Source organism: Prunus dulcis, chromosome 7 (genome assembly GCF_902201215.1).
Source record: "Prunus dulcis chromosome 7, ALMONDv2, whole genome shotgun sequence".
Classification (NCBI taxonomy): Eukaryota; Viridiplantae; Streptophyta; class Magnoliopsida; order Rosales; family Rosaceae; genus Prunus; species Prunus dulcis.
In genome coordinates, this window is record NC_047656.1 from 18,113,967 (window position 1) to 18,174,914 (window position 60,948).

Consider the following 60,948-nt stretch of genomic DNA (forward strand, 5'->3'; position numbering starts at 1 on the left):
TCTTGAAATATATTAAAATTTATTAATATACATATGCAGTCCCCCTTCCATTGAGATCCCTCAAATAATTTGCTCCCTTAGTGTCTATGTCCCTGCCTATAGAAGGTTTTGAGACTGGGGGTGATGTTATGAATTAAGTTAAAGTGGCAAGTAAAAATGCTCCCATATATTAGTGTTTAAAATGTGGTAAAAATATAATTTAAGATATTTAGAGCACGAGCATGCAACAGCAAGGAAATATAAGAAGGAAAAGTTGCTAATTTGTGTCTCGTTTCTTATATATGCTTATTTGTGTGTCTTGTTTAGTATTGAAGATCGGAATGTAGAGGGGGAATCTGGTAATGAAGGTGGAGCAGCCAAAAAGGGAAGATCAAAATGGGCAACAATAGAGTCAAAGTGGGAGACAGTATTTGCGGTATTATGTACACTTGCTGTCTTCCTTGATCCTGTGTACCCTTACATTCCTGTCATGAAGGGGGGAGATAACATGTGCTACTATTGGGACGAAAGCTTGATGTGGGAATTTTTTGGTTTAAGATCAGCCCTAGACCTCTTTTATGCAATGGACATTGTCATCTTCTGGCGTCAGCGGAATGGTAATAATGCTAAGGCAACCATCCTTAAGCTGTTACCTCGTGCGTATGTTGCTCTTCCCTTTCCGCAGGTAAGAGAAGATGCCTTTCATGTGTGTGTGTGTATATACATATATAAATCATTGTATAATTAATGTGTGCAGGTAATAATTATTGCTGGACAATATTCAAGCTTTAATGGTTTTTTTCTTCTAATGTTCTTCATTCCGACCCAATATATACTACGGGTTTATCGCACGTACGGACTTCTCAAGCTGTGTCCTGACATGGAAACTGGAATAGGAAGATGGCTTAAAGCAATGTTGGATTTTCTTCCCTTCGTGCTTGCTGCTCATGTGAGTGCCAATCTTCTCTCACATATATATATATATATATATATAAGACCAAAAAAAAAAAAAATGTTCCTCACAAATATTTTGTTAAAGTAGACGTCCATTATCAATGTTTGGATAGATATATCACTTTTAATTTTTTTTTTTTTAAAGTTGGGTACTTGAACTTTTTGGCTAGTCTCTAAATCTAGTACCAAAATTGAAGGGTGCACGCGGTCCAGTTTGGTGAAATTTTCGCCTAGAATTAAAACTGAACTATTCGTTCAATGCAGTTCAATAAAGTTCTTAGTAAAAACTGCAACAAAATAAAACCAAACCAGACCTGTCTAAGACCGGTTTGATTTTCAGGTTCCACAGTTTGGGTTGGGCCCGATTTTATTAGATATAAATTTAGGTACTTATAATTGGGATGAATTATAGTAGTGTCCGTTTAAAGTATCAGCGTTGGTATATGAAGTTTGCGAATGTGTCCGAATTGAGTACTCTATACTTTAAATTGTTGCTCGTTAATTCTCCTTCCTTCAGCTATTCGGAGCCTTGTGGTACAATCTTTCTCTTCAACGAGAGCTGGATTGTTGGACGCTTGCCTGTCGAGATAAAGAGGTGGGATGTGATATTTCTAAAACAAACTATTATTTCTACTGTGGTACCGCCGATGAGATCGCCACGAATCTCAATACCACGCATATAATCGCATCATGCCCTTTAAATCCACCAGATCCAACCATCTTCGATTTTGGTATATTTCTCTACGGTATTCAGTCCAACATGACAAGGTCAACGGATCTTCCACCAAAGTTGTTTCAATGTTTTTGGTGGGGGTTACGAAATCTGAGGTTGGTATAAACCTAGATATCATGAAACTGCTTGGTGTTATTTATCTATGTAAGAATCGATGGGGATTTAAGTAACGCTTTCATTTTTGCAGTTCTATTGGTTCAAACCTCCCGACCAGTATCTATATGGTGGAAATCTGTTTTACGATTTTGGTATCTATAAGTGGCATAGTCCTATTCTTAATATATCTCAATACGAGGGTACAGGTTCGTTCGTAATCATGTGTTTAAAAATACATATGTGTGTGTGTGTGGTTTTGTGTTTTTGTAATGTTTCTATGTTTATACTTATGGGTTCAAAATGAACTCGTTATGGAAATAACTGCATGCAGATGTCACAACAAAAATCATATCAGCGTAAATTATTGATTCGAAAGAAGCAGATGATGGATCCAGATATAAACGCATGGTTGTATAAAATCGGCCTTTATAATAAGAATTTGCAGATGCGCATCATGAAAAACGTACACCAAAAACTTGAAGAAAACAAAGAAGTTGATACGGAGAATATTCTCTCTCTTCTTCCCATTATACACCAAAGATGTATCGTGTGCCTTCTCAGCTGGAAATCACTTAAAAGAGTAAGTACTTAATTATAAATTATGGATATATATTACAAGGATTTAAAGTCAATAAAAAAGTACGTACATTGTTTATGGGATTTTTCATCACGTAAATCCGTATTCGTAGCTAGCTATAAATTTATATATGTTTCCTTGCTAGATTAATTTATTCTCTTCGTTTTTTCTTTAATAATATTAATCTTCGTAGGTGCCAATGCTGGAAAATATGAATAAAAATGTGTTGAAAGAAATATGTGAGCATCTTAAGATAGTGAAGTACAGTGAAGACAACTATATTGTTCGAGAGGGAGAACCACTTGATAAGATGCTCTTCATCACCCAAGGCACTGCATGGTCGTACCCAACCAGTGCAACTGGTTCCTCAGCAATAAAGTGTCTTGTGGAAGGTGATTTCTATGGAGAAGAGCTTCTAAATTGGGCATCAAAATTGAACTCTTTTTCTGAATTTCCCTACTCAACCAGAGTTGTCAAGGCTCATACGAAAGTCGAAGCATTTGCCATCAAAGCCAACAGCTTGAACATTGTTGTCTCCAAATTTTGGTGGCATTTTAGCAAGAGGCTTGATCGCATAGAGGACTCTCAGTTGGAGAAGTGGCAAAGTTTGGCAGCTTCTTCCATGCAAGCAAAATGGCGCCGCCGCATGCAAGGCCGAGCTATGGGGGAAAAACACATTAGCCTAAAAAGTATCTTATGTTGTATCAACGTCAAAAACACAAATGATCTCATGCTATGAATTTCATTATGACCAGTCACCGAAAGTAAGTTCATGGACGATCGATATAAGAATGTATATTCTACTTTTAATTTTGCTTTTGGTATGTGATTTTACTTGCATTTCTTTGGAAATCATTTGCTTCAAAAAGTTAAATGTGTTGATGTGGGCTTGTGAGCGTGGATAAATTATTTATGGTCAAGTTCGGAATATAATGTCGGTGCAATTTCTTTCCTTGAAATGAATGGGATGAGCTAAGAGCACATGGGCCCCAACTCATAAAAGGGTGGTGTCGATGATGAATGCAACAAAATAATGGGAAAAGCCATGGAGGCCTCTCTTGTAACCAGTACACTACTAGTACTACCTCGTCCGTACAAAGAGCAACATCCTACCCGAGCATCTCCAAGAGTAAATTAAACTTCTTAAATTAAAGTTTGTTGACATATGTGGCAATTTGAAAAAGTTTATTTGCTACTTGAATAATTTTTGCTTTAATAGACTCTTCTATTCAATAATGTAATATTATAAAAAATAATAAAAAATATGAAAACATGTGAAAAATATTTATGTATTTATTATATGAAAAGAAAAAAAAAATGTATATTTTTAACATTTTTAAGGTAGGTTTTGTTTTTCTAAAATAAAATTATATGTTTGAAGAGCCAAAGTCAACTTTACCAGTTCTGAAGAGAGAGAAAAAGGTTGCGGCTTTGATGGCTGAGTTTAAAGAGGCTGTTGGAGAGTCTTTTTTTATGTGGCTCACCTATTTTGGAATTCCAAAGCAGTTGAAGAGGCTGTTGGAGAGAGTTTTTCTGATGTGGCTCACCTGTTTTAGAATTCAAAGATGTTGAAGAGGCTGTTGGAGATACTCTAAAGAAGAAAAGTTGCGCAACTTTAATAAAGCGGAAAACATAGTGAAAAAACATTAGAGCTTCTCCAATTGTCTCTTCAACTACTTTGGGTTGCTCAAATAGGTGAGCCAAATCATAACAAATCTCTTCAACGACCTTGTAAAACTTAGTCATCAAAGCTGCAACATCTTTCTCTCTCTTCAAGGCTATTAAGTTGACTTTGGCCATTCAAATCATTTAATTTTAATGTGGAAAAGCAAAATATACCTTGAAAATGTTTAAAGCATGCATTTTTGGTTTTCAGATAATAAATATATAGACATTTTTCACATTTTTCATTATTTTTCATGATATTGCATTAATTGAATTGAAAAGTCTAGTAGAGCAAATATTATTAAAGTAGAAAAATGAACCTTTTCAAATTGCAACACCGGTCAACAAACTTTAATTTGAAGAGTTTAATTTACTACTACTCTTGGAGATCCTCTTATAACTTCATGTTTTTGCTAAAGAGTATATATTCTTAGCTTGGGGAACACTCAAACGACATAGAACATATCACTAAATACTCTCTTTAATTTTCTACTTTTTTTGACCACCAATCAGACCCTTGTCAATTATCACTGCATAAATTTAGATTCGGATTCCATTTCTGTTCTCATCCTTATGTGCTAATTATTCCTCTCTCTCTCTCTCTCTCTCTCTCTCCACCATGTACCTGTATAAATTAAGCGATACTTGTGAACATTGATCAGGTATTTCACTATACTGCCAGTACAGGTGTAAGTTTCAATGCCCGTTTAAATTATCTCTATTAATTCTCTCCATCTTAAAAACACAAATATATATTTTACTATTTGCAGGAGTCAATATTATTTTGTGGTGCTGGTGTTTTAACAAGCTCATTGGGACTAAATGTCTACATTCTTCAAAAGTAAGATCAACCTCAATACTCATGTACAACATGAACCTGCAAACCTACTCGTTATGGTTATGGAACAGACATATATGCAGCTGGCGAAAAGAATATCGAAGAAGCTTCAATTCAAACGCAAGATGCAAATGATAAATCCGGAGATAGATTTGTGGTTATCCAAAAACTCACTCCTCAAGGATATGAAATTAGTGGTGATGGAAAGCGTAGGACAAAGACTTGAAGAAAACAAAGGTGTAACAAAGGTGTTTATGTGGATTGCCTGGTCGAAGTGAGGATCTCTAGTTTTTTTCATTGGTGGGAATGCCTAGATTGACGGGTCCTTATGAGTACCTAGTGGAGGAAGTTGAGGTTCCACTCCAAAACCAATTGGCAATGGGGGGAGTAGCTTAACTCCTTATAAGCCCTTGTTAGGTTTCTCAACTTTCCAATGTGGGACTTTTACCTTCACATTCTCACACGCCCCCGCACGTGTGGTAAATTTTCAAGCTTAACACGTGGACAACACATATTGGGTGACGTGGAGCACGTGTGGCCGTTAGGCTTTCACACGTTGGCTAACCTGCTCTGATACCATGAAGGAAGTTGAGGTTCCACCCCAAAACCAATTGGCAATGGGGGGAGTAGCTCAACTCCTTTTAAGCCCTTGCTAAGTTTCTCAATTTTCCAATGTGAGACTTTTTACCTTCACATTCTCACACCTAGGTTGTCAAATATAGTTCTCTTGGGCTTGCAGGTTCTAATGTTTGATTTGTGGTGAGTCTGTGATGTGCTTGTTTGTTCATAGGTCTATGACTAGTAATTGACTAGTAATTTGTTACTAGGAACAATTATTCATTGTGGTGAGTCTGTGATGTGCTTGTTTGTTCATACTCTCCTGTGAAAATTAGCCAACAATAATGCTACATTCTTTTCTTTCATACATCTTTAATTTACTTTTGCCTCCACAATGATATATGGTCCAGTTTGATCTTGAACACCTAACAAGAAAATGTAGAAACTTGAGGCAGAAATACGGAGGAACAATAAAGAGACAATTCAAGCCGTAAGTTCTAAATGTGGTAATCAATTGATCTCTCATGAATGACTTTCTTGATGATCAAAGCATTATTTTTCGCAATTAGATCATAGGGACGTGTAAGAGTGTGAAGTACATATATTCTTTTTTTTTTTTTTTTGCTCTTGCATGTGATTTTGTTTATATTCCTCAGAAATGATTTGGTTCAAGTAAAGTATATTGGTGTTGCTTTCGCACCAAGAGAAATTTTCAGGAGTTTTAATTTTACACTATCACGTAATGTTATTGATTGATGTACTCGATGCTTAAAGCTCCATTACACAATCAGATCATAGGTACGTGTAATAGTGTGAAGTACATATATTTTAGGGTAAACTACAGTAAACCTCCCAACCTATAGAGTCATTTACGAGTTGTACCACATGATCGTATTACCGTAGTATTCTATAATTACTTCTCTAGGAGCTCCTAAACCTAAGAAGAGAGAAAAGATTAGTGGCTTTCTATAATTTAATGATGCTTTGTTTTATGAATATTTTAACTTTTAATTAATCCTATTATATATATATATATTTATAGAGGTGGATCATTTATATTGAATTAAATAATCATTATAGTATTTATGATTCCCTAAACTAGCTAAATTTTGTGAGTTTTTAGCAAAATTTTAACTAAAAAACTGGGAGCATGATTGTAGATGCTCTAACATGATATAAGATTACAATGGGCTCCCTACATTAATTTATTAGACAAATTTTATGGAGGAATTGAATAAACACAATTCCAACCATGCTCCCTATCCACCTATTAAAATAGGGAGACCTGGAACTCCTAAATATGAAGATAAAGAAAAAACTCCTAGTGGCTCCTAATACTATTTATTTTAATAGGGTTTTAAACATTTATTTAAGGATTTTATGTTATTATTGTTTTTCTTCACTTTATTCTAAAACTGAATTTAAGAAGCATTAAAGCATTTATGATTCCCTAAACTAATGAGTATGGTTGAAGTTGAATTTTTTTAGGGAGCTCTTAAAATACATGTCTAGTGTTTTTAGCTAAATTTTAACCAAAAAATAGGGAATATGATTGTAGATGCTCTAAGACTGTGTCACTCAAGTATCTCTCTCAAATCAGAAGGATCAAAGGGCAACATATTAAAGGAAAAGCCATGGAGGCCCCTCTTCTATCTAGCCAATACTGCTTAACTTTTAATAAAGCACAAAAAATAGTGCTGAAGGCAATAATATATGCATTAACTGAAGAACACTCCAACTTTATTGAGCCATAGAATAAATTCTCTCTCTTACACACACATATATATTGTCAAGTTAGAAGGGGCCTCAGTCTCTTCACACTTGGACAGGAAAATTCTCTAACTTTCACTTCATATTTGGCTAATATTTGCAGAAGTACGTACAAGTAAGCTTGAGACATGAGCAAACCGGTTAAAGATGTATCAATTGAGTTGAGGTTAGGTTCTTTACTTCACACCTTTTTCTTTTTCTTTTAATGTCTTTTTTTTGGAAACTTCGATGGTACGAAGACTATTTTAGGTGCATACTTAATTTATTTCTGATGGACGCGATTATATATATTTGTTAGTTTGTTGTGTCTTCTTCAGTGAACTAGAACAGATTGCACAATGGCCAGAACTAGAATTAGAACAGAGTACAAGTACTTGTGCAAAATTGACAGAACCAGAAGTAGATCGCAGTATAAGTGTTACTAAGAAATGGATAGAATTGAAGGAAGCTGTTGTTTTACGCGGTCGTCATCACCGTTCAAAATGGGATATGACCTTCGCAATATCATCTGCATTTGCTGTGTTCATTGATCCCTTGATCTCTTACGCTCCCGTCCTCATCGATGATAGCACGTGCTACTATTGGGACCACAGGTTGATGTGGACATTTTTCGCCTTACGATCAGCCGCAGATCTATTTTATGCAACGGACATTTTTGTTTTCCTAAGTCGAAGTCGCGCTGAGCCATTTGGGACCTCCTGGACAAGAATTATTGGCGGTCCTCATACAAAAATTTGTAAAATGTTGAATGGCAAGAAAACACTTAGGTTTTTACGCATTCTGCCTCGCATTTGCGCTGCTCTTCCCATTCTACAGGTAAGCAATTTCGTACCTAATTAAGACGACTAAGAGAAGCTAAGCTAGCTAGCTCCTTTGGAACGTAATTATATATGTTTGTTACACCACGGTCAATTCTGAACTGTTGGTTTAAATGTGTGCAGGCAATAATACTCAGTGGAAAATATACATCCGTTGATAACAATGAGTTTTTTTATCTAATTCCAATCCAATATACCCTACGAGCTATTAGGCTCTACCGACGGCTCAATCGGAGTTCTAACATAGAGACTACAGTAAGAAGATTGCGTAAAGCTGTTTTGGACTTCCTTCCCTTCATCCTTGCTGCTCATGTAAGATTCAGTCTTATCTCCCATATTTATTGTCATTTTGGTATTTTTCGAATTTTCGATGAACTATTGATTATTAACTATCTGCTTGTTGGTCCTTTAGCTATTCGGAGCCTTGTGGTACATTTTTGCTGTGGATCGAAAGATAGGTTGTTGGCAGGAGCACGTCTGTAAATTTGATGGTATATGTGGTCGAGAAGCACTTGATTATTTCTTCTATTGCAGTAGTTCCACTCCAGCAAACAATATGAAGTTCAATAGCTCCCTTTTACAAAAGTCATGCGCTGTACAACTTTCAGAAAATGTATCGACTTTACCTTTCGATTTTGGTATATATCTATACGCTCTCCAATCTGACATGACAAGGTCAAGAGGTCTTCCAGTGAAGATGTTGCAATGTCTTTGGTGGGGCCTGCGAAATCTGAGGTTCGTTCATTGGAATTTTGTTTTGTTTTTGGCTTTTCCTTCCCAATTTATGCTATATTGCTTTTCATTTTATTTTTGCAGTTCTTTTGGTTCAAACCTCCAGACCAGTTTCTTTATGGACGAAATCATCTTTTCAATTCTGATATCTATAAGTGGCTTGGCACTGTTTTTAGTATATCTCAATGCAAGGGTGCAGGTTGGTATATATATATTACTTACAAATTTTTGTATTAATTAATTCCTGTGTGTATATATTTCTGATATAATTAATTAATCAACTCATCATGAAATTGTTTTTAAAATTAATAATTAAACAAATATGGGCAGGGGTCGCAAAAAATATTAGATCAGCTCCACTTAAGAGAGAAGATGCAAAGGATATATCCACAGATAATAACTCAAATGCGTATTATGTGCCGTCTCCGCTTGGATTCACTAAAGGAGGTAAGTAGTTGGGTTAATTTTTTCTGTTAATTTGTGTTCAAATTAATTAATTATACCTAATTAAATATACACATTGGTATGGTATGTGCCGATGCTTAAAAGTATAGATGAGAAAATGTTACAAGCAATCAGCGAGCATCTTAAGCCGGTAATTTATGGGGAGGATATTTATATCATTCGAGAGGGGGAACCACTTCGAAAGATGCTTTTCATCACGCAAGGCACTGCTTTGACCTACACAACCATTAAGGGTGGAACAAATGTTTGCAAGTGCCTTGAGAAAAGTGACTTTTATGGAGAAGAACTTCTAAATTGGGCGTTCAAATTCGGCTCATTTTCTGAGTTACCTATCTCCCCTACGACTGTTGTATCCCAAACAAAAGTTGAAGCGTTTTCTATTAGGGCCAACCACTTGAAGTCTGTTGTCGCTCAATTTTGGTGGCGTTTTCAAAAGGAACTTCCTCGTTCTCAGTTGGAGCATTTCTCAGCTTCTTGCTTACAGAAATACTGGCGTCATCACATTAAATTAACTAAAAAGACAGGATCTAAAGAAAAGAGAGAATAATAAGTACTTGAATGAACGTACTTATAATTCTCTGAGTTTGCTTTGGATCTTGTAACACAACAATTCTTGCCATATTGGGGTTAGGCCTTGTTTCGATTTTTTTTTTTAAAAAACTACTTTTCGTTGGCCTTCACCTTTTTCCTATATGCTTATTGTTTTGTCTTGTTTTGGGTTTCTGCTGACCGCCGCTAGGTGTGTTGTTCATCAATGATCTTTGCTTTTTTAGTAAAATCTATAGAGAATGCGTATAGATATATAGGGCTACTTGTTTTGTGACGCATACCATATTGTTTTGGGATTTATACTACTATACTATTCCATAGAGAAAACTAGATAAAGCCTTTGAATAATGAGAACTAGATAAAATAAAAGCCTTTAAAAAGTATCTTATGTTTTATCAGCGTCAAAAACACAAATTATCTCATGCTATTTCTTTTTCTTGTTTTTGGTTACTCAAAACCTATTATGAATTTTTAATTTGTGGATTCGCTCTCGTGTTTAATTTATGGCCTTTGTGTTTGTGTGCCAATCTTCTTGTTGAGTTTCAAACAGTTCAAGTTTAACTGAAGATATTAAGAAAAACAAAAACAAAAACAAAAAAACTTGCTGTCGTCGGCTTGGACCCATAAGTAGAGTTTTATCACAGGCCCATGGATGCATGAGGCCGCTCCTTCCTTGTGCTCGGATAAGAGAACGGTAAAATGAGAATATTATATGAGAATCAATGCCAACCATCCAAAGTCATCTGAACGGCTAGACACATGGCATGCATTCAAAGTGACATTCTAGACACTCAAAAAAATACATCCAGCTAGAACTTCGCGCAGTGCTAGCAACAACTAAGGTGATTCAAGTATGTGTTCAAATCCATACATCAGAAGCAAATAATAAGACATATGCTGATCAAATAAACTAAAGGAACTTTGCAAAACAAAGATACAGAACAACCATTATGTTAGGTTATGATTAACCATATTGGTTTTTAGCTTTTCTTAACACTCTTGTAATTTTACTTTGTAATTTAAAAGCTCAATGGATCTAGATTAGGATAATGGTGCTAGCATAAACTTTTTACTTTGTAATTTTACTTTGTGTATAAGCATAAATTTTTTAGAGACATTGTTACATTGTCGAATGATATTATTAATTTATGTTTTATAATTGATATAGATGAATGGTATATTGATATGTGCATGCATAAGTATTATAAAATAGATTGAAACCACTCTACATTCCATATGTGTCGCAAAGGAAGACTTATTATAAGAGGTCGCCTCCTATCCTCTTATAATTTTAAGAGAGAGAGTTGCTCAACTTTATAAAGCAGAATTATTTCTTCTTTTTTGCCAAAGACGAGAATATGAAATACTTTCTTTAAGTTTCTTGACTTGTCTAATGTCACGCTTGAAAAACTCCATTTCGTTATGTCCAAATTCTCCCTCTATCGGTAGCCCTTTAGTCTCGGTTAGTAAGGATTCTCACTAGGACAAGATTAAAATTTGATAAGAAGATTTGATGGTTCTTAGAGGGGCAAAACAGAGAAGAAATATATATATTTTTAATTCTTTGGAAAGAGAGATACACGTGGAAACATTTGCGGGAGAGTGTTAGGTCAGTTTTTGGAGAATTATATATCTAACTACTTTTAGTTTCCATAAACATGCCAGCAAAACAATTGGAGACCTTAATCAATGTTGAAACCAGGGCAATCATTAAGCCTATAGCAGCCTCCTGTCTGTTTATTGCTACTTTTTGAAAAAAATCTGAAAAGATGCATGCAAACAAGATCGACGTCCTATCTGCTTTTAAGACTGAATTATTTCATCTTTTTTGCCAAAGACAATAACACTCAACTTCATTGTGCAATAATAGAATATGATAATACTTTGTTTAATTCCTTTTCGTTCTCTCCAAATTCTCCCTCTATCAGTATCTCTTCGGTCTCAGGTTTTTTTTGTTTTTTGTTTTTTGTTTTTGTAAGTTCAGTCTCAGATTAGTAAGAATTCTCACTAGGACTGGATTAATATTTGGTTAGAGAATCAAAATTTGATGGTTGTTAGAGGGGCAAAACAGAGAAATAAAAAAACTTATTTTAATTCTTTTTTTATAAATATCACGAGATATCCCCAAGAGTGAAATTAATTATTTTTAAAGAGAGATAAACTTGGAAACATTTGAGGAAGAGAGTGGGGTCCAATTATATTTAGTTTTCCAACTTTGATAATGACATCCAACTCTTAGTTTCCACACACATAATTGACTTTGAACAAGCTCCTAGCTGCTGCTCATATATATCATCAGTAAGCTTGAATTATGGAGGACTCCAATCCGGACTCAACAGCCATAAGGTTAGCTTTTTTTCTCCCTTTAATTCCTGATTGAAAGGTTAGTTTCTTTCTCCGACTCTCAGAACTTTTTTTCTTTTCTCTTTAGGAAAACTTTTCTATATATAATATATAGTAGATAAAGAAAACCATTAAAACATCTAGTCGTGATCAATAAAATTAACAATCCTGATGGTTCAAGAAAACAAACCTACAACAATCAATTGAGTAGTTAAATGATTTTGGATTTAAGTGAATTTTTGCATGTGTGATCTTTGAGGGAATAACGCGCAGACGCCATGTGGACATCCAAACATTATTATTGTGCGGACGCCATATATTTTATATTACCCTTCTATGCTTTCTTTCGTGTTTACGATCCACACAATAACTGCGGACATCCGGATGTGTGATATATACATATATATATATATATATATATATATATATATATATTACCACGACTTTGTCTCTTCACACATAGACAAGATTGATATTAATTTGATAATTCTCTAACTTCCACTCTTCTCCATATTTAGCTACTATTCGCAGGAGTACGTACTCAATATTATTTGGAACTGTGGTTTAACGAGAGCGAGACTTGGGTTTTGTGAATAATTCGTACACTTCAGAGAGGATCTTGCGTCATAAATAAGCTTGAGACATGATCAATCCGGTTGATGAAGTATCAATTCAGTTGAGGTTAATTTCTTTATGTACTCTAAGACCTTTTCTTTTTCTTTTTCTTTTTGTGAGAAGATTTTTCTTTTTCATTAAGTAGATGTTTTATGAAACAATAGGATCTCGCATTTGCAGTGGCTTAAACATGTTTTATTAGGTGGCTTTAATCCAATCCACCATGACCAATTAAACAACTTTTCTACTGCACAATACCACTACACTACGCATATACATTGGCGTAAAGACTTTTTAGTACACTTGTAGATGTTTATTCAAAGATCATCTTTATATATATATAATCACTTGAATCATATATTATTTGACCACTTAATTAAATTATGGCACCATCGTCATGCAAAGGCTAAGGGCCTAACTGGATGGTACAAACCAAGGGTGGCTCTAAGGGTGTGCAAGTGGTGCCACCGCACAGGGCCCCTAATTTTTGAGGGGCCCCGATTTTTTTTATGTGTATAATATATGTTTAACAAATGTTATATATACACCAATTCGCATTAGTTCATCCAAAGTTCCTTACCCTTATGCACGAATTATTGAATAAGCCATCTTCCTATCAAGGTTAAGGAGTCAACTGAGCATCTCAGCGGCGGGATTGAATACCCGGATCGAATCAGAGTTCACGCCGCCCGCCCTGAACAAATAGGAGGCGTGGGCCACAGGTCGCACATAAGCCGCCGGGTCGCACGACAGAAGAACACCCAACATACAGATGCACACTCCTCCATGTGAAATATTCATCTTCATTGGAGCTTTTTGGTAGTAGTCGTGACCAACAGCCATCGGCTGTCGGCTCGTTGGTAAGGCGAGAGCTCCAAGCTCGATTTCCTCAACTTCGTCGACCCTCACACAAGCACCACTCGACGAAGGGGGGACGGGGAAAGCTACAGGCCCAAAACCTTCGACCCTTCTTTCTAAATGGGGGTGCCCGGAGCACCTCATCTTGTCATTTCGTCGTTGCTCATTCCCGTTAGGCCGAAGTGTTTGGCGTTTCCTTCTCCGCGCCCGCTCACGCTTCGCTGACCTATCGCGTGGTAAAGAGAAGAGAGTACGAAAGAATAGTAAACAGAGCACACCGCAGAAAGATTCTAAATTTGATAAGTCGCCCTTGTATGCGAGAAGAAGGAAATGAAGAACGGGAACGAAACGAAATAAGGCGTTTCTAGCTCTAGTTTCGGATGAGCTTCTCTCAATTATGTCTGGTAATAGAATAGGGCGGCTTGCTCTGACCAAGACTCCACTTTTTGCTCCCCCCATGGAGCGTATGAATTTCCTGGAATGTATATAGACCAAAAAAGGGAATGCAGGGATAGGAATAGGAATTATAGTACCATTGGAAGAAGGGGCACCTGTGGGAACATCTCTACTGACAAACCATTTCAATAGTACGGGTGCTGCCGTGCCACAAGGCACGACCATGGAAATAATGAAAAAGAAAAAGTTATGTAGTTGGACCATCAGCTATATTCGAAAAAGTTTTGCTTTTCTAGAGAAGATGAGACACAAAAAATGAAAGTGTTCGCAACGCATACCAAAAAGGTACCAATGAACTTTTGTTTTATGTTTCTAAGAGCGGTCTGATCCCTTATTTGATCAGACCGCTCCTGGTGTTCGAACTAGTCCGAGTGAGTAAATTGTTGACACAAAGACGTTCCTAGTTGTGTTGGTTTGCAGGACCTCAACTTTTATTCTGGGCGCGACTTCAAAACCCACTTGTGTTAAAGGCTTGTCCAATGTCAACACCAACATTCAATATCCCAGCTACTTTCACAACCACAAACTGAAATAATAAATACCCTAAACCCTATGCTTAGATATTCAATTTTGCAAAAAATAATGCATCCAACTAACTCAACCAAAATAATTGCATTGAATTAATGATGTTCCTAGAATATTTCAACTAACTCAACCAAAATAATTGCATCGAATTAATGATGTTCCTAGAATATTTATGCATCCAACTAACTCAACCAAAATAATTGCATCGAATTAATGATGTTCCTGGAATATTGACACAAAATACATTAGGTGTTAAAAAATATTTAATATCTGAATATGATCTATGATGACAAAGACTCATCGTCATAATCATGGTGATTATTCAAAAAGTTAGCTTATGTGAGGCCCAAATTTAAGGTTCGCACGGGCCCTTCAAAATCTCAAGACCGACCCTAATACAAACTTGCATTAAATTATTTAAAACTACGACATCCAAACAAAAGAGTGTAATAAGCACATAAACCAACTACTTTTTTTTTCTTCTTATCTTTGTGTGGGTATTTTGTTTGTGTTTGTGTTGCTTTGTTGTTTTCGATTGTTTACTATTTGTCGTCCTTGGTTCGTTCCCTTCATATGTCAAGATGTGGACTGCTTTGAATTTGTTTTGGACTTTGTAACACTCAATAATTTATTGTCGTTTAGGAGTTGGTGCCAAAAAAACATTTTTCCTCTCTTCGGTCTGTCCAATGTCCATATTGTTCTTCTCTCTCTCTCTCTCTCTCTCTCTCTCTCTCTCTCTCTCTCTCCCCTCCACCCTGTACCCGTATAAATTAAGCTAATTTGATCAGGTGTATACTGCAAGCACTGGTATAAGTTTCAATGCACTTCTTTAAACTCTCTCTCCCTCTTTTATATGAATCATCTCTTTAGTCTCAGGTTATTAGCAGGGGGCTTCTCACTAGGACTATATTAAAATTTGATAATTATATCCAACTTTTAGTTTTCCACACACATATTTGACTATTCGCAGGGGTCTTATAACAAACTCCTTGCTCCTGCTCATAGTTCATCAATAAGCTTGAGGCGGTCTCTAATCATGACTCTAACAGCCATAAGGTTAGTTTTTCCTCTCCTGATTGAAGGGTAGTTTCTTTCTCTAACTCTCAGAACACTTTTTTCTTTTTTTCTTTTTTTTTTTTCTATGCGGACATTCAGACGTTATTATTATGCGGACGCCATGTATTTTGTACTAACCCTCTCTGTTTTCCTGCTTGTTTACAATGGCATCCGCACGATAGTAACATGTGGACATCTAAATGAGAGAATAACTATGTATATATATATATACACACACACACAAGATATAGTAGACAAAAGGTACTATGTACCAAGTGGAAATGAAATTTTTTAGATTTATTTACGAAAGAAAAATAGTTGTTGCATGTATTAGTGTTCACCACTTTAACATGATACCTTCACAATTATTCTGAAGACTTGACACATATCTATATAATATAAACACTCTTTTATTTTATTTATGTTTTAACTATATAAATAAATTATAGAGAATAAAAAAAAACTTGTGGTGCGTTTGGTTCATGAGAAATGGGACATAGGAATGGGAAATCAAATGTTTGATAAGTCTAGGTATGGGAAATAGTTGCCTGTCACATGAAAAATTGGGGGAAATGAAACCCTCCACCCCGATTCCCCTGGACTCTATGGTCCAAGAAATTTGTGGTCACCCACCCTTGAATTTAATTTAAGGGTGGAAAAAAAAACTTATTTAAAAATTCATCTATATATATAAAGCAAAAGGCAGAGAATGGTGAAACATTCAAAATACCAGAAAATGTCATTAGTTAATTCAAACATTAAGAATTGAATTATTAATTAAATGAGGATAATATGGTAAATTCACATTTTTTTATATTAAAAAAATTAAAATTAAAAACAAAATAAGATAATAGGTCCTATTGTTATGGAACATAACTACCCATGTTATCTTTTCTTAATTTTAAAAATAAAATAAAAAAATAAAAAAGAAAACCAATAGGGGCTAGTATAATATTAATTTCAAGTGAGTTTTGGTTTATAGTCATTTGGGTGTTTACTATTGTGGTAGATAATAATCAAATTTCACCTAATTTGGTTAAGATCAATGGCCAAAAATTGGCATATAATTTTATAATAATGCACTGAAAACACATTAAAATTACAAAAATGCCATTATCTAAAAATTATCTTATTTCATTTAAGCTCAATTGCATACACTGGTTCCCATCCAATACACCAAACGTCGAAAATGACAACGACCGCGTCAAAATTCTACGAGAAATGACAGCCACGCCAAATACCCCATGCCCACAACCCAATTGTGAGAATGTGAAAATAAAGAGTACCACATTAGAAAGTTAAGAAACCTAGCAAGGGCTTATAAGGAGTTGAGTTACTCCCTCTATTGCAAATTGATTTTGGGGTGGAACCTTAACTTCCTTCATGGTATCAAAGCCAGGTTGCCCACGTGTGAAGGCCCAACGGCCACACAAGCTCCACGTCACCCAAAATGTGTTGTCCACGTGTTAGGCTTGAAAATTTGCCACATGTGCGGGGGCGTGTGAGAATGTGAAAATAAAGAGTACCACATTGGAAAGTTAAGAAACCTAGCAAGGGCTTATAAGGAGTTGGGTTACTCCCCCCATTGCCAATTGGTTTTGGGGTGGTACCTCAACTTCCTTCATGGTATCAGAGCCAGGTAGCCTACGTGAAAGTTAAGAAACCTAGCAAGGGCTTACCAATTGGTTTTAGGGTGGAACCTCAACTTCCTTCATGGTACCCTTGCTAGGTTTCACCAACTTTCTAATGTGAGACTCTTTACCTTCACATTCTCACACGCCCTCGCACGTGTGAGGAATTTTCAAGCCTAACATGTGGACAACACATTTTGGGTGACTTGGAGCACGTGTGGCCGTTGGGCTTTCATACGTGGGTAACCCGCTCTGATACCATGAAGGAAGTTGAGGTTCCACCCTAAAACCAATTGGCAATGGGGGGAGTAGCCCAACTCCTTATAAGCCCTTGTTAGGTTTCACAACTTTCCAATGTGAGACTACCATGAAGGAAGTTGAGGTTCCACCCCAAAACCAATTGGCAATGGGGGGAGTAGCCCAACTCCTTATAAGCCCTTGTTAGGTTTCACAACTTTCCAATGTGAGACTACCATGAAGGAAGTTGAGGTTCCACCCCAAAACCAATTGGCAATGAGGGGAGTAGCCCAACTCCTTATAAGCCCTTGTTAGGTTTCACAACTTTCCAATGTGAGACTCTTTACCTTCACATTCTCACACGCCCCCGCACGTGTGGCGAATTTTCAAGCCTAACACGTGGACAACATATTTTGGGTGACTTGGAGCACGTGTGGCCGTTGGGCTTTCACACGTGGGCAACCCGCTCTGATACCATGAAGGAAGTTGAGGTTCCACCCTAAAACCAATTGGCAATGGGGGGAGTAGCCCAACTCCTTATAAGCCCTTGTTAGGTTTCACAACTTTCCAATGTGAGACTACCATGAAGGAAGTTGAGGTTCCACCCCAAAACTAATTGGCAATGGGAGGAGTAGCCCAACTCCTTATAAGCCATTGTTAGGTTTCACAACTTTCCAATGTGAGACTCTTTACCTTCACATTCTCACACGCCCCCGCACGTGTGGTGAATTTTCAAGCCTAACACGTGGACAACACATTTTGGGTGACGTGGAGCACGTGTGGCCGTTGGGCTTTCACACGTGGGCAACCAGCTCTAATACCATGAAGGAAGTTGAGGTTCCACCCCAAAACCAATTGGCAATGGGGGGAGTAACCCAACTCCTTATAAGCTCTTGCTAGGTTTCTTAACTTTCCAATATGGTACTCTTTATTTTCACGTTCTCACACGCCCCCACACGTGTGGCGAATTTTCAAGCCTAACATGTGAACAACACATATTGGGTGACATGGAGCACGTGTGGCCGTTAGGCTTTCACACGTGGGCTAACCCTCTCTGATACCATGAAGGAAGTTGAGGTTCTACCCCAAAACCAATTGGCTATGACGGGAGTAGCCCAACTCCTTATAAGCCCTTGTTAGGTTTCACAACTTTCCAATGTGAGACTCTTTACCTTCACCTTCTCACACCAATAACCCCACGCGCACAACCTCACTACACGACCCCAATTTGGCTTCACAAGTCGACATCATTAACCCCCCCAACCAACTTCGACCACTAACTAAAGAAGAGAGATGGCAGTTGTTTAAACCTGCAAAAAAAAAAAAAAGAAAAAAAAAAGCAAGGGAGCAAAGTACATACTTGAAATATTAAGGGAAACTAAGAACGAAAAACAGAGCAGCGAGACGTAGCTCTCAACCACGCCCAATACCACTACTACATCCCACTCCTTACCCTTCGACCATGCCCAATAACTCATGCAATTTGCAAAGAACTGCACTGCAGCTTTTGATCAAGATGTAGCAACTGTAATGAGCAAGGAACTTTAAAAAACACAACCATGATGACAAATAGAAGGTAGGAGGAGTTCCTCCTTATTGGTAAGGATGGAAGTATTGTCCTAAATTATGGGGGAGCTGCTGATTATTTATGGAGCATGGCTTGGGTCATTAAGATTGAGGAGGACCTCCTCCTTACAACCAATTTGATTTTGACACTTATCAAATTCCAGTAACATTGAAAAAATTTAAAAAAAAAAAAAAAAAAAAAACAGAGCAAAGAATAGTAAAATATTTGACACGCGTCAAACCTAGAGGAACTCCTCAATTTTGAGGAGCCAAACTTTTTCCTTATTTATTTATTTAGGTTCTGTTAGTTTTTTTTTTTTCCCCCCTTTTTAAGTTACAAGTATAAAGAATTAGGGGTTCGTTGTACATAGAATGTCCTCTAACAACATTTTCTTTGGGTCCCCAGTTAGTCATCGTGGTATTCACGATTTCATTATAATAAGTCACAAATATTGTAAATTCTTGGAGAGATCATCGAATGTAAGAATATTGTAAGGTTGGTTAGTCATTTTCGTCTTCTGATTTAAAGGCTAGTTTCTTTCTCCAACTCTCAGAACATTTTCTTTTTTCCCTTTAAAGAAAAACTTGTATCTAAATGCTTGTTTGTTTGTGTGTCTTGTTTAGTGTTGATCAAGATGAAGCTGGAGCGCACACATCAAGTGGACAATGGCCAACAACAGAGGAGATTCTTGGTCCACATGATGAGCAGCCAGCGACGACGTTCCTCCGAAAGTGGGATATAGTATTTACGATATCATGTGTATTTGCTGTCTTCCTTGATCCTGTATTCCCTTACATTCCTGTCGTAGATGGGGACCATACGTCCTACTATTTGAACCAATACTTGATGTGGTCATTTATTTTCTTACGATCCGCCCTAGATCTCTTTTATGCAATGGACATTGCCATATTTTGTCGTTGGCGAATTCGTAGCAAGCCTAATGCTAAGACATCTGGGGCCTCCTCCAGAAAAAGAAAAACAAGAGGAGAGAAATCATTTAAGGCAAGAACCATCCTTAAGCTGTTACCTCGTGTTTTGCGTGCTCTTCCCCTTTCACAGGTAAATCCAACATAAGCCTTCTATTCTGTCAATTTCATTCATTTTGCTTTTCAACTATTTGTTTTAGTGTTAACACACACGCATGCATGGTATAGTGCTGCAGCTAATAGCATTCTGGTATAGCTGCAGCTGCAAATTAATCACCAATAGACCCAGATGTTATCCACTAAATAAATTACAATAATGATCTGTTGTATCTAGTGGATACAACAGATCATTATTGTATGGGTAAACGGCCGAAAATCCCCATGAACTATCACGCTAGTCGAAATGTCCACCATAAATTATTTTTTCAGCCAATTTAACCATCACACTATTTTAAATGGTCAATTTACCCCATGCCGTTAGTTTCCATGTAATTCATCCAATTTTCCGTTAAAAATAATTAAATCTTTAAATAAAAAAGCAAAAAAATAAAAAATAAAAAAAACCCTAGCAATCAACCTCTTCCCCACCCCATCCCCCAAACCCTCTCGACAGCCACCTTGCCAACCAAACATCATCTCTTCATCGACCTCGTCTTGGCCTGTAAGAATCCGGTAGAGAATCTGCACAAGGTCACGCATACCACCACCATACCCGAACTAGGCGGCAATAGGCAGGAGATTGGAGGCGAGGGTATTGGGGTGGTTGTGGTGGAGCCAAAACTCCCTGGAGGAGGAGGAGGAGACGCCATTAATCTTGTGAGTCCACCGCCCATGACATTCAAGTGGCTGCCGCGACATGCTTCAGAGGTGAGATGATTCGTACTGGCACTGGTTTCATGATGAATTTCCTTTACTCAACGAATTTTGTGAGATGGTGTGGGTGGGAATTTTTTATAGGGTCACAATTATTAAAGACAATTTATCGGAAGATTTCATTACTTGTAATTACATTCTTTCTTTCTTTCTTTCTTTGAAATCTATCTATCCCATCCTCTCCTTAAATTAGAGTAAGCCTTCCACCTCCAGATAAGTAGGTTTGTTTTTTGTTTTTTTTCCAGTTTTGGAGGTGAAATTCCACCTTTTCCACAGCAGTATCCCAGAATTTAAGGGCTCTCACATTCCCCCAAAGAGGTAGACCCAGGACTCTGTCAATCTGGAAATCTTCTCACAATTAGAGTTGATGCCCAGAAGAGAGCATTTAGCTTTATTGATGCTCAACCCAGAAATCTTACAAAATAAATTCAGCAACTCAAGTAAATTTTCCCAATTCTCTTCAGCAGCATCCAAGAAAAAAAATAGTATCGTCTCTGAACTGCCAATGAGAAATCTCAACCCCCTCATTTCCGATTTTAAGCCCCAATATCTTGTTCAATATTTTTTTTAAAAAAAAAAAAATCTTATAAAATGTCAAATTTACCCTTATATTTGATGGGCATTTAGATGAAATTGTGAAAAAGCTAACGGTATTGGTGAAATTGACAAATAAATTTAATACAAGGGCTAAATTGGCTGAAAAAATAATTAGGAGTTGACATTTCAACTAGCGTGATAGTTCAGGGGGGGTTTCGACCGTTTACCCTTATTGTAATTTATTTTTAACATCTGGAAACATTATACGATGGTTTAAACCAAATTAAATATGTGTGTATATAGATATATATATATATAAATATATATATAAATCATTGTATAATTAATGTGTGCAGGTAGTAATTATTGCTGACCAACATTATTCAAGCTTAAATATATATATTTTTCTAACGATCTACACTACGGCCCAATATACACTACGGGTTTATCACACATACGGGCTTCTCAAGCGGTGTCCTAATATAGAAACTAAAATAGGAAGATGGTTTAATGCTATATTGGATTTACTTCCCTTCATCCTTGCTGCTCACGTAAGTTTCAATCTTATCTCTCATATATATATATATATATATATTTCAGCTTATTTTAATTTAGTTTTAGCACAAAAATTTCCTTAAGTAAACTTGCATTATCAATGTATGGATGGATATATCATGACAATAAATATTGTTTGAATGGATATATAAAATTTGGGGTTTTTTTTCCAATTTGGGAACCAGAACTTTGGCTTCTGTCGAAATTTAGTACCTAAATTATAATTTGTCACAATTTAATGCCTAAATATTTTTTTTTATACATGCAATATTAGGAGAGAGAAGTTTTTTTCACACACATTGTCAAGATGTCATGGGACTTTGAACCAAACTTCATCTAAAATGATTTTGTCACTTCATGGAGACCGTACTCACACATTTAACAGCCCCCAAAATAATAAACGAAAAAAACACAAGGGGCTTCTAACTCAATGTGTTCAATTATTCCTTTTCTCCATTATTACTTTTACTTTGTATAAAAAATATTTTTTTAAAACTTGAGATTATTATTATTAACTGCCTTGTTGGTGTCCTTCAGCTATACGGAGCCTTGTGGTACTATCTTTCTGTTCAACGAGAGACAGATTGTTGGTGGTATGCCTGTCGAGATAATATCGTGGGATGTGATCTTTCTCAAACAGATTTTGATTTCTACTGTGGTACCGAGATTTACGTCCCCAATTTGCATCTCAATATCACGCATATAAAGGCATCATGCCCTATAAATCCACCAGATCCAACTATCTTCGATTTTGGTATATTTCTCTACGCTCTTCAGTCTAACACGACCAGGTCAACGTCTATTCCACGAAACATGCTTCAAAGTTTCTGGTGGGGATTGCGCAATCTGAGGTATCATAACTGTTTGATGTTTATTAACTAAATTTCTAATATAAATTCATTAGATTTGTTGGTGAACTTAATATGCAATATACATATAATCCAACGTCTGAGATTAGAAATCATTAATTAATTATAAACATAAAATTCTTAATAGAGTATTTCACTTTATCTATATAAGATCCCACAGCTAATTAATGCTTATCATAAACAAATTTAAATGGTTGTATTATGTCATTGGGACAATTAAACGACGTTTCCTAACTGCTATGAGAGAGAGAGAGAGAGAGAGAGAGAGAGAGAGAGAGAGAGAAAGCTTTAGATCCAGGAGTTTTTTTCTCGTATCTTCGATGTTTTTTAGTTTTTGGTGGACTTATATCGATTTACTCTTTTCTGGGCTGGTATTGGTTGTGCCTCATCTTGTGAGGCCACTTTTTGAGGTGTCGCGGCTTGGTCATGCCACTGCTCATTTGTGTGTTGAGGCCCCGGAGTAACTAGGTGATTTTCCTTTTGCCGTTATTGTTTTAGTTAATTTTTTTTTTAGTTTTTTCAATAAATTCTAAAAACTCTATGAGTTTTCTATGTTCTTATGATTGCAGAAATTTAGTTGAGTTTGCTGAGTGTTCTTAGTCTATCTAGGAGAGTCATGCTGGTTAGAGGCTAGTTTTTGCCCTTAATATCATTGGACAAGATTCGAGGAAATTATGTCATTGAGAGGGCTTATGTCACTGGGGAAGTTTTACCCATGTAGATGTCATATTGTTATTGGGATGACTCGCTTTACTGTCTGTATCCTTTTATAATGTTATTCTTATTGATTTAATAAAAGTCTAATCACTTCTATAAAAAAGGAAATTTAAATGACATTTCTTTGTTGAAGAAAGAACTAATAAGTTCAAATCTTTTTTATTTTTTGATAAAGAACTAAGTTCAAATCTGGTGAAGGAAATATAAAGCGCACGAAAGTTACTACTTCGATTTAGACATTGGGGAGATTCTCCAATAAGTATTAAGTTAAAGATTGGTTACATACTTCTAGTCTCAGCCATTGGATTGCATTAGTTAGATGTGTTGGTAGATTTAATATGCAATATATATGCAATCCAACAGTCAAGATTAGAAATATGTAACCAATTCTTAACATAAAATACTTATTGAAGAATTTTCCTAGACATTAGTAGCTAATATATTCTCTTTTAATTTTGCAGTTCTTTTGGTTCAAACCTCCAAACTAGTCTTTATGGGGTGGAAATCTTTTTTACGATTTTGGTATCTATAAGTGGCATGGTGCTATTTTTAATATATCTCAATACAAGGATACAGGTTTGTGTGATCAGCTTTTATATATATAGTCTTATTCTATTGAGGGATTCCTCAAATACTTTTATTTGAAGGACACCCTTTATGGTCCTCTATGAATTTTTTTTTTCAAAGATATAAACAATTTATTTTTCACATCTTCATTCTGACTGGTTATGGAATTAACGACATGCAGATGTCACAACAAAGGTCAAGTCAGCTTAAATTGAGACAGAAGATGCAGATGATGAATCTAGATATAGATTTATGGTTGCATAAAAACGGCCTTCATCATAAAAAGAATTTGAAGATGGACATCATGAAAAAATTACACCAAAAAGTTGAAGAAAACAAAGAAGTTGATGTGGAGAATATTCTCTCTTTTGTTCCTATTATACAGCAAAGAAGTATTATGCGGCTTCTCAGCTTGAATTTACTAAAAAAAGTAAGTACTTAATTTGTCTACCAAATTATGGAATATATATTTATTAATGGGATTTTTCATCATAACATAACATGCATGCGTTCGTATTCCTAGCTAGTATAAATTTATATCCCTTGCTAGATTAATTTATTCTCTTTGTTTTTTTTTTTATTGAATAAAATTAATATTATATAGGTCTCAATGCTGGAAAATATGAATGAAAACGTGTTGAAAGCAATCTGTGAGCATCTTAGGTTGGTGAAGTTTAGCGAAGACAAGTATATTGTTCGAGAGGGAGAACCACTTGATAAGATGCTCTTCATCACCCAAGGTACGGCATGGTCATACCCAACCCATGCAAGTGGTTCCTCAGCGATCAAGTGTCTTGTGAAAGGTGACTTCTACGGAGAAGAGCTTCTAAATTGGGCATCAAAATTGAGCTCTTTTTCTGAATTTCCCAAGTTAACCAGAATTGTCAAGGCCCATACGAAAGTTGAAGCATTTGCCATCAGAGCCAACAACTTGAACATTGTTGTCTCCACATTTTGGTGGCATTTTAGCAAGAGGCTCGGTCATATAGAGGAGTCCCAGTTGGAGAGGTGGCAACATCTGGCAGCTTGTAGCATACAAGCAAAATGGCGCCGTCGTCATGCAAGGCCTGTCTAGGACTAAGAATTGGATGCTACGGTGTTTACCCTCTCATGCCCGTCTCTTTCCTCATCTAAGAATTGGCTTCGGATTACTTCTCTTGTTTGTCATGTTTCGTAATGACATTTGTAATTGTCCAATTACTAAATATAATAAGTAAATGCCATTCTCTTGTCAAAAGCACTAGCTTCTGGTCACAATTTAATTAATTATGTGATACCTTGATTTCTATCATTCATCAACCTAAATGGTTTAAAGTGGCTCTAAATATTAAAAAAGTGCCACATTAATTGGATCTAAAACATTGATAAAATGCTGAGATGGGCTTAGCCAAATTAGCTAGCTCGGATGTGCTCTTCCCTCTACACTAAAGTTCGAATCCCCCCTCTACGTAGTTCGGATTAGTTTAATGTCAATTATAGCTTATATAAATAAATTTTTTTTTTTTAAAAAAAAAAAGGAAATAGTTAGATGCCTTTACTATTACCCTTCTCGAATTTTGTTAAGTTCACCTTCTACAGGGTTTACCAAATTGCCAATAGTAGTTTAGGGAAATTAAAAGAAAGGCCTACCTGAAAACAGAAAAAACACTTTAATTTGTAACTGTGACAGTTCGAGTTTTTGCGACTGTGTTTCAGTATTGGCTGCTGTTTTTGTGCCGTGCGAGTGACCTTTAGCGCCAAATAAACCGTTGCCAGGCGTGGGAAAACAGAGCTATACCTTGCCTTGGGCTTGGGGGCCTCGTTGTCGCCTTTGGCTTCAACTACTTTTGCTTCAGGGAACAGATAGCTTGCTGCCCAAGCTTACCTCCCAAAAAACAAGCCATATAGAGTGAGCTACCCGAGTGGAAAAGGTAAGAAAAGTCTTGGCTACGGAGGGAAGTAAGCAAGAAGTTCTGGTTGCGGGCTAACGTAACGGCTTTCAATCGTGTAGTTCAGTCTGGGCGTAAGGCCTATCTATAGTCCGGTAGCAACTGGTTCTGATACCATCGCTAAAAATAAGCGCACTTTCGAAATCTTATTCCCTCTTTGGAAACTAAACTAATTTCAGAAGTCACATCTCGAAATCTTATTCCTGCATGCATATTACAGGAAAACATAACCAAGTCTAGTACAAGTCATTACTTGGAGACAATTCAAATGCCCCATCTGTCAACACAGCGGGCAGGATGGAAAAAAAATTCCTCAAGCTGCCCCCTATAAAGGCAACTCTTTTTCTCTATTTGACATTCTACCAAACTTTTTGTATGCTAATCATTCCCCAATGCTTCCCTGTAAATTTGAAATGGTCCCTAAGCGTGCAAAAGCTGAAGCTGGAATATGCCATGCAACACGGGATGTTCAGAGGGCACCTTCAGCCATTTATATGATCTGCATGTAAGTGAAACTAAAGTTAAATACAATAAACACATGAATTACAACATGAATAAAGAATACTTATCGATTGATTCATACTCAATAAAAAGGATATGACAACTATGGGAATGATCTTCTTCTCTCTGAAACACCAGAATGTTCTTGCCACATAACTTATGTATTGTGAGAGGAGGGACCAATTCTTTTATATTGAAGAAACATTAACACTATCTCTCCTATTATCGATAGAGTAAGAGTTTAAACAAAACTAATATACTTAAATGATTGAGTCCTAGTTAATATAAACTAACCAAAGTCTATCAAAACTGAAAGTCTAACAATAACTAATAAACATAAATCCCATTATCTCATTTTAATATGATAATCATAACACGTGATTAGGCTAACTCACATAAGTCACCTTACACTGCAATGCATCCATCCAGCCGCTGTACCTAAAGTTGACAGCAATATTAGATAGAAACAAAAAAGGTCTTTCTAACTTCCATCCAAGTAGAAATAGAACCATTGAAAAATTAGACATAAATAATGCGATGTGAGGTGAATATCAGATGTTCCAATTTCCAAATCAGGAAAATGGCTCCACAAAATACAGAACCAGAGAGAGAGAGAGAGAGAGAGAGAGGAATCGGACTATGAGAACCATGAAGGATTAAACGAACATGTCAAAAGCATCCAATAAAAATTTCAAACCTTTCAACAACATGTACAAGACTTTTGTAAATAAGTCAGTCATTCTAGAAGTAATGCCATTACAGACACTTTTTTGTTTTTTCGTTTTTGTAGCCCAAACGGATGAAGTAGTCAGTTTTAGCCCAATAGCCCAGGCCCTTTTCTTTTATGAATAAGTTATTTTTGGGCTGGAAAAAGATTATTAGCAGGAAGCCCGAAGCCCGAAGCCCGATAAGCTAAAACCCTAGCCCCACCAAAACCCCTCTTTCTCTTCGGTTTGCTTTGTTTCTCATTGCTTCATCAGTCTCTGTTTCTGGAAAACCTGAAGATTAGAAATGGTCCGAAGCATCAAGAACCCTAAGAAAGCCAAGAGAAAGAACAAGGTCAGCTCCAATCCACTTCCATCGCCTTTAATTGTTTAATTACTTCAGTCAGTTGGGGTTTATCTTTCACCAATTCAATCGAATTGAATTCTTGTTTAGGGCTCAAAGAAAGGAGATGGGTCTTCTTCCTCTGCAATACCATCGATGCCTGCGAAGGTATGGCAACCAGGAGTGGACAAGTTGGAGGAAGGCGAAGAGCTCCAGTGTGACCCATCAGCTTACAATTCTCTCCATGCCTTCCATATTGGTTGGCCTTGTTTAAGGTTGCTCTGAATTTTATTTATTCTTCTTTTTGGTTGCCCAGAAATTGCAGGAAAGGCATAAAGTTTAAACTTTGAATTCTGGGTTTGAAGTGTTGGAGCTTGGTTAGCTGAACTTAGTATAACTAAGTTGAACTAAGCATACAGCTATTGCTTTTTATTGTTTTTTTGGCTGTTAATGTTTGGCTTTTTTAACGTCGGAAACTCTTATTGCTTACGCAGAGTATTGAATTATGTTTTAGAGGTTTCCAATTCACTGCTAAAAGTGAATTACTTTTGACAGCTTTGATATTGTACGAGATACATTGGGGTTGGTTCGGACAGAGTTCCCCCATACAGTGTATTTCGTTGCCGGGACTCAGGTGAGCTTTATCTTTTAAATTTCTGAATGATTTATCTCTCGCTTTTCTTTCACCCATACGATAGTGATGGTGAATACTCAAAACTTCTTGTTGCGCAGGCAGAGAAAGCTGCTTGGAACTCTCTTGGAATATTTAAAGTATCCAACATTTCTGGGAAAAAGCGCGAACCAGTGCCTGCCAAACCTGCAGATGAAGACTCTAATATGGATAGTGAGGATAGTGATAGTGACGAAGATAGCGATGATGAGGAGGCTGGTGGATCTGGCGCACCGGTTTTGCAGGCAATATTTTGTTACATCCCAGACATGATTCATCTCACCTTCATCTTGCTTAGTTTTGATCTCATCTATGTGCATATCCATGTTTCTTGTTCTCATGTGCAGTTGCACAAGGTAGCTCATGAAGGATGTGTTAATCGTATACGCGCCATGACACAAAATCCCCATATATGTGCATCTTGGGCAGATACTGGTCATGTGCAGGTCAGACTTTATATCCTTATATCCTGGATGAGTTCTTCATCAATTACAATTTATATAAATATGTACATATTTTGAGCATAAAGAATAGATTATGACTACAAGTTCCTTATATGGTTTAATAGAATAAACTCACAACTACATTAAATACAAGTTCCTCATAATAAACTGACACTTGAATGACCATTTAATTTTACTTTAAACATGGATTAATCCTGCTACTCTTGCAGGTTTGGGACTTCAGTTCTCATTTAAATGCTTTAGCAGAATCAGAGGCAGACGTTAGCCAGGGAGCTTCTTCAGTTTTTAACCAGGCTCCATTGGTTAAGTTTGGGCATAAAGATGAAGGGTTTGCTCTAGACTGGAGTCCACTTGTACCTGGAAGGCTTCTATCTGGTACTATTGTTAACTTAGTTTAATATCTTCTTTTTCTCTATCAAGGGTATTTAATAATATATTGCTTTTTTCATTGAAACTAATGATTTTTTTATGTTCTTGATTTTAAAAGGGGATTGCAAGAATTATATACATTTGTGGGAACCTACATCGGGTTCCACATGGAATGTTGATACTACTCCGTATATTGGACATACTTCAAGTGTGGAGGATCTGCAAGTATGTAGCTAAGATGGGAAGCTAAAGTTCGATCTGTTGTTATAAAGCATATAGTCAACCTTACAATCTAGTTAGAGTAGTTTTCCTTAATATTTTCTGATCCATTAGCGATACTTTTTTACCTTTTATCTTTGCAGTGGAGTCCTACTGAACCTGATGTATTTGCCTCTTGTTCTGTGGATGGGAACATAGCAATATGGGATATCCGTCTGGGAAAGTCACCAGCAACTTCTTTTAAGGCGCATGATGCAGATGTGAATGTTATTTCTTGGAATAGGTGCTTAAATCTTGAACATTAGTTGTTTTTGTTTGTTGTGATACATTTTGTGCTTCATATGATATGATGACCTTGGCACTGTTTTTCTTTTCTTAGGCTGGCTAGTTGTATGCTGGCATCTGGAAGTGATGATGGTACTTTTTCCATTCGCGATCTTAGATTGCTTAAGGTATGCCTTGTTGAAACTTCCGCATCCGTACATTTTCTCTTGTAATTCATTTACTATGAGTATTAAATTGGGTTCAATTGTGCTTTTTTTAAGTTCATTGATAATCAACAACTAAAATTATTTATCCTCTTTCCTCTATTTGCACGTAGGAAGGAGATTCTGTAGTGGCACATTTTGAATACCATAAACACCCCATCACATCCATTGAGTGGAGTCCACATGAAGCCTCCACTTTGGCAGTGTCATCTTCTGACAATCAGCTAACGTAAGTAATATTTAAAGACCAGATTAGAGTGATAATCCTACATTAAAACCTAATACTTTCGTGCTTTCTATGCCTGAACTCAAAATATTTTGTCATTTGGCTTTCGCTACCAGAATATGGGATCTATCTTTGGAAAATGACGAGGAAGAGGAGGCAGAATTCAAAGCTAAAACAAAGGAGCAAGTGAATGCTCCAAAAGATTTACCTCCACAACTTCTTTTTGTCCATCAGGTAAACAGTTTTGACCGACTGTTCTATTCTAAAAACCCTCACTGTCACTTGTTCAGTCATTTAACTCATGGTTATTTATGGTAACAGGGACAAAAAGACCTCAAAGAACTTCATTGGCATGCCCAGATTCCTGGCATGCTCGTTTCAACTGCAGCAGATGGTTATAATATTCTGATGCCTTCAAACATACAGACTACCCTTCCCTCAGACCTCTGATGGTGCTTCAAAGTTGAAGTTTGTCAGTTTGCTTCGTGCACCGCCAAGTAGATATATTTCAGATCATGTTCCAATAGTATGATGAGAGCGTATGTACTGAAGCAATTACATGTTTGAAGTGACAGTTGTTTTGGTTTGTTTTTTTTTTCCTTCCCCTTTTTTGGGAGTTTCATTGGTGTATGGAACCTCTACAAATTTTGCCTAATGCCTGGAATTTCTTGATGATATCCTTTTTGGTATATTTGTCCAATGAGTTGATTATCTATAAGGGCAATATGGTTATGCATCTATTTGTTTACTGGGATTTTGTACGTATTTAATTAACAGTCGCGCAGAGGTGCAAGAAGAATTAACCGTGGTAAAACAATATAAACCCCAATTAATTTACTAATTTGCAGGTTACAACACATCAACAGTACTAGTGCGCCTGTTGAGGAATAACAATGTTAATATTCAGATGAAAATATGTCAAAAAATGGAGAAATAAAGAACAGATGAAATCAAGTTTGAAGAGAGTGGACATCAATGGAGAAATAGACATAATTCCTAACAAAAATTTTATATATATTTGGGGGGAATAATGAACATGAACATGAATCTATGATGGCTGTTGAGTTCTCAAGATTTTCTAAAAAGAAAAACATGACTCACAAAATTCAAAATTACAAGGGCTGTAAAAATAAGAGACTTGTATAGCTTTTGTCGTTATAAGCTGCCTCGTATGTGGCCCAAACCCCTCCATATGATTCTCTTTGACAACATTTTTCAGGTACAAAGTAGCAATTCTTCATTCCAATGACGAGGAACTGAAACTGGCCAACCCATAACATCTACATAGCATATTTTTCATCACCAAAACTAGTTCTGTCAATTTTCTCTATGAATTGACAGGCTTTCCATTCAATTTAGGGAAAGGATCTTGCTTGCTTAAAACTACAACTTTGCTCTTGTGTGCAAAGTACCCCTTCACAAGATTTTTGTATATTAATATGGCCACTATGCACTCCACCTCATCGAGATCCATGGATATCTCAAGCCATTTCAATGCTTTGACAATTACTTCTAATTTCAGCTGATGAGCTTTGATCGGGTCCTTCTGCTTTTGGATAATGTAACTGCACGATGAGCATGTGGTAGTCATGAACTGAATCTTCGGAGTAATTCTACCATCAAACTTTAAAAAGTGGCACGGGAACTTACATTTTCTTTATTAATCTCTGGTAGACTTGGAGTTCTAGCTTCTCTAGGACAAGATAGACACCTGATCTCAAGAACCTGTTTTATTTTAACGGACTCAGTTTCCATCTTCCAGAAAATGATTTTTATCTATCTCAAGATTTTCAGAAAGAAAGCCAAGCATACCGATCTTCGTGTTCTTCAAGAGCATGCCGAAGAAGTCGGAGATCACCTCTTTTTAGAGCTTGTACAACATTCTTATACTGTGAAGGCAAGAAATTGTAAACTAGGATTTAGTCACAGCTTTGAAAAGGGGGGGAAATGGGCGTGGGGGCAGGCTAAGGTTTACACTCTTCTTCATTGAGAACACTGGTAAATAGATTTATGAAGCATCCAAGTAACATAAACTCATTTCGAATCATCAACCCCATTGAATAATTTCTCTTGTAGGTAAAGGAAATAACAAACAAATCAAAGGGAATGACAAACCTCAACCAGGTTATGCTTTTCCAGAAGCCAATCATTTGGTAAGATGCCGATTGAAAGCTTCACGGGTATCAAATATTTCAATATCATCCTATGCAAATACAAACAATTTAAAAATGAGTAGAAAATAATAGGATAGTACAAAATTTAATAAATCTCATGTTAGAACAAAATTTAATAAATCTCATGTTAGACTTCTTCTCACAAGATGTTTTATGACGAGTAAGAATATAAACCTAAAACGGCAGAAAATTAGAAGGATATTGATGTATACAACCATTTCTGTAAGAGATGTTGAATTTTAGATTCAGGTAACACCAACAGAATAGAAGTAAAATGATCATCCATCTGTCTTATCATGATAGATACTAGAATCAGTTTGGTCAATTATCAAAATCAAATTCTAGTATCAACATCATACAAATAAAAAGACGATTCAAGCCAAAGAATATAGAGGCACAACAACAATCATTTTCTCTACAAAGATACCCCATAAAGTCTATCATGCAGATGCAACATATATGCAACAAGCACACCTGAACCGAACCTTATATTTGCTTCACTCTGTGGATTGCAATGCCTCAAGGCATACGACAATTTATGATCGGCCTGCGAGGTGACAAAAGTCGATTTAGTCAATAGCACGGCTGAAGACAACCTAGATTTTTCAGTTGTAGAGCTTTCGCATGCATAGAAATAAGTGAATTCAGTATAGGATAAGACGCCCACTGATATCAAATCTATAATCTAATGACACATCTGCTGTGAGTGAATCTAATCCAATTTCATTATTTAAAACGACCATAAGACACAGGATGGAACTGCTCATTTCTCTATCAAGTGTCTCTAAATTCCAGAATTCAAGAATCCAGAGGGTGACCCCAAACCAAAACCAAAAACACCACTTAAATAACTTAATAAACAAGAAACTTGCACATTACTAACACCATGGAAATTAGGTTACTTACAGCAGGGAAATTTTCATTGAAAACTTCAAGGCGGCCTGTATAATACATGTAAGTGACCTGCATATCACAGTACAACAGTGAGAATAAAGATAAAAACTAGTTGCACAATTCAAAAGGGGGCAGGAAGAAGAAAAAAACAGGAAAGAAAATCACATCTGCTCAATCAAAGTCAATTCCGACCTTATCTCTCTTAGGGAATTCCTCAAAATCAAATATTCTTGCAGTTTCAATGCTCCTTATGACACTGCGGCAAAGGTGAACTGTACCAAGCTGCAGAGTAATAAAAGATAGTTCATCATAATGCAGCTCAGGTTCTGTGTGGTTTACTCAGAATGCAAAAGAGACCCTAATAGCTAATTCAGATATATTTGAAAAGTATTAATAAATTCATAGCTGTGCATAAAATCTCACCTTAAAATAAACTTTAAACAACTGGCAAGTCACGTATAATGCTCCAACACGTTTTGGTCCTTTTCCCTAAAATGGATACAATAATGAAAGCGTTAGCAATATGGATTCATAAGGATAAACTATGACATTAGTTTTTAAATTTATAGTAGTATTTTTCACAAAAATCCAAGAAAAAAAATGCAAATGTTAATGTTATAGAAGCAGGAGTAAAACAATCGACTTTCATTCAGAGAGGAAAAACTACATACCAAAGTTTTAGTAAGAGAAGCGAAAGAAATTGAATATGAAAGTAAGAAATCTTACAGCAAGAACCCCAAAAACTTTCATAAGGAAAGAACCAGCTCCCTTCAACTTCTCCGGGGACTTTCCATTTGAAGCCAATTCCTTATCAGCCTACAAAGCCACACATAACAGTTTCACTTGAATCCTCTTCCCAAAATATCCACAACCAGTAATAAAATAAAGCACACATTTTGTGAAAGGTCAACAATAAAGCACATATTATTCTTTTCTTTTATTATAAGGGGAAAAAAAATAGAAAAGGGAAATTGGGGGTCTTACCCTCTCGGCTAGAACCCTAATTTCATAGGCTATAACATACAATGCTTGCAAAGCCCAGGCTGTGTCCCAGTTCCTAAACTCCTGAATAAAAGCACTGCACATCCACCACCACCACCAATAGTCAAATACCAATACCAGATATAAAATTACATACATATAACAGAATTCATCAAAATCAATCTAAAAGATGAATACTTTGCAGATTTTTCAAAGGCTTGGTAAGAATCAATGAAGCTCCCGACTCGGTAACTCTGAAAAGCACGGAACAGATGAACCAGAATTTCACCAAATTGAGTGTCGTTATCGGACTGTTTAATCAATCTATTGGCGTCCTGTCACACATAATAACAGCACTAATCAAAACCCTAAAATTCCAATTGAAACAAATACATATATAAATTCACATTCATGTAAATGCATGACCTGGAAGACGTTGAGGGCATCGGCAAGAGAGAGGATAGCGGGGTTGTTGGATGAGAGAGAGAGGAGCTGCTTGAGGGAAGCCCCGTCCTGGGTCGAAACAGCGTCAGAGAAGCGGTTGAGGTAGTCGTTGATTCTCCTGTGGGCCTCTCCCATGCTCAAGTACGCCATTTTTCTGCTCAAACTCCTCTCTCAGTAAGCAGACACCTTTATTTCTTGTTTGCTTGATTGTGTGAGAGTGAAGGGTCAAAACGACAAGTCGTTTTACGTATAATTGGAATATCCAACACCAATCCGTTGTCGTACATGCCTTCCTTCCAGCTCAAAGCAGGTCCACAGAAAAGTTGAAAACAATTAACAAGTCGTCTTCTTTGAAAGTTGAAAGCCAACTTCCACCAAACTGTCTGCAACAAGAAGACCAAACCTTTAACCCTTGCATCTTACTCAAGCCCCTCTCTTTCTCTTTCTCCATAGCTCAACAGCAAGACCCACATCACAAATTCTCCCATTCTTTGAACCCATTGAAGAAAAACCAGAAGAAATTAGCTGGTTTGTCGAAATGGGTTCGGATTCGTTGCCCATGAAACCCACACCGATCCCAACCCAAGATGAAGAGCTTCCAAACCCAGCTACGGCTCTGCTCTCTTTCAACACAGACTCATCCACCTCCTCACCTTCGACCTCATCCCCTTCTCACAAACCCAGCACCACCATCATCTTCATCTCTCTCTTGCTCATCACCTGCATAGCTCTCTCCGCTGCTATTGCTTTCGCTTTCCTCTTCTTCTCGTACCCATCAAAGGCCACAGCAACGCCCGCACACAACTCCACATCAGTCGAATCCAAGGCTCGGGCTTTTGCAAAACTTGACCATCCAGTGGTTCTATTAGTTTCCTCAGATGGGTTTCGATTCGGTTACCAATTCAAGACTCCGACGCCGAATATCGGTAGACTCATCGCCAATGGGACCGAGGCCGAGCAGGGTTTGATTCCTGTGTTCCCGACTCTAACATTTCCCAACCATTACTCAATTGTCACAGGTCTTTACCCTGCTTATCATGGAATAGTCAACAACCACTTTGTGGATCCGCACACAGGGGAGTTTTTCAACATGGGAAGCCACGAACCCAAGTGGTGGCTAGGTGAGCCCTTGTGGGAGACTGTGGTCAATCATGGTTTGAAGGCTGCCACTTATTTCTGGCCTGGTTCTGAGGTAAATAAAGGTTCTTGGACTTGCCCTGAAAAGCTTTGCATGCAGTATAATGGTTCTGTTCCTTTTGAGCAAAGGGTTGATACTGTTTTGAACTACTTCGATCTGCCTACTAGTGAAATTCCTGCGTTTATGACTCTGTATTTTGAGGACCCTGATCATCAGGGTCACCAGGTTGGGCCTGATGATCCTGAGATTACTGAAGCTGTTGCTAGAATTGATAGGATGATCGGGAGATTGATTGAAGGTTTAGAGAAAAGAGGGGTCTTTGAGGATGTTACTATAATTTTGGTGGGTGATCATGGGATGGTTGGTACTTGTGATAAAAAGCTAATTTACCTAGATGATTTGGCCTCTTGGATTGAAATTCCTGATAATTGGGTCCTGTCACATACTCCATTACTTGCTATTCGTCCGCCTTCAGGAATTGATCCTTCGAATGTTGTTGCTAAGATGAATGAAGGATTGAAATCGGGGAAAGTTGAGAATGGGAAGAATTTGAGAATGTATCTTAAGGAGGAGCTTCCTAGTAGGCTCCATTATGCAGCGAGTGATCGAATTCCGCCTATAATAGGGTTGGTTGAAGAGGGGTTTAAGGTAGAACAAAAGAGGACGAAGCGGAGAGAATGTGGAGGATCACATGGTTATGACAATGGTGTATTTTCCATGAGAACCATATTCGTTGGGCATGGTCCTCAGTTTGCAAGAGGTCGTAAGGTTCCTAGTTTTGAAAATGTCCACATATACAACTTGGTCACTAAAATTCTTAATATTCAGGGTGCTCCTAACAATGGATCTTTATCATTTTCAAAGTCTGTTCTTTTGCCTAGTGCTTAGTATCCACCCCCAAGCATATCCCAGGTGGAGTCATCTGGTTGAAGTTTGAGCGGTGGTTGGCGAATTCGGCTATCATGGAACCATATGATTATGTTTTGCAAGGTTATAAGGTCATGAATACAAAGATTATGAGGCTTTCGCAGAAAGGTGGCAGTTTACTTCCTGATCCATGAGCTCACTCTTTGCGACATGCTTAGTTTCAGGCAAGTGTGATGTACATTATTTGAAGCATGATGAAGCATAATAGAAGGTATTGTTCCATCTGTTTGCTTCATGTAATAGGAGCTACCATGAACAGGATCCAGCCTCTAAATGCTGAATTGTAATTTTTGTAACTTTGTAAAGAGACATCATCTGGTAGTATAAATTAGTGTTGTCTAAATATATGTAATTTTGAGTTCATATTAAAGAGTAATCCCTCCTTCAACCTCAATGGTTTGGGAATTCATCTCTAGACAGTTAAAAAAATCTGTGTTTGGCAGCACTTCTGCAATCTCTTAAATTCAAAGCAATCTTTCTTTTATTGCCTTTTGGGTTTCTTGAGGAACTTTCAAAGCAATCTTTATAATAGATCAATAGAGATTAGAGTTCTCTTATCGTAGTAACATCATGTCATTTTCTTTATTTTTTATTTTTTATTTTTTATTTTTGTTTTTGGGGTGTTTGGGTAAGCCGAATCTTAAGGCATCAGCCCAAAGGGCAGACCCTCTTTATGGCCCAAGTGGGCTAGATGGTTGGCGGCCTGGTTCTTCTCACGGCCTATTTAAAGTTCTGTTGACTTTTACAATTCTAGTGAATAATGCAAAACTCAATTACTTTTCCAAAATATTCCGCTTACTGAATATAAAATATCAACTCACTAGAAATCTTTATTTTTTCCCTAAAAAAAATTCTTAACTGAGAAAGAAACAACACGTTAATATAAAGAGAATTTTGAAGTTAAATACGAAATTAAACAATATTTTCATTTTAAATATTATAAAAATTTAGATTAAAAACCACTTGGAAAGTCAACAAAAACTAATATAAATATTACTAAAATGTAATGTTATTATGTCGTTTGTCACTTATGCAATCACAAAAACAGCCCTGACCCAACTTTTAATTATTACGTTCTTAAATTTGTGTGTTACCATATGTCCTAATAACTAAAAATTTATATGCACAAAACTGCAACTACAAAGCAGGATTATTTGTATTTTTTTTTATAATACAAAAGAAAACTAAATGAAAAGGAAAAATTATTATATATATTTTGAACCCTGTTAAAAAAGAAAAGTGTAGAATTTAAATAGAAAAACTCTAAATATATCCTTTTTCTTGAAAAAAAAAATTTATTGAAATTGGAAAGCAAGAAGTAGAATCAAAATCAACCAAAAACTTTTCATCAAAAAAATCAACAAAAAACTAACATCGTCTTCTGGTTCACACACAGAGCACTAGATACTATCACACACACACACACCTCCTCTTCTTTAAAGCCATGGCCTTTCTTCTTCGGCGACTTTGACCCTCACGTATATTTAGAGCTCACCCACCTCAGCTTTCTCAAAATCTTCAAAAGCTCTGTTATTTAATTATCTTTTTCTTTATATTTTCTCTTCTTTTCTTTTTTTTTCAAGTCAAATGGCCGATGTTTATCGATTACCATTCCATTCACTGCGTTTCTCTTCGTCTCTGCCCACCTCCTTCACCTCCTCCTTCAATTCTCTCCAACCGGGCCTCCCACCCAATCAAAACCCATATAAAAGGGTTTATCCTCTTTCATATTCGTCTGTTACTCGCGTTGCTTTCAGACCCAGAAAACAGTTGGTGCATTTCAAGGTAATTCTAACCATAACTGGTCATTTTCTTCCAATTATTTCTTATCTACTCAATATTTGCTTGAATTTGGAAGGACCCATTTTTTGGGATATTGTAATTGGGCCATATATTATAAGCCTTTGGGAAATTTGTTTGTGAATTGAATTCAATTACCAAGTTTTCTGCACATTATAAGTATTTTAGGGAAACTCATTTGTCTAAATTGTTTTGTTCAATTGCATTTCGGAGCTTTTTTTGCTTATCTGTTAAAGTTGAAATTTGGGTTAGCAAATTTTCAGTTTTTCAGTTTTTCTTCACTTCACCCAGAAAGGCCCACATTACTGCCAAGTTTTATGATTTAGATAGTCTAAAAAGGGAAGAGGAAAATCGATTGGAAATTATTTTTTGTTAGTTTTCCCGAAGTTTTGGACTAAGCTGATAATTACTGAATGTTTTATGGCTTCTCGTGTATTTGTTGTACCCTTTCCTGCATGCAGGTACAGGCAGCTGTTGCTGAAAAAGACAGAGACCAGCCAAAATGGTGGGAAAGAAGTGTTCCAAATATGGTTGACATTCATTCTACACAAGAATTTTTGAGTGCTTTAGGCCAAGCTGGTGATAGATTAGTTATTGTCGAATTCTATGGGACTTGGTGTGCTTCTTGCCGTGCATTATTTCCTAAGGTAATCTCCTTTGTCACTTGAACATTTCTTCATAATTTTGTTCCAGTTTTTAACTACTTGAAGAAATAAAAGTCAAGTCATCTTCATTCCTTCTAGTTACTTTCTGCTTAAAAAACTTTCGTATAGTTTCTGAGACAATAAATCCGTAGATGTTTGACTTTAAAACATGCCGCAAAGAAGGTAATGTTCATATGCGTATATGTGTAAATACATACATGTATACTAGGACTGGTGTCATTGAAACCTTTCCTGGTTTGCGCTTGCTAACTTGAACTGTAAGCCTTCAAGTTCATTGGAATGGTTTGATTCCAGATGTCAACTGTACCCAAGGAAGCAGTGGCATGTCTTGTTGGAGAACTCGGAACTAATTCTGGTCAGCTGAGTGTTTTCTTTGGTTGTTTCACTTTTTCCTGGTTATATTGCATGCCGCCTATGTTATAAATAAACAAGAAGTCACCCAGTTCAAACTGCTGTATATATGTTTTTGAGGAGGCGAGATGGCTTTACTACCCAAAGATTCAGCTTAAATGTCCAATGGAACATAAGAAGTCTTCAATGTTAAAAATTCATTTCGTAAAAATCTCCTCGAAACTACTTCACTTCAATGGAAACTTAGATAATGGTTGAATGTATCACACTTGATTTTATATAGTTGAGGTGCTGTGTTCCTGATATTGTTGTTTAATGCATGTGTCAGCTCTGCAGAACAGCTGAAGACCACCCTGAGATTTTATTCCTGAAAGTGAATTTTGACGAGAACAAGCCAATGTGCAAAAGTATGAACGTGAAGGTACTTCCCTATTTCCACTTTTATCGTGGAGCTGAGGGACAGCTTGAATCCTTTTCGTGTTCACTTGCTAAGGTACTTATTGAACTTCTGTTTTCTTTTCCTTTTTTTCTTTTTTGTGTCATCATTTAGGTTACCGGGAAGAATGTTGAATCTTATGATTTTTATAGTATCTCTTTTCTTTTTACACCTTAGAAAACTGGTTGTAACCTCTGAAGTACCTACTTTTTGAAAAATGGGAACCATAGTTTGCGTAAAACTCCAAATCTGATTAGTTTAGCTGAATAAAGGAGAATTAGTAAACTTGAATGGCATACTGTTGGAAACAATCATCTTCCATTATCTTCTTTTCATTGTGTTAGATTTATATGTGTGATGCAGGTGATGTGGATGCAGAAGTTTTAGAATTGCTCTAATGCTTTTAGGAAATTTCACATACATTTTTCATTTCAAATGACCTGATTGCGTCCATAATCTTATCAGTTCCAGAAGTTAAAGGATGCTATTGCATTACACAACACAGCTCGTTGCAGCATCGGCCCTCCAAAGGGAGTCGGAGATCTTATACTGGAACCTTCCTCAGTTCCAAAGGACAAGCCCTCGGAATCTGCTTCATCATAGAACTTCTTCAACTCAATCAATTGTATTTAAGAAAATCCGTCCATAGTATCAAACCCCACAATAGTCAGCTTGAGCTTGGTACTTGTGTTCTGTATATTTGCTCCCTCTCCCTACGCAAAACAACGCAAAGCACAAGTTGCTGTTCTGCCACATTCTTTGTCATTCTTATTCTGGATGTCATGTATTTACTTGAAAATTCTGTGGACAAAGACGTTCCAGGTTCATAATATATGATATGAGTGATTCTTTCTTTCTCCAAGTTTATAACAGCTGGACAATCAGGTTGAAGTTTGCTTATTTGGAAAATCATTTTCTCTATTTATCTTTCTCTCATCATCTCTTTAATCTGTTTATCTCTCTCTACTCGTCTTTATCATTTTTTTCTCTTGCTCAACTAAATAATAAAAACATTAAAAGATACAGTAAATATTTATTTAAAAAACAAAATAAATAAAGAGTGCTACTATTTCCATCCATTTCTTCTATTTCTCCACCTACCTTATCTTTTCACCCATCATATAAATTTGAAAAAATACAATCCTATCTTTCCACCCACCATAATTCCTAAAATACTCATTCATTATTAATTCAAGCGAAACCTATAATATTATGGCAAGAATATATATATATATATATATTTATAAATTGAAAAAACGTAAAAAATAATCCACCCCAACCCCACCTCCCCACAGCTACCCGTCATCCCTATGGAAAACAGCCCTCTCTGTAAGGTTGCACAAAAGTGATAATTGGAATTAGATTAAAATTGGAGTGAAAGAAGAGTGCATAGAAAGGCAACCAATTGGAAGCACAATTTGGAATTGCAGTCAGTTTGTGGTCTGATATCCAATAAAGACACTGAATATATATATATTCTGTCTAACCCACAATCAAAGAGCTATTGCCAGCAACCTTCTTCCCACCATATTAGCAATTAAGTTACCATTCAACTAATTTCTTCAACCATTTCTGCAGATTTGTTGTGGGCTTGTTAGATGGCATAAGATATTTAGGTGGGAAAATAGGACAGGTGGGTGGAAATAGCAGCATTCTAAATAAAAGGTAACTTTGTTTTGCGACGGGCACGTGCTAGTGTTTGTTTGGGCCTCATTTGGCTCCTTACCCAAACTTCAGTGAACGACATGCCATTGAAATTTTATATATGCTCTCTCTCTCTCTCTGCGCTATCTGCAACTGGTTTTCCCTTTCTTCTTCGACGGCTTGGCTGATTGAAATAGTTCGTTTGGCTGCCGAGAAAATTCAGGGAAAAAAAAAAAACCGAAAACTCAGTAATAAGAAAACCCTAGATTACGTATCCTCTTGTAGAGAATAAGGTTGCACAAAAGTGATAATTGGAATTAGATTAAAATTGGAGTGAAAGAAGAGTGCACAGAAAGGCAACCAATTGGAAGCACAATTTGGAATTGCAGTCAGTTTGTGGTCTGATATCCAATAAAGACACTGAAGATATATACTCTGTCTAACCCACAATCAAAGAGCTATTGTCAGCAACCTTCTTCCCACCATATTAGCAATTAAGTTACCATTCAACTAATTTCTTCAACCATTTCTGCAGATTTGTTGTGGGCTTGTTAGATGGCATAAGATATTTAGGTGGAAAAATAAGACAGGGTGAAAATAGCAGCATTCTAAATAAAAGGTAACTTTTTTTTGCGACGGGCACGTGTTAGTGTTTGTTTGGGCCTCATTTGGCTCCTTACCCAAACTCCAGTGAACGACATGCCGTTTTATATATGCTCTCTCTCTCTCCCTCTCTGCTATCTGCAACTGGTTTTCCCTTTCTTCTTCGACGGCTTGGCTGATTGAAATAGTTCGTTTGGCTGCCGAGAAAATTCGGGGAAAAAAAAAAAAAAAAACCGAAAACTCAGTAATAAGAAAACCCTAGATTACGTATCCTCTTGTAGAGAAACTGCAAAAATACCCATTTGTAGCTGAGCAAGAAATTCTGGTGGAAATGACGAGCTATGTATGGAGGAAATATGCAGACTATGTATACACAAAGTGGGAAAGAATGATTCTTTGGACCATGGTTGAGCCTTACAGCAGACCCAAATCGTTTACACCCTTGGTCACTATCTATGTAGCCGCTTTCTACACTGGGGTCGTTGGCTCTGCTATCACTGAGCAGCTATACAAGGTAATTACTTTGTTGTGTCTTCTATTTTTGTGATTTTATTTTATTAATATTACTGTTAATTTTCTGGGTTAATTTAGTGGGTCTAGACCAAAAATTTGTTTATGGGTTCTAGTTCTGGTGTTGTAGTTCAGAGGAAGAGAAAGTTGGATTCTTTTCTTTTTTTTCAACATCAAATGGTGCACAAAATAGACTTTTTGAATTTTCAAACCTGTTTGATTGAGCTCTGTCAAGTTGCTTATATCTCTAACGTTAGTGAGAACATGTCCTAAACTAGTATTATAAGAAATAGAGTAAATCCTGCACCGCAGTTCGGTTTCTTCTTAAATCTTTTTGTTGGACTGAAATCTGTTGTGAACTTTATGGGTTTGTTTGATTGATGTATAGTTTAGGAGAGGCCATTTGATAATGCTCATGGCATTGTTTCTCCAGCTTCAAGGTATATATTGTATGAGTTCATGCCTGTGGCATAGCTGAGAGGAGTGTCACTTTGTCAGACCTGTCAACAGGTTTGGAGCTGGAAGGAGCAGCATCGATGCCTAATTTCCTACACACTTTATTGATTAGGTCTATAGGTCTAGTTCACTTCACCGTCAGTAATTTATGGTTGTTGCCATATGCCTTTTAGTCGCAGAGCTGCAATCTAAAGAGAAACTAATTTGCTCTGATCATTGATAATATTCCCAGAGAACAGAGGAACAGGGCTGGGAAGATGCCCTATTTTTCAGTTCTGGCCTCAATAGGAGATTTCTTGTGGTTGTCAACAACCTACCATTAGATTTTTCTTTCATTTATTTATTTTCCTTTTGTATCTATTGAGTGATTGGCAAAGAATTCGGTCTCATTTCAGCTTTCTGTCAGATTACATCATTGGTGTCACAGAAGTGTTGGCGCCAACTCTTAATGTGCCTGCCAATGTCCCTTAGCTAATCTGGACTTGTCACTTGCTCGCTTATATATGATGATCTCCATTCTTATCCAAGCTCACTTCATTCTTTTTTAGGAAACTGGTTTAGTTTAATCTTTTTGAGATTAAGGTATCGATGAATTGGTTTAACTGGATATACATGTCTACTTATTTATCCAAAGTTCAATGGTGATAAATCTAGTCATACCAAATTTTGAAGACCTAAATAAAATCTGCACCTTTAAAATTGTGCAGGAGAAATACTGGGAGGATCATCCTGGCCAGGCAGTGCCTCTTATGAAGCCAAAGTTTTATGGAGGGCCGTGGAGGGTACAGCAAGGAGAGGTCCCAGCCAGTCAGTGACTGCCCTAGAAGAGTTGCAGAAATTGTTTCAAGAGTTTCTACCATTCTATGCGTTGTATTGGTTGATGAATATCAAAGGTTTATTATGCCAAGAAGAATTTGCTATTCCATGAAGAAAAAAAATGTAGAAAAATCCTTCATACATAATAAGAGAACTTGTCAAACTTCTCTTTATATGGAACTAATGGCACCGTCCAATTTCACTTTTTATTTTTAAATTTTCTGTATAAAACTACTTGTATGATTTTGTACATCTTTTGGTCGTAAAATATTTGAAGCCAAACAACTTAAACATTAACCCAACACGTAGCTGATATGTGATCAGTGATCTAACTAAACTCTAAAATTAGAAATCCAAGCTGCACAGATTCTGCACTCTTTCTCTGCCACAGACCTCCATACCATTTCTTCTTCTTTCCATCTCTGCCTGCCACCGGACGATGACAACTTACGGGACTATTCCGACAGAACCCCCTCCTTCCTCGAACCTACATTTTGTTGCACGTGCAAAAGAACAGATCGAGTCGGGGCTTGGCAAACGTAGGCCATGGCTGGAGATGATTCAGCTGCAAGATCTCACACTTCCCACCACCTTCAACCAATCAATCCAAAGAATCAAGTCCAACGTGGTGTTCTTTCGTATGAACTATGCCATAATCATATTGTTCATTCTCTTCCTAAGCCTACTATGGCATCCCATTTCATTGATTGTCTTCATCATCACGATGGTTGCATGGTTGTTTCTGTATTTCCTGCATGACCAACCCTTGATGGTTCTAGGCTACCGGATCGATGAACGATTGGTGACGATTTCTCTATTGTTGGTCACAATCGTCGCACTTTTTCTTACCAGTGCGAAATATCATATCATTGTGGGACTCTCCATTGGCCTTGGGGTTGTGTTGGTTCATGGAGCTTTAAGGGAGCCTGAGGATGTCTTCATTGTGGATGAAGAAGAAGGGCCTGGTCCTGGATCAGGTGGTGCACATGCTTTGAAAGTGCCTCTGAAAAATGCTGCCTCTTCTTCTTATTCTTTGCCCCAATAGTGATTTTATCATCTTGTGAATTTCTGTTTCTTCACTATCAATTCCCTAGAATCATTAAAAGTAAGGGCTTCTTTTTACCTCATGTTTTTGTTTGTAGAATTGTACTTTCTTTCCTTTTCTTTTAATTGATTTTTATAAAAAGGTACTTGTAACTGTTTTTCTTTCCAATTTTGCAAACGTGTACAGGACTCAAATTTATAAATTCATATGTAAATGGTGTCATGCAATTGGACCTGAAACTGCAAACAAGCAAAAGACAATTTCAGGTTTCAGGTTCTTCCTCTATGGGAATTGATGAAAACAGAGTGCTTCAGTATGTTCAAGCAGCTCCAACTTTTTCTTCGACATTGTCAATTGGTTAACCAAAAAAGTGGACTGATGGGTAGATAAGGATGCAACTTTTGCCTCCAAAGTTAGTGCACGAGAAGGACAAGAAGATAGGAACATGGTGTACATACATGGACTGGTTTTGTCAAAGTTGCTTTTGGAATCTGTTTCATTATCTTGAAGTATTCAATTACATGTACTCCAGCTTCAGTGTGTAACCTAGAAGGCTAGAACTACATGTTAGATAATATATTGAAATTTTCAACCAAATTGCAAGCTCCTTTATATCTTCGTGATGATACCGATATGAGACATGGCCCTTGCAGGGTCAGATAAGAGAACTGTATGCTCAGATTGCAGCATCTTTTCATATTTTGGTAAACTAAATTTGTTCTTGGCATCTCAACTTGATTGGCTCTGGAAGGAGACAGGCATACAGCATGAGATTCCAAACTGTAATGAAGGTTTTGTTATCTCTTTGTTAGCTAAATTGCTAGGTCATAGTAAAAGTAAAGGTTATGGTAATGGATTGAAGTTTTCTATGTTACAGCTTGGAAGCTCCACTTTTCAGGTTTCTGTCACTTTCAGTGCAAAGGTTGGGTCCCTAGCTGGAATTTATCTTTCTAGACTCTGGTTTTCTTTACAAGACTCATTATTTACAATGTAAAGCAACCCAGATCTTGCCATATCTTGTCTGCTCATTTTGATCCAACTACTCAACTACCTCAGATGAAATCGCCGAAATGTTAGAACCTTCGAATGCCAGTTAAGAAGAGCCTTATACCCTCTAGATAAGCGAAACAACAGAAATGCCAACTTGTAACGGGCATCAAATCAAAACAGAGCAATTTAGTAACTTTGATGTGATACTTCCTCCTACACACCAGATATAACCAACCCTACCCTTCTTATTTCGCCTAAAATCCAAAGCAGCTCATAGAGGTTTATAGAAGGGCGAAAGTGTCTTAAAGATGTGGTGCACTGGAAATCCACCTCAGTAGATACTCCACAGGCCTATCAATTTGCAAGTATGAGTGGACCAATTCAATTTAGTACTGCTACTCTATCTACACCATCCACGAGCTTAGGGGAATCATTCTTCTTTTGTTTGGCTGACTGTACTAACAAAAGCGCTTTTGAAAAAAGCTTGGCTCTTGGCAGCCACTATATGGCAACATCTACAAGGCCATGACAGCAACGTAAAGGAACGAAAAGGGTCAAAAAGAGCGAATTTCATAACGCAAAGTACTCAACTGTGCAATCTGCTATAACAGGAAAATACAATCCCACAAGGAAAACAAACCATGAAATATGAATCCACACGTTTGTTATAAATAAATAAATAAAAACACCGAGAATTCATTGGAGTAGAATGTATGATTAACTCTAATTGTTTAGATAAGTTCAATTTTTTGTGTTCCAATCTTTGATTGACAGGAAATCACAAAATGAGAAGAGAGGAAAACAAAGCCAGAACAGAGAACCCAAAAGGGAAAAAGAGAAAAAGCCCAAAAGATTCATATACTTTGTGACAAACTTACAACAAAGTGGATCCATTACAATTTGCATGGCATCATGCAGCCAAGGACATTATTGCTTATTGGTTTATGTACAGTCCAAACCAGTACACAGAAATCTGTGATTAAAAATAAATTAGAAACTCAAACATTACAATTGATCATCACCATCACCATCACCATCACCATCACCATCCTTCATTCATTTCATTGATTCATAATTCATCCAATAGCAACAACACTTGATCACAATCAGATTACTCATCACATTCATGGTCATCAAGATCAAGACTTTTTACAGGCATTCGAACCCGAAGTGCAGTGAAAAACCCGAAACTCAAGCTTGGGGGAAATGGCCTGCAAGAGCAGCCTTGCTGTGTGCTCTTGTTTAACCAAAACTCCATCTTTTTCCACCAAAACCGCACCTACAATTTTCTCATACCCAGAACCCCCACCAACAATGTAAGCCACCAGAGCCGATTGAACCGGGCCCATGCTCGGATTATAAGCTGCGGACTCCATGTACGACCCTTTGTACACATTCCCATCACAGTCCAAAATAGCCACACCAGATGGGCACCCACTGTACGGAGCATAAGACTTGTTCGCGGCCTCTAAAGCCGCGACTTTTAACTCTGCATTCAATTTAAAATCGTTGGTTAAAATCTCGGTTTCGCCCAAAAACGACAGCCCGTTGTGGTGGTGCTCTAAAAGCAACGGCACGTCTCCTCCGAGAAGGTCTTCGGGTCCGAACCGGTGGGGGAGCAAATGGAGAAGCGGGTCAAACCGGTTTAACCCGGAATTGTCGTCTCCGGACTCGGCCGAGGTTATTAGAATCTTGATATCCGGGGCTCCGCGGATTTCTTGGAGGAACTGACGGCAATGGCCGCAGGGAGCCGCCGAAACGGCGACGTATTCGAGTTTGGACTCGTTGTGGATTGAGAGGTTGGTGACGAGGAACTGCTCGGCGTGGACGGAGTAGTGGAGCGGGAGACCCGGGAACTCGAGGTTGCCGCCGAAGAAGATCCGACCCGAAGACCCGTATCCGATAGCTCCGACGTGGAATTTGGAGATGGGCGGGCGGGCGAGGGCCTGGGCGGGTTTGACTAAGGAGGGGAGGAGCTGGAGGACGGTGAGGTTGGATCGCTTGGCCATTGATTCGGCCTCGGATGCTTCAATTACGAATCTGGGTAGGTCCATTTTGGGAGGAAGAGAGAGGTGTCGGGTCGACCCGGTTGAGGAGTTTTTGTTGGGTTGGGATCAGAGAGGGGGCGATCCTAGAAAGGAGGAGGAAGAGAGTGAGGGAGGGAAATGGGAGTTGTATAAATAGAGGTTTTGAAGTGGATGTCTTTGCTACGTATTTTAGACAAAACCTTTAATAAATTAAAAACGTGTAGAAACTTTTATTAAATTTTTTTTGACAAAATAATATTCTACATTCTATAAAAGGTGTTTCGAACTCGATTGCAAAAATACGGAAACACTACTTTAAATGAGTGGCCTAACTCACTTTGCATTCCTAATATTAGAATGTGTCATAACTCATTTCCTGGGTGATAAAAAGAAAAGAAGACAAAAATCAAACTCAAAGAAGATATTGTAATTTGTAAATTTGAATTTGGATTATAGGTGGGTCAAAAACTAAAATTAGATCTACGTATCCATCAATTGCTATTCTAGGTATATTTAAATATTAGAAGCGATATATGACCTTTTGCCTTTTGCCTTTTTCTTTTTCTTTTGCATGTATTATTGCATTGCTTAAGTCAGCTTCCTGCATGGGCTGAATTCCAACCAAATATTTTTAAATTTTTCATTGTGGTTAGGCAAGAGAATACAAATATGGAATTCATAAGATAATATAAGATATGGTATTTGATTTTAAACATATTTGTCATATACATGAAGGGAAACAGATTTTCATAGGATGAAAATTAAAAAGAGAAGAGAGAAAACTAGCTAGCGTGAATTCAATATATTATACACGTGTAGAATAATAATTTATGTTATTAGACCGTCAATCTCAATTACACATTCATAAAAAAAACTCACTTTATTAATTATTCACATCGACAATGCCCTTTTCAAATGGAATAGTGGGTGGTGCTTTTCTGGTGCAGGCTCAGAGGCAACTTGCTGTACCTTTGACATAATTCATGAATAAATGATGGAGAATTTCTCCTCCCACATGCAATCATGCATGCATCTATAAAGTATATATTTACTTGGATCATATGATTTTCTTCCAACTGATATAATTTAACATTGGATTCACACTTATCCTCTTGGAATTTTCTGTGTAATTGCTGCAAGCTAGCCAGCAAGCAATTGTTTATCTATTCTGTCATTGACCATAAATATATTGCTTAGTTACTACTCTGTCTAGTCAGAGGTGCTATTTTCTGCTGTCACTAATTTTGGAACTTCCTTGTCCTCAACGATCCTTCATGTCCCCTTCCTCACCATGCCTACCAATCTGTCTACAACAACAACAAATTTTGTCATCTTGCAATTTGCGGTAATTCTAAGTCTTTGTGCTCACACATCTGTACTTGTTTATAGACTTTAAATTAATCTTTCTTTCCAATAGGGACACCAGCACCTTTCGAAATGGGGCTGATTCTACTTTTTTAAGTACAAACTTTGAGAGGTCTGCCTAGACTCTGGACTGTTCCATCAGTTAACAAAAATTAAAAATTACAATAAGTGGAAGAATAGAATGCAAATTACTATCTGAAAAATGGGAAAACCTACAAGCAAAGCAAGGAGCTAACAGAAAAGCCAAATGTAGATTGAAAGAGAAGAGTATGCAACATTAGGAGGAGCCAAAGGAAGGTATGAACTTTGCAAGCTCAGAAACCTGAAAGTACCAAATTAACTTGATCTCACACCAGATAAAAGATAAAAAGATCTTTCACTACATACAACTCAATCTAATAACCCCCACTTTCATAACATACATCTTTAAAGCTCCCAAATTCTCTACAAACTAATTTCAGTACATATATGCTGCATATGCAAACTCAACTCACTACTCTGATATGTTTCCTTTTTCAATATAATTTGTATGAAATTGATAAAAATTTTCAGAACACAAGTTATCCACTTTCCCTATGTGTAGCATGTGTTCAATTAGCAGTCCAAAAAAGCAACACTATCATTTGATAGGCCACGTAAACTGTAAGTCCACCACAGATGTGGCAAGATGTGATCCAATATTTCCAGATAATCTAGAAAGAAAGTTTTTTTTTTTCTTTTCCCTCGGTATCATCTTCATTTTTGTCAAACGGTAGTTGGTGCCGTCCCTCCCTTTTTTTGTGTCACTGAAACTATTAAAAATGCCCAAATGCATTGGCCTCAGACTCTCTCCTAGACTGCCAACTTTGGCGGGTATATGTCCTTCTTCTTCATCATCTCATTCGGGTCCTAGCGCTGTTGGGTCTGTTCCCATTCTAGCAAAAGCACTAAACAGGTGGAAAACTGGAGGCAGAGCGCCTCGCCGTTTGGTGTTGGGCCTGGGGGTCTCATTTTGGGCTCAATTGATGAACATGTCTGGTGCTGTTGGTGGCAAGTCTTTCACGGCCTCTGCAAGGCTCAAGAGCGGTCCTTCTTTTGAAGAGGTACGATTTCAGTCTATTCTTGGAGCTAAATTCTTGTTCTTTGCTTAGTTTATTGATTTGGTTTCTGGGTTTTCTCCAATTTTGGATTTTGATTTTGTAAAGGTGCTGTGTTGAATCTAAAGTTTTGACTTTTATAGGCAAATTCACATTCTTATGTGGGATTCTTCAAGGGTTATGGATAATTGAGTAATTTGTCTAGCTTGTAAGCTGAAACAGTAAAGCCTTAAAGTACCGGGCTTGGTTGAATTGGTTCACAAACCCTGTTCTGCAAACAAACAGAGCTATTAGATTGTTGCTGGGCCACTTCTGTATCTAAAAATATTATGAATTCTTCAAATTTAATCTATTGCTTGATGTGCTTCATGTTGTGAATTTTTGGAATTCGGTTTGGTTTGCCTAATCCCCTTATGTTTTGTGTCAAATTAAAGATGTTGAAGAATGTGGAATGGCCGGAGCAGTTTCCCTTCAAGGAGGAGGATTTCAAGCGCTTTGATGAGTAAGACATCTAAACTTTTGTTTTGGCATTTTGGTGTTCCAATGCTGAAACTTTCAGCCAAAGATTGGGTTAAGTTTAACAAGTTCTGAAAACTAGAAATTGATTTCATCAGGTCATCAGATCAATTGTTTTATGAGGCTCCACGCTTTGTGACACATATTGATGATCCAGCCATTGCGGCGCTGACCAAGTACTATTCGAAGGTGTTTCCTCCTAGCAACAGTCCAGGAGTGTGCATCCTGGATATGTGTAGCAGTTGGGTGAGATCTTTTAAGTTCTGGTTTGAACCTTGTTCCACTTGCAAATTTTGTAATCTTTACTTTAGGAGTAATAATCCTGTTTTTGATATTGTGTCTAGGTCAGTCACTTCCCACCGGGATACAAGCAAGAGCAAATAGTTGGGATGGGCATGAATGAAGAAGAGCTCAAGCGGAATCCAGTACTTCTTTTTTATTTACTCATGTTTAGAATCTAAACATATTGACATAACCTGTTTTTCTTACTTGCAATGCCAATTGCATCATAGCCTTGATTATGAATTTTCTTACACGATTCTCGTTTCTGTTGAGTGGGTTTAAACCAAAACTAAGTCCCTTAAAGTAAATTCCTTATGCATTTTAAACTGTCCTGTCTTGAGGAGAGAGTCTAATTAGTCCCTTTTCTGATGATATTTACTGCAAGGAGTCATTGTAACCAAAAGCTCACAGGGACATATAACATGTAATTTCTTAAACCAAAGATGCATTAATATGTAAATAATAGGTTTCTTTGAAATTGCATAAGTATGGTGAAGCTTGTATGTCTTCTTTTCATTAGCTATGGTAATTGTTGACTAATCATGTATATAATCATTGTATTGATGATATGAATATACCCTCATCGATTCAACTTTGTAGGTTTTGACAGAGTATGTTGTGCAAGACTTGAATGTGAACCCTAAACTTCCCTTTGAAGACAATTCCTTTGATGTGATTACTAATGTGGTATGTGCATCTCTTTCCATCTCTTAAATTTCGGTAAGCTCCATGATGCTTTTGGGGCTCAAAATACCTGGTTATGTTTACATCTTTCATTTCCGGTTTCTAAGCACTTCATTTTGAAAAGCACAATGTTTTATACTGCTCTCAGAACTAGATGAATTTCAAATTGCAGGTTAGTGTTGATTATATAACAAAGCCTCTCGATGTTTTCAAGGAAATGCGCCGGATTCTTAAGCCTGGTGGACTTGCTATAATGAGGTGATAACTGATCATACTGTCTGCTTTCAGTCAAATATGTGCCTTCTCAGGTTTAGCTACAAATTTGAAATCCAAAGCATAAGATCATGTGTCATATGCATGGATACATCTTATACCTCATTCTGCACAGAAAACAAAGAGGGGTTACACAGAGAGAGAGAGAGGCTTTAGTTGTTTTTCTTAATCTTTCAGGTCTCTCCTCAACCATTTCTAACTTAATGAAAATGTCTGAACAGTTTTTCCAACCGTTGTTTCTGGACTAAGGCAATCTCAATATGGACATCAACTGGTGATGCTGATCATGGTTTGATCGTCGGATCCTATTTCCACTACGCCGGAGGATTTGAACCACCCCAGGTATACCATATATTATTTGTGCCGTCCTCATTACTTTCTTTTGAATACAATCAAACCATGTACTGTAAGGCGTGGGGACTTAAACTGTAAATTTATAAACTAGTGTGCTACTGTCTGCAGGGGGTGGATATATCTCCCAACCCTGGACGCTCAGATCCAATGTACATTGTATACTCTAGAAAATTATCTACGGTATAGATACATGACGTGACGAATTTCAATGGCCTAATCTCAAGAGAAACTGTTACCAATAATTCCAAATTCATAGCAAGTGAACTTAGCAAGTTTTGCCTCTTCTTTTTCTGCCTGTAATGATCACTCCAATGTGCATGCCACCATTTTATGTTCTTGATCTTCTAAATTGGTAATATCTCTGGAAAAAGGAAAAAGCAGAGCTCGAAATTCTCTTCTTGGACAATAGTTTCTAACTGTATAATTTTGAACACCTTGTTCCTTGCAAAGTTGGTCTCGCTAGCCGGCAAAGTCGGAGCATATTTTAAAAAGAGTGTGCGCGTGAGGGTTGGCTGCAATGCTGCCAAATTGCCCATATTAAAAAATAAAATAGGTCTGTCCAAGTAGCCAAGGACCACTGAAACAGAAGCATCTTAAACCAGTAAAAAGGGGGGAAGAATAAAGAAAGAAAAAAGAAGCAGATAATTGAGATTCTATTCTCATCAGTATTCGAAAACTCAATTTACTAGAATTTCACCGCCTGTCAATTGTCTCCATCCACAGAATCTAGATAGAAAAAAGAACAGAGGAATATGTACAACACTAACACTACTGACAGAGACGCATTCATTCATCCAAGTATGTAAAAAAGGAAGACAAACAAAAGCCAGTGAAGTAAAAATTCGGTTGTGTTTGGAAACAAGGCAAGCTCAAGCCCATCCCTGTTTGTAGCGGCGGAAGAGTTCTTCTGTTTGTGCATTCTTGAAGGCACTGCAGGCAATAAGATAGACCCAAATGAGCACCACCACTGCCACGATAAGGATCACATTTGCCCTTCTCCACTCTTTCCTCAGGTTCCCCAATAGGCCAGCCCTGCAAGAATTGCAGTTGTAGCACAGCAGATTTTGGTCATTGTTCCATAACAAGCAGTCCTGATCAGCTCCGGGGTTTACCGGGTTTATCCACAATGTTGGGTTCACATAGTTGTAGCCACACAGTGTTGGAGGTTTACAACATCCTGACTGTAAAACAGTAGAAGAAAAAAAATTACATAAAAAAACCCAACAACAGAAATGTATGTTAAAATAATATGGAACAGAAAGGAAAAACACCACTGAATTTTGTCAATATGTGTGCTAAAAGCTGGCAGCAACACCAAGATGATTTTTTTAATCTTCAATGATTCAATCAACAGAAAGTTACAAACTGTGACCCCAGTTATGTTATTTTGGTTTACTTTAATTTGGTCTAACATCCATGATTTCTTATAATAATTAAGAAGATAGGCACCTGTGGATATTGGCACAAATTCTTCAACCTTCACAATGGGAGCAACCAATTATCATCAAGTAGAGCAAATGAGATGTCCCAACACATCATGAGGTTTTGTCTCTTTTTCATCTAATTCTAATGCATTATCAAAAATCATGCTGAGTCAAGCCAACTCATTCAAGGTCCATGTTGAAAGGTTGATAGGGGGCATGTAGTGTGGGTTGCATATAAACAAAATTGGTGGGTCCCACTGTAGTCTACTGTATGTGAGTTTCAGGAAATTTCTGATTACAACATCTAGTGATCTAGTTGTGTCATATTCTAGTAACTTCAGTCACCACTTTAACTACACCATGTAATTGTCATAAGTTAACAATCATAATGTGGCATTTGGGAAAGTAAGGATTGAGGAATCAAAGAACAGTAAGTGTTTCTTTTCTGCTAAAACAGACACCAGTAAATCAACTCCTTTTTGTCAAATGGATAAAGGGGTATCTTTATTTTTCATGAAAACTGAAATTCAACCAATAATTACTGTTAAAAAAACCATCTTTCTCAAAAATTGAACAAAAAGAAACCTTTTTAGTAACAGAGAAGAGAAATTAAGAAAGAAACTTGCCTGAAGAGGAGAGATGTGAGCCATGAAGAACTGATCAGCAGAGATGTACTGCTGGTTAAGCTTAGGACAAGTATCAGAATCAGCCAAACAAGTCCTTATCTTTTGCCAAGTCTCGGAGTCCGTGACATAGTCCCTAAGCCACTTGGAAAACCCATCAAGCCTATACTCTCTATAGGCCCTACCAGGCACAGAATAGCTTCCATCAGGCCTTGTAACAGTGAAAGCGAAGATGAGCAGCACAAGGATCAGGATGATGAGGGCTGCCATGCAGAAAAGGTAGAGAGCCAAGAGACCCTGTTTGTTAAAACAGGCACCAATAAAGCCAGCAAGAGAGACAAGCAGCATGAGAGCACCAAGAACAAAGACTGGCCAGCGAAAAGAGTGGATGCACTCGTTGTCTGGCTTTGAGGCAAGCCATATGCCTGCGGCCATGATTGGGATGGCGCAGAGGAGGGCTATGAAATTGAGAGTTGCAGTTATTTTGTTGCTCACTCCCATGGTGGAATAATTTTGGGGGAGTGGGAGGGTTAGAGAGAGTGAGAGAGGGGATGTGATTGTGTTTGGGATAGTAGGTGGGGGGGAAGGGGTTTTGTGTTTGCTTTGTTAGTTTTTGCTCTGTTCTGGTGTGAATTGTGATCCTTTGGATTGGGTTATATATGCTTTGGGATTTTGTGTGCAAGTGGGGTTTTGATCTTAATTGGCTAAGGTAGATCAGATGTTTTCTTACACCCCAAAAGATATGTCTTGTTTACTCTTATGGAATGCTCTTAGCAAGGTTATCAAAGTGCAGTGTAACAAATAGTCTCAGTAAATCAATATCATCTCAATATGTTGATACTGTTCCATTAGTCTGATTGTTTATGATCTAAATAAAGTATTTTTATTAGGCATAGTTTCATTTTTCATTTTTGTTGGAAAAAAAATGCTGTATTGGTAAAGTATTATAAGATGTGTAACGGAGAGCTAGAATGGTCAACCTGCAAAACTTATCTGTAACCGACGATTATGTCTACATCACGGCACCTGGCGTTGCAAATTTTTCTTCTTTTTTAAGTAGTTTTTTCATCTTCTACTCCATGTAACAAAAGTAAAAGAGAAACATTCCTTTTAGAACAGATTAATTTTTTTGTCAATGCTAATGACAGTAACTTAAAATTCACGTGAATTAACACACCCTCTGAAGCTTTGATCTCCATATCAAAATTTATAAAGTTTACGACTTTTACTACATGCCGTTGAAATTACGCGAAACAAAAAGCGAAACCGCGTTTCTCAGAAGTGATTATACCAAGAGCCACAGGCAAAAGCGCATTTACCGCGATTATCAACACGCCGCCAACCGCACTCAACAAAAGAGACTTCCCCGCGAGGTTACATGCTTGCCCACGTGACACCAGCGCAAGCCACCACGTGGCTTGGATTTGATTGGTCCTCGGAAATACCCCATCCCAACTCACGAGAAATTTCCAAAAGGCCGTGTTTGGCAACAAGTACAAACAATAACTGATACTCCAATCATCTGTTAGTTAAAAACGAACATTTAATTTTCCCGCGTCTTCTTAGACTCTCAAAACCCCAGAACGCTGAAACCTCCAAAACCCAACAGCAGAGAGTTACAGAGCAAGCGAAAATGGAGCAATGGGTCCCGCTCTTCGACATCTTCTTGACCTCCCCAACTCCCGAGTCCGAAGCTTCTACATGGTTAAACCAATCTTTCAGTGCCTCATCGTCAACCTCGACCCCGATTACAACAGGCTCTTTCCTCTCGTTGCTAATGAAGCCTTTGGATTCGATTGTCGCCGATGAGTCTTCTTCTTCATCTTCGGCTTGGCCTCCGTGTACAAATAGGTGAAGGGTTGAAAACCAATTGCTCTTTTGATAATTTTCATGGGTTTTGGCGACTGATAGTGAGTTTTGATGAACAGGGTGATGTTTATACAGACTCTACCGAACATGGTTCAGTCGCGGGTTCTGTCATTTCTTGGTTTTGAACGTCAAAGGTTTTCAAGCAGGGATTTGGCTAAGCTGGCCAGGACCGTTTTGAGTGGAAGTCAGGAGCTTGACTTTTGGGTACATAGGGCTGCACGCAATCTGCTCGATGTAGTGTCTGAGTCAAGTTACGAGTGGATTTCTTGCTTGAGTTTGGATTCTGGGGAGGATGAGTTTGAGTCCTTGCCGGGTTGGCTTAAGGATTCCGCTGCTTCCAGTGACTTGGTTCTACCATGGCTTCCTATATCGCCAGAAGAATTGGATTGGAGGACAGTGAATGGTAATTATGAAAATAACTATGGCTCATTGAGTCAAGTTGGAGAGGGTGAAGATGAGGATATGAATGATGTTCTGGAGGAAATGAATATTGATAATCCAGAAAGCGTTCATCTTGAACCTGAAATTAAAAAAAGGGCAGTAAGTTTGAAAGCTTGGGTTGTGGATTTTCAATCAACTTCTAAAACTGTTGGATTAGCGAAAGAAATTCGCGAACTTTGCTCAGAAAAAGGAGGAGATTCTTTCACGGTTTTGGGTCTGATTGAACCTTGGTTAGCTGATGATGAGACTGCTTCAATTCTATTATCTCATCTAACATGTGGAAGTGAAGAAGAGCTTACTTGGCCAAGCCAGGTTCTGTGCTCGATCATCCTTCCCAAGTTGTTGGCCCTTGAGGAACCAGCTTCTCGTGTGCTAGTGACTGCAACAGTAGAGTACTGCAAGCGTCATCAAAGGGCCAGTGAGTATGCACTCTTATTTCCACTAATTCTTCGACGGGATGGCATCAACAACCCCATATATGATGTGATCACGAGGATCATCAAGGAAAGCTTGCACCCAGCTCATGTTGCTTCTTTCTGTCAGAAGCTGCTGTGTGGACAAAAAGATGAGAGGAAAGTCATTTGTCTTCCTTGCCATCAATATCTGATAACTGATAAAATGGTATGGACAGAATCATTTTTTAACCTGCTCCAAAGCATTTTGAATCATAATGTTCATTTATCACAGAATTCAGTTGACCAAATTATTTACCAGGTTCAGCAATTGGCTGAAAGATTTTCCAACTCTCTGAAATTTGGGAACTTTTTGTTATGTTTTGTCACCAAATGTTCTCCATCCTTGAAGCATCACAAGCTTATATTGACTAGAGTAGTTGAGCATAACAAAACGTTCTTAGCCAAGTCTATATTAGGTAAATTGGCTGGCTTGTAGCTTTGATTAATTGTAATTCTTTGGATGAGTTTTTGTGCTGTGAGCCTGTCTCTATGAATGTACATTTTGAACACCATCTAGATCTTATCTCAAAAGCTATTTTTTATGTGAATGAGCTAGTTTGTGGGAAAGTTCTACTGAAATTTTAGTCTTAGAGCAAGCCATTTTAAACTATTGATCTTCATTCACTAGCATTATCTAAGCTACTGGTTTTTCTGTTTATATTGAATTACAATTATGTTTTAAACCATTAGGTATTCAAGTAATGTTTAGAAAGCAATTATGCTACTGTAGTGGTTGTGTTTGACCTGCTTGGTTATTCTTCTCTTTTCCGTCATAATAACCTTTGTTCCTTTTACTCATAAAACATGAATACGAAGAACTATAGGAAATTTACTCTGAGCAGGCCCAAAGGATATCCCATAAATCAGTTTGGATGAATTGTTTCATTATGTAGGCCACCTACTGTGAGTAATATGTTGGGCGCTGTAGATGTGTATCCTATAAGCCAGTGTTGAGAATTAGTTCGATACTATGACCTAGCTGGGATAAAAAGCTATATGGTAACAAGGTTATTTTTGTCCTCATCTGTAAAATAGTTCATTGATATCATAAATGAAATTATCAATTTCTATATACAACACTGATGGTATATCCCTCAACAAGTCTTAATCATATTAACGAAAGAGAATCGATAAAAACATATATTGCCTCATCTTGAAAGCATAAGAGATACCATTATTTCTATTAAGAACTCCCCAAACAAACAGAAAAATAGAACAAAAGAAGAGAGAGAAAAGAAATACATTATCCAGTTGCCAAGCATCTCCTTTCTTTTTTTTTTTCTTCTCTCTGAGTGGTCTTTTATGTAGATGACATAACATCAAATAAGGAAAAAAGAAAAAACCCATGAGTGAGGGACGCAAAATTTATTTAATTTCCACTTTTAGGAAAGGAACCTATTATGCAATTTGTTTCATGGACTCGAATCTGTGGCCCTTGTCAGAAAACTTTGTGGTAGCATAAAACTTCAGGTAATCTTGAAAGCGGACATGATTGGGGTATAAGAGTCTGGGAGCTGGTGAGATAATTGCATCACCAGCAGGATTATAGAAGGTAGCAATGGACAGTCGACTTCCATTTTTGTCTGCCATGACACGGTGCAAAACACTTTTGTACCTTCCATTACTCAACACTTCCACTTGGTCACCTATGTTCACAAAGATTCTGTTGTTCTTGGATGGTGGAATTGCAACCCATTCTCCATCTTTGAAGAATTCGAGACCTGGAACTAGGTCATCTTGGAGCAAGAGTATGATCCCACCAGCATCAGTGTGCTCTCGAAGTCCTCTAACAAGTTCTGGCTGAGGACATTGAGGGTACTTTGCAACTTTTGTCCCCACAGAAGGACCCTTGCCAGCACAGAATGCATCCTTTATATAACCCTTCTTCAAACCAAGATTCTCACACATGAGCTCAGAAAGTTTCTCTGCCATCTTAATCAGCTGAGGAATGTACTCATTCATTGTTATGCTGCACATATGATTTGAAGTGTCATTTTACAGTGCATAAGTTATGATTTCTTCCAATCCTATGGTTAAGTGACTTACCGAAGATCGTCTGAGAGGTTTGGAATATCTTCAATATTAGATGTGGGGCGATGCCAAATGAAAAAGGAGCTTTCCCAGTCTTTTTCAGAGGTAATATCTTGCTCTAAGCTTTTAGCCATCTCTGACTTATAAAAGCTCTCTTTCAAATTTTCCTCATAGTATTTATTTATCAATTGCTTCACTTTCTCCATCAGCTGTTTATCAATTCCATGGTTCTCAACCTGCAAATGTTAAGCAATATATTTGTCAAAACGATGTGAAATTGATGTCCATTTAGTTATGAAAATAGAAAAAGGAAAGGAAAAACAGAATTTTCTTTACTTGAAAGAATCCCCATTTCTCACAAGCTTGGTGCAGAAGATCCATCGTTTTGCTCCTTTCTTCCCCATTGAGCTCATCAAAGTCTATCACAGGGATTCCCATCTCCTTCATTTTCTCTAATCCTGATGTAGAAGATAGGTTATACAATGGAGTATATATAGGCCCAGAAAATATCATAATTACCAATATTATAATTATATAGAGGGTAGTTAGATTACAAGATGTGACAGTTACAGATTAACCTCGTTGAAAGGAGACTTGCTTGGATGCCTTGAAAAGAGCAAAATTTCCAGTCCAAGTTCAACTGCCAAAAACCCATGTGAATATTTTTTTTTCTATAATCTATTCTGACCAACAAGTCAATCAAGATCTTTCTCGTAAACAAAGTCTTGTTTCCTTCATTTTTGCAAGAAAAAAACTTTCCCTGATTAAGTTAAATTATCTCTCTTGTAACCCCATGTGTTCATATGGTTTCTGTCAAGTGGGCTTTATTATATGCATATTTTTGTAGGGCATTACTCCGGTCAGTTGTTTTTGCATTGTAATCCTTCGTTTAAGCAAAACTAGGGGCAGTTTGACACTGAATGAATTGCCATTCAAACAGGGAAAGAAAAACTGGGGATTGAGAAACTCTGCCAGTGGGCGCTTTTGTCTGAAAGTTGTTGCAGGTAGGTATCAGGCAATTAGATACTTCCAAGTCAAGCCCACAACTGAACCTTAATCACTATTAAGAAACGGTTTAGTTAGTAACCTTTGTGATTATGCAGCATGTCATGTGTTTTGTTTAATAAGGATCTAATTTGAACTTAATTTGAGAACTTATATATCTGCCCCTTGATCAGATATGGACAGCTAGGATGTATATCGACTGTTCGTATCTCATTTAATATGCAAAACCCTGAAGTTAAATTCTCATAAATTAAATTGCCTATTATAAAATTGTTATAGGCTCTCTCTTGCAGATGTGAAGTAGCAAATTGTCTGGATGTTCAGCAGCATATGTTGAGTTCCAATCCTTGGCTTGCAGTAACAGTTAATTGTTGTGATACATCAGAACAGCTTGATGAATATCCTAAGTCAAATGTGCTATTACATTGTATCGCGCCCACAGATTTCATTTGCCAAATTTTGTGAAGTATTTTTCTTTGTAAGCTTGTCATTTTGGAGATTTGTTTATCCTTGTAAATGTTTCATGCCCATATTTTGTGAGCTATCTACAGACGTATCTGACATATTAAATTTAATCCTCTGACTTGTGTTGTGCCTTAAAAAATATTTCAAAGATCATTCCCAACAATGCATCAAAGGGCAGCCCATACTTGAAGGTACTGGAAACGAAG

The 60,948-nt window shown here is 37.3% G+C and overlaps 14 protein-coding genes across 15 annotated transcripts; 9 read left to right on the plus strand and 5 right to left on the minus strand.

The window, feature by feature from the left end:
• The first annotated feature begins 7,298 nt into the window (after positions 1-7,298).
• Positions 7,299-9,782, plus strand: LOC117635505 (cyclic nucleotide-gated ion channel 1-like). Its single transcript, XM_034369814.1, has 7 exons — positions 7,299-7,336; positions 7,488-7,986; positions 8,112-8,300; positions 8,401-8,723; positions 8,805-8,919; positions 9,051-9,167; positions 9,253-9,782. The coding sequence occupies exons 1-7, from the start codon at positions 7,299-7,301 to the stop codon at positions 9,730-9,732; spliced, it is 1,761 nt and encodes a 586-aa protein (XP_034225705.1). The 3' UTR covers positions 9,733-9,782.
• A 3,459-nt stretch (positions 9,783-13,241) lies between these two features.
• On the minus strand, positions 13,242-14,296 carry LOC117635148 (cytochrome c biogenesis CcmF C-terminal-like mitochondrial protein). The gene has a single exon (XM_034369492.1). It carries the CDS (start codon positions 14,208-14,210, stop codon positions 13,323-13,325), a length of 888 nt encoding a protein of 295 aa, XP_034225383.1. The 5' UTR covers positions 14,211-14,296; the 3' UTR covers positions 13,242-13,322.
• A 10,392-nt stretch (positions 14,297-24,688) lies between these two features.
• LOC117635506 (cyclic nucleotide-gated ion channel 1-like) lies at positions 24,689-25,141 on the plus strand. Its single transcript, XM_034369815.1, has one exon. It carries the CDS (start codon positions 24,689-24,691, stop codon positions 25,139-25,141), a length of 453 nt encoding a protein of 150 aa, XP_034225706.1.
• Positions 25,142-27,370: 2,229 nt separating this feature from the next.
• On the plus strand, positions 27,371-30,673 carry LOC117634336 (glutamate-rich WD repeat-containing protein 1). Its single transcript, XM_034368406.1, has 12 exons — positions 27,371-27,554; positions 27,654-27,817; positions 28,098-28,176; positions 28,275-28,457; positions 28,560-28,658; positions 28,886-29,051; positions 29,164-29,270; positions 29,408-29,547; positions 29,644-29,716; positions 29,866-29,981; positions 30,095-30,212; positions 30,300-30,673. The coding sequence occupies exons 1-12, from the start codon at positions 27,507-27,509 to the stop codon at positions 30,426-30,428; spliced, it is 1,422 nt and encodes a 473-aa protein (XP_034224297.1). The 5' UTR covers positions 27,371-27,506; the 3' UTR covers positions 30,429-30,673.
• Positions 30,674-30,962: 289 nt separating this feature from the next.
• Positions 30,963-34,675, minus strand: LOC117636077 (enhanced ethylene response protein 5). Its single transcript, XM_034370518.1, has 12 exons — positions 34,454-34,675; positions 34,226-34,362; positions 34,031-34,124; positions 33,773-33,862; positions 33,470-33,535; positions 33,239-33,328; positions 33,059-33,115; positions 32,638-32,699; positions 32,094-32,181; positions 31,791-31,867; positions 31,629-31,703; positions 30,963-31,543 (listed from the first exon to the last, which is right to left on the minus strand). The coding sequence occupies exons 1-12, from the start codon at positions 34,619-34,621 to the stop codon at positions 31,306-31,308; spliced, it is 1,242 nt and encodes a 413-aa protein (XP_034226409.1). The 5' UTR covers positions 34,622-34,675; the 3' UTR covers positions 30,963-31,305.
• Positions 34,676-34,782: 107 nt separating this feature from the next.
• LOC117635585 (ectonucleotide pyrophosphatase/phosphodiesterase family member 3) lies at positions 34,783-37,020 on the plus strand. Its single transcript, XM_034369893.1, has one exon. The coding sequence runs from the start codon at positions 35,010-35,012 to the stop codon at positions 36,495-36,497; it is 1,488 nt and encodes a 495-aa protein (XP_034225784.1). The 5' UTR covers positions 34,783-35,009; the 3' UTR covers positions 36,498-37,020.
• Positions 37,021-37,920: 900 nt separating this feature from the next.
• On the plus strand, positions 37,921-40,655 carry LOC117636067 (thioredoxin-like 2, chloroplastic). The gene is made up of 4 exons (XM_034370507.1): positions 37,921-38,321; positions 38,798-38,983; positions 39,681-39,845; positions 40,254-40,655. Exons 1-4 carry the CDS (start codon positions 38,124-38,126, stop codon positions 40,389-40,391), a joined length of 687 nt encoding a protein of 228 aa, XP_034226398.1. The 5' UTR covers positions 37,921-38,123; the 3' UTR covers positions 40,392-40,655.
• Positions 40,656-42,174: 1,519 nt separating this feature from the next.
• Positions 42,175-44,069, plus strand: LOC117634529 (uncharacterized protein At4g29660). Its single transcript, XM_034368676.1, has 2 exons — positions 42,175-42,549; positions 43,709-44,069. Exons 1-2 carry the CDS (start codon positions 42,367-42,369, stop codon positions 43,814-43,816), a joined length of 291 nt encoding a protein of 96 aa, XP_034224567.1. The 5' UTR covers positions 42,175-42,366; the 3' UTR covers positions 43,817-44,069.
• Positions 44,070-44,162: 93 nt separating this feature from the next.
• Positions 44,163-44,983, plus strand: LOC117634528 (PRA1 family protein F2). Its single transcript, XM_034368675.1, has one exon. The coding sequence runs from the start codon at positions 44,257-44,259 to the stop codon at positions 44,860-44,862; it is 606 nt and encodes a 201-aa protein (XP_034224566.1). The 5' UTR covers positions 44,163-44,256; the 3' UTR covers positions 44,863-44,983.
• A 1,697-nt stretch (positions 44,984-46,680) lies between these two features.
• LOC117636020 (cytidine deaminase 1-like) lies at positions 46,681-48,041 on the minus strand. The gene has a single exon (XM_034370447.1). It carries the CDS (start codon positions 47,904-47,906, stop codon positions 46,992-46,994), a length of 915 nt encoding a protein of 304 aa, XP_034226338.1. The 5' UTR covers positions 47,907-48,041; the 3' UTR covers positions 46,681-46,991.
• Positions 48,042-49,518: 1,477 nt separating this feature from the next.
• On the plus strand, positions 49,519-52,819 carry LOC117634055. Its single transcript, XM_034367955.1, has 9 exons — positions 49,519-49,541; positions 50,068-50,326; positions 50,755-50,822; positions 50,935-51,082; positions 51,181-51,261; positions 51,719-51,805; positions 51,975-52,060; positions 52,297-52,417; positions 52,538-52,819. The coding sequence occupies exons 2-9, from the start codon at positions 50,249-50,251 to the stop codon at positions 52,613-52,615; spliced, it is 747 nt and encodes a 248-aa protein (XP_034223846.1). The 5' UTR covers positions 49,519-49,541; positions 50,068-50,248; the 3' UTR covers positions 52,616-52,819.
• Positions 52,820-53,056: 237 nt separating this feature from the next.
• LOC117634054 (tetraspanin-2) lies at positions 53,057-55,256 on the minus strand. The gene is made up of 2 exons (XM_034367954.1): positions 54,480-55,256; positions 53,057-53,610 (listed from the first exon to the last, which is right to left on the minus strand). The coding sequence occupies exons 1-2, from the start codon at positions 54,975-54,977 to the stop codon at positions 53,299-53,301; spliced, it is 810 nt and encodes a 269-aa protein (XP_034223845.1). The 5' UTR covers positions 54,978-55,256; the 3' UTR covers positions 53,057-53,298.
• A 785-nt stretch (positions 55,257-56,041) lies between these two features.
• On the plus strand, positions 56,042-57,753 carry LOC117635999. Its single transcript, XM_034370412.1, has 2 exons — positions 56,042-56,327; positions 56,405-57,753. Exons 1-2 carry the CDS (start codon positions 56,110-56,112, stop codon positions 57,675-57,677), a joined length of 1,491 nt encoding a protein of 496 aa, XP_034226303.1. The 5' UTR covers positions 56,042-56,109; the 3' UTR covers positions 57,678-57,753.
• Positions 57,754-58,327: 574 nt separating this feature from the next.
• LOC117636001 (1-aminocyclopropane-1-carboxylate oxidase 1) lies at positions 58,328-60,054 on the minus strand. Of its 2 annotated transcripts, none has more exons than XM_034370413.1 (4): positions 59,851-60,054; positions 59,609-59,730; positions 59,288-59,508; positions 58,328-59,210 (listed from the first exon to the last, which is right to left on the minus strand). In XM_034370413.1, exons 2-4 carry the CDS (start codon positions 59,717-59,719, stop codon positions 58,640-58,642), a joined length of 903 nt encoding a protein of 300 aa, XP_034226304.1. In that variant the 5' UTR covers positions 59,720-59,730; positions 59,851-60,054; the 3' UTR covers positions 58,328-58,639. The 2 variants fall into 2 exon arrangements, with proteins under 2 accessions (XP_034226304.1, XP_034226305.1); XM_034370414.1 differs by lacking the exon at positions 59,851-60,054 and adding an exon at positions 59,827-59,840.
• Positions 60,055-60,948: the final 894 nt, after the last annotated feature.

Bases quoted from the DNA above. Each gene is read 5' to 3' on its own strand.
- LOC117635505 (XM_034369814.1), top strand. From the start codon at position 7,299: ATGAGCAAACCGGTTAAAGATGTATCAATTGAGTTGAG. The intron at 7,987-8,111 runs GTAAGCAATTTC...AAATGTGTGCAG, and splicing joins CTGCTCTTCCCATTCTACAG to GCAATAATACTCAGTGGAAA. The intron at 8,724-8,804 runs GTTCGTTCATTG...TTATTTTTGCAG, and splicing joins TGGGGCCTGCGAAATCTGAG to TTCTTTTGGTTCAAACCTCC.
- LOC117634055 (XM_034367955.1), top strand. From the start codon at position 50,249: ATGAACATGTCTGGTGCTGTTGGTGGCAAGTCTTTCACGGCCTCTGCA. The intron at 51,262-51,718 runs GTACTTCTTTTT...TCAACTTTGTAG, and splicing joins AAGAGCTCAAGCGGAATCCA to GTTTTGACAGAGTATGTTGT. The intron at 52,061-52,296 runs GTGATAACTGAT...ATGTCTGAACAG, and splicing joins GGTGGACTTGCTATAATGAG to TTTTTCCAACCGTTGTTTCT.
- LOC117634336 (XM_034368406.1), top strand. From the start codon at position 27,507: ATGGTCCGAAGCATCAAGAACCCTAAGAAAGCCAAGAGAAAGAACAAG. The intron at 28,458-28,559 runs GCAATATTTTGT...TCTCATGTGCAG, and splicing joins CTGGCGCACCGGTTTTGCAG to TTGCACAAGGTAGCTCATGA. The intron at 29,052-29,163 runs GTACTATTGTTA...TGATTTTAAAAG, and splicing joins ACCTGGAAGGCTTCTATCTG to GGGATTGCAAGAATTATATA.
- LOC117634529 (XM_034368676.1), top strand. From the start codon at position 42,367: ATGACGAGCTATGTATGGAGGAAATATGCAGACTATGTATACACAAAG. The intron at 42,550-43,708 runs GTAATTACTTTG...AAAATTGTGCAG, and splicing joins TCACTGAGCAGCTATACAAG to GAGAAATACTGGGAGGATCA.
- LOC117636077 (XM_034370518.1), bottom strand. From the start codon at position 34,621: ATGGCGTACTTGAGCATGGGAGAGGCCCACAGGAGAATCAACGACTAC. The intron at 32,700-33,058 runs GTAAGTAACCTA...GTCACCTCGCAG, and splicing joins TCAATGAAAATTTCCCTGCT to GCCGATCATAAATTGTCGTA. The intron at 32,182-32,637 runs GTTCGGTTCAGG...GTATTTGCATAG, and splicing joins CAGAGTGAAGCAAATATAAG to GATGATATTGAAATATTTGA.
- LOC117634054 (XM_034367954.1), bottom strand. From the start codon at position 54,977: ATGGGAGTGAGCAACAAAATAACTGCAACTCTCAATTTCATAGCCCTC. The intron at 53,611-54,479 runs GCAAGTTTCTTT...ACTGTTTTACAG, and splicing joins CTCACATCTCTCCTCTTCAG to TCAGGATGTTGTAAACCTCC.
- LOC117636001 (XM_034370413.1), bottom strand. From the start codon at position 59,719: ATGAAGGAGATGGGAATCCCTGTGATAGACTTTGATGAGCTCAATGGG. The intron at 59,509-59,608 runs GTAAAGAAAATT...TAACATTTGCAG, and splicing joins AGAAATGGGGATTCTTTCAA to GTTGAGAACCATGGAATTGA. The intron at 59,211-59,287 runs GTAAGTCACTTA...TCATATGTGCAG, and splicing joins AACCTCTCAGACGATCTTCG to CATAACAATGAATGAGTACA.
- LOC117636020 (XM_034370447.1), bottom strand. From the start codon at position 47,906: ATGGACCTACCCAGATTCGTAATTGAAGCATCCGAGGCCGAATCAATG.
- LOC117636067 (XM_034370507.1), top strand. From the start codon at position 38,124: ATGGCCGATGTTTATCGATTACCATTCCATTCACTGCGTTTCTCTTCG. The intron at 38,984-39,680 runs GTAATCTCCTTT...TGCATGTGTCAG, and splicing joins GCCGTGCATTATTTCCTAAG to CTCTGCAGAACAGCTGAAGA. The intron at 39,846-40,253 runs GTACTTATTGAA...TAATCTTATCAG, and splicing joins TTTCGTGTTCACTTGCTAAG to TTCCAGAAGTTAAAGGATGC.
- LOC117635999 (XM_034370412.1), top strand. From the start codon at position 56,110: ATGGAGCAATGGGTCCCGCTCTTCGACATCTTCTTGACCTCCCCAACT. The intron at 56,328-56,404 runs GTGAAGGGTTGA...TTTGATGAACAG, and splicing joins TGGCCTCCGTGTACAAATAG to GGTGATGTTTATACAGACTC.
- LOC117635585 (XM_034369893.1), top strand. From the start codon at position 35,010: ATGGGTTCGGATTCGTTGCCCATGAAACCCACACCGATCCCAACCCAA.
- LOC117635148 (XM_034369492.1), bottom strand. From the start codon at position 14,210: ATGGTCCAACTACATAACTTTTTCTTTTTCATTATTTCCATGGTCGTG.
- LOC117635506 (XM_034369815.1), top strand. From the start codon at position 24,689: ATGAATGAAAACGTGTTGAAAGCAATCTGTGAGCATCTTAGGTTGGTG.
- LOC117634528 (XM_034368675.1), top strand. From the start codon at position 44,257: ATGACAACTTACGGGACTATTCCGACAGAACCCCCTCCTTCCTCGAAC.